This window comes from Cupressus sempervirens, chromosome 6 (assembly GCF_028749045.1).
Source record: "Cupressus sempervirens isolate cs-2001-9-10 chromosome 6, ASM2874904v1, whole genome shotgun sequence".
Classification (NCBI taxonomy): domain Eukaryota; kingdom Viridiplantae; phylum Streptophyta; class Pinopsida; order Cupressales; family Cupressaceae; genus Cupressus; species Cupressus sempervirens.
In genome coordinates, this window is record NC_143123.1 from 350,876,519 (window position 1) to 350,948,607 (window position 72,089).

General features: G+C 33.5%; 2 protein-coding genes across 2 annotated transcripts; both read right to left on the bottom strand.

The window, feature by feature from the left end:
- Positions 1-20,216: 20,216 nt before the first annotated feature.
- LOC149552563 (metallothionein-like protein EMB30) lies at positions 20,217-20,944 on the bottom strand. Its single transcript, XM_089788159.1, has 3 exons — positions 20,821-20,944; positions 20,613-20,666; positions 20,217-20,508 (listed from the first exon to the last, which is right to left on the bottom strand). The coding sequence occupies exons 1-3, from the start codon at positions 20,868-20,870 to the stop codon at positions 20,427-20,429; spliced, it is 186 nt and encodes a 61-aa protein (XP_089644285.1). The 5' UTR covers positions 20,871-20,944; the 3' UTR covers positions 20,217-20,426.
- Positions 20,945-36,210: 15,266 nt separating this feature from the next.
- Positions 36,211-36,956, bottom strand: LOC149552564 (metallothionein-like protein EMB30). The gene is made up of 3 exons (XM_089788160.1): positions 36,833-36,956; positions 36,592-36,645; positions 36,211-36,489 (listed from the first exon to the last, which is right to left on the bottom strand). Exons 1-3 carry the CDS (start codon positions 36,880-36,882, stop codon positions 36,408-36,410), a joined length of 186 nt encoding a protein of 61 aa, XP_089644286.1. The 5' UTR covers positions 36,883-36,956; the 3' UTR covers positions 36,211-36,407.
- Positions 36,957-72,089: the final 35,133 nt, after the last annotated feature.

Below are 72,089 nucleotides of genomic sequence, written 5' to 3' on the forward strand. Positions count from 1 at the left end.
AATAGGTATTTAGTGTCAAGTTGAGAAATATTCCATTTCTAAGGTATACCCACCTTGGTTCTATAGAGCCAAAAAGAGTAGAAAATCTATCTTGATTTTGTTGAAGTTGGATCTAGATATGAAACACATTCAATTGTTTATAGGAAGTAGCAAATCCTTAGATTGTTGTGCTCTTTTATTGTCCTGATGTTAAGTTTTTTGCTTAATAGTTGAAAAACACCAACACCTATTTGATGGAATAAAATTGGAGATAGGATCTAACAACTCAAGACTTCCCTTTCCTTCCTTCAATCACTTGAAATCCATTTTCCACACTATAATGAATTTTTCTCAGAAATTGCACCTGATTTTCTAAGACTGAGACTTGTTTCAAGAACCCAAGGGAATCATAGGTATTTTGGTTCTTGATCAATAGGGACATAGTGCATCCTTGCTCATTAGGGATGCAGAGCATCCTTTCTTGGGACCTAGTTTGGGTTTATTTCTTGGGTCCCATGTCTAGATTGATATGAGGTGTTAATGTAAGGTACATTTAGTTTGCAAGAGAAAGTTTTTTATAAGACCTTTATAAGCCCATACATTTGTCTCATTTTTCATTAGGCATACACAATATCATCTTGTGATCAAGCACTCAAGTCTTTAAATCTTCAAGCATTCAAGTGATCAAGCATTGAAGACATTTCCAATTACATTCAAAGATATCCTTTTGTAAGTCTTTGGAGAGGAGATATCGTGCTTTAAATGAGCTTTAAGGGGTTCATTTGGGGGATTCACCATCCATTTCCCATATTCATTCTACAATATTTCAAGATCTATCTTCCCTCCTTAGTGATAGTGGAGCTTGCCATCAAGAGATGGTTCTTACTTGCATTCATACTTTTGCAACATTCTCATCCTCTTGATTCTATTCAATTGGTAAACAAAGCTAATTACATTTTATTTGAGAGATCCTACTATTGTAAGGTGAATTTATACATTTAATTTATATTTATATCATTTTAATTATTTCAATAAATTTAAGATTAATTCCTAAATAGGGGTTTGATCAAGGAAAACCCCCATCAACAAAACAAAACCATTTTCCTTGTAGGTTACATTTTGAAGAAGGAAGAACACGTTACTAATTTGGATACCCTTTTCATCAATCTTCAAAGATTGGAATTCTCACTCAAAGACTATTGTACATGAATGTACTACATCTATGATAAGTAAACTCATCCCTATTGAAAAAAATTGACTCTGCCAAAGAGCCTAATGATTTTTGAGTTTAAGAGATCTCACAGTTTCAGGTTTAGGCCACAGATTATTCATCAATTGGAGTTGCACGGACAACAAAAAATAAGATTCAAAGTTCTTCATTCTTATTTATTCACCTTCTTTATTTTATCACATCTACTTCCTAAATATAGTCCTTTAATTTCATTTTATAGCTCACACTAGGGTTTTAAGAATTTTTCTTTCTCTAATTCTATAACCATTAGATCTTTGCTTATATTAGTACTCCTTTATCATTTGGTTTGCACTAGCCTTTCTAGATGTATTTACCTTACAACTAGGATTGAAAGGATCAATTTTCTTATTCCCCTTTGAGGTGTTAGGTTATGTCGTGAAATTATGTTTACCTACCTTGATTCATATTCCCCCCTACACATCTTTGTTGAACTTTACATACAACATTTCTTCTTTTAACTTTGAAGTTGAATTGCATTATCTTGTTAAATACATATCTTGTGATATCTCTTTGCATGTTGTATGCTTTTACTTTTATTACATTACATTGTATGCTTTGTGATTTAGTTCATACCTTAAGGTTAGATTTCCTTTGTGTGATCTTTGTCTTTCCTTGCTTGGTGTATGAGCTTCATTACATTAAGCCTCACCTATAGCATTTATGTTAGGATAAGTCATAGGCTTGTGGTTTTCTTTGATCCATAATCTTCTTCTCCTCTCTTTAGAAACCCTAATGATCCAATTGTTTCCCATGATCCTAACCCTTCCATGGAGAATGAATCTTCTTATTCATCTCATGATGAAGATGAAGCTTTAAGTGTTCCTCCTGAACATGTTCATAAATTGGCTACTATGATTAATAAAATTCATGATTAGCTTCTTTAAGAGAATCATAATGCCTATACTATTTCTTCTTTTGGTGCTCTAAGAAACTAATATGTAATAATTAACATATTATTAATTTATTGTACTATCTTACTCACCTTGTCCACTCTCATATTAAGCCTATGGCTCAAGCTGTATCCAAAATAGGAATGGTTCCACATATTACTAGTGTTGAATCCTCCTTGCCTATTTCCACACCTATATCTAGCATTCTCACATATATTTATGCTATTTCAACTACTCCTATTCAACCATCCAATCCCTCTATCACACGTATTCCTATTCCTTCTCTACCTATGGGTATTCCATCTTCTTTAGTCCCTACCTCACAACCTTCATACAAAGTGTTCCTTAAACTTACCCTATCCTCCTACCATTGTGGTTCTTAGTGTACCACCTATAGAACCTTCTATTCCAACTAATTCATACACTCTTCCTAGTGTGTTGAATGTGCCACTACCAACCATTTCCTCTAATGATTCCACTATCCTTAGCTTTTCTCAAACTATTGCTTCCTTGCAACAACAATTCGCTTTCTTGGATATGTTGGAAACTATAATTGAAACAATTTTTATGTTGTCATTGATGTGAAACCTTATTGGTCAGACAATTTGCTATCTGATTTGAGTTTCATATCTACTTGACTAATGAAGAGGATATGAGAAGTTGGTCATAACAAAAGCACCTAGAGGAAAGGTTGAGTTATGAAGTAGAAACTATAAATGGACACTTGATTAGTTAGAATTTGACAAGATAAAGTGATTTTTTAATCATACTAGAAGAGAAGAAGATAGTTGTAATAAAGCTCTGAAGATGTGATCAAAAATAGATCAAATGCACAGGCTTGACCAAGCAACAATGCAAAAGATTAAGGAACTTGCAATACATGTAGAGTGATGCTAGTGTCGACCGAGCCATAGTAAGTGATGAGAAGAAATAGTGTTGATTGAACATCAATATTTATCGAGTGATAGTATATGTGTCAAACAAGAAAATTAGTAGCGATCAAGTAATCCAATGATGATCGAGTGTTTAAACACAGTGATGGCCGAGGGACATCATTTCAACAGTTTGCGAGAAATTGTAATTTCTAGCCAATAGAATTAATTTCTTGGGATATGTAAAGCATATTAAAGATAAGGATGGATGACCTAGAACATTTAAATCAAGAGAAACTATGTTTACACGTCTATATGCAAGATTTCAAGGAGAAGTTTGGAGAAGCTTCTGGAATAGAAAAAAAGAGACAAAATGTTGAAAAGATTTGATGAATCTGACCTAAACCTAAGATCTACAGTGATGTTTAAGTGACAAAAACATCAGAATTACCTATTTAAGGAGGTACAAGGGCTAACCTAACAAGGTTGGAGCAATTGCTGATGTTATTGATTGGTGAATTTAAGAAAAAGGATGAGAAGTGTTGAGAAGAGGTGAAGAGTGATTTATTAAAGGGTTGCCAAGTAAATCAGAGATTAAGATGACAATGAAGGCCAATCAGTGGATCAACATTTGAGATGAACTGAGATCTATAATTAAAAAGTGAGTTGTATTTGTTAGATCAAAACCTGTTGTTACTTTCTAATCATTAAATCAATTTCAAATCCTTTAATCAAGGTTGACCGAACAGTCATATGTAAATCCTTAAATCAAGGTGACATTCTAATAGAATGTTCTAAAGTCCTCTAACAAGGCCACTCCTAACAAGGTGATTAAATCCTTTAACAAGATCATATTTAATAGTTTGTTTTGTAAATTTTAATAGGTTTGACTCCTAAAAGAGATCACTTCAAAAGAGTGAAAGGATTGGTAACATGTTACTGGTGTTTTTTCCTAGATTGGGTTTCCATGTCAAATCCTAGTGTCAAACTTGTGTGGATGTTATTTGTGGTGATTTACTATTAATGTTCACATTTTGCAAGTCTATTATATTTAGGATAGTGGACTGCTAGTTGATGTCATTAAAAGTGTACTATAGATACTGAGCTAATCAATGATAATATCTAAAATAGTTTTAAGTGTTTGTTTGTTCAATTTGTACATTTGGACCTTGGATAATTGATCACCCCTCCTCTTAGTTATTATAAACATTATAACAATTGGTATCAGAGCCTTGGTGCTTTTAGTGAAAATTTTGAAGGTAGTTGAAGCTAAATATCATGATGTACAAAAAGGAGGTGCTAAGGTTGGACAAAGATAACTTTCTTGCATGAAAAACTTGGATTGGGCTACATCTAGTAGGAACTGGTGATGGTGCAATACATTTTGTGGACAATGTATATATGGAGATAACAATCATCCCTTTGGCAATCCAACAATTGAAAGAGAAACAAGAACACAACCAAGCTATGTTGGAGATTACATCAGCCCTAGGATATACTGAGTTTGATGACATAAAATATTGCAAGACTAGCAAAGAAATGTGGGACACATTGAAGAACATCTATGGAGGAGACAAGAATGTCTTGAGAGCGAAATTAGAAAGCTTAAGAGGCAAGTTTGATGAAATGAAAATGGTAGAAGGTGAGAATATAGTTCAATATTGTGCAAGAATCAAAGAGGTTGTTAATTCTATAAGAAGAGTAGATAGAAATATTGATGATGAAAATGTGATAAAAAAGGTATTGAGAACTCTACTTCCTATTTATGCTATCAGGGTTTCTAAAATAAAAGAATTGAGATGTACTCCAAGTAATGACCTAACTCTAGAATATGTAATTGGTAGACTTACTACTTTTGAGATGTCAATTTTTGATAACTTCACTCCTACTACTATTGAATATGCTTCTAAATCACAACTGGTTCAAGTAGTAAGAAAGGAAAAGGGAAGTATGTGAAAAGTGACAGTGATACTTCTGATGATGAACTAAATGAGCTTGAAGCATTGATGACTAGAAGACTTCTAAGAGGCAAAGGGAAATACTAAGATAAACTTCCTATAATCTTTTTTTCATGTAAAAAAGTTTGTCATATTGCTACAAGATGTCTTGACAGAGAAGAAAAAGATGAAAGAAATGAAGGTAAGTAAAAAGGAAGAAGAGATGGCTGAGACAACAGGAGAAACAAAGACTAAAAAGAAAAAGGTAAGAAGTCTTTTTACATTGCTAAAGAAGAAATTGATAATGTATTTGAAAGTAATGATGAAGAATTTTTCCATGTTTCTATGAAAGAAGATTCTGATTTAGATGAGAAAACTACATTAATCTCTTATGTAAAAAAAAGTGATAGATGGATAATTGATAGTGGTTATTTAGATCACATGACTAGTGATAGAAGTAAATTTGAGAACTTTGGACCATAAAATGGTAGCTATGTTAAATTTGGTAATGATGTACCATATCTTGTGAAAGCTAAAGGATCAATACAATTGACTGACAAGATCAAATGTGAAAATGTTTATTCGGTTGAAGGTCTTAACTATAACTTTTGGAGTGTTTCACAGTTAAACATATTATGTTACAAAGTTGAATTTCTTTATAGAAAGGCCAAGATATTTGATGTTGATGGTGATCTAATAGGAAGTGGTGATCAATCAAGAGGTAACTTGTTCTATCTAGGTTTATATGATGAGATATGTTTGTTTGCATAATATGAAGATATTTGGTTATGGCACAAGAGGTTATGTCATGTAAATTTTGACAATTTGGTTAGCATTAGTAAGATGAAAATATTAAGAGGTTTTCCAAAACTAAAGAAACTTGACAATGTTATGTGTAAACAATGTCAATTGGGAAAAATGATAAAGTCTACTTTCAAGAGAAAGACACATTCATCTAATGAAATTTTGGAATTGGTTCATATAGAACTTTGTGGACCTATTGGTGTTCAAAGCTATTGTGGAGACAAATATTTCATTCTATTTGTTGATGACTACTCTAGAATGATGACTATGATGTTTCTTAAAGACAAATCTGATACTTTTTAATTATTTAAGTGGTATTTGGAAAGAGTTGAAAAGAAGATAGGAAAGCATCTGGAATGCTTGAGATCTGATAGAGGTGGATAATTCATTTCCAATGAATTTAACATATTTTTCAAGGATAGAGGAATCAAAAGACAAATGTCAACACCTAGGACCTCTCCTCAAAATGGAGTAGCTGAAAGGAGAAATAGATCAATCATGGATTGTGCTTGAACACTGATGATGGAGAGGAATGTGTTACAAAATTATAGGAGATAATATTTAAGTACAACTATTTATACTTTCAATAGAGTGCAAGTCAAGAAAGGTACAAATGTTACACCTTTTGAATTATGGTGTGGGTATGCACCTAATGTGAAGTATTTCAATTTTTTTGGAAGAAAATTCTATATACTTAAGGATAAGAGAAGTGGAAAAATTTATTCTAAAAGTGATGAAGACATATTTGTAGGTTATTATACTAAAAGAAAAGCTTATAAGTGTTTGAAATCTAACACTAATAAAGTTGTGGAAAGTGCAAATGTAAAAGTTGATGAATATGCAGAAAAGAATGAAGTTGAATGCAAGAAATAACCTGAAGACTACAATACATTCATATATGTGAATGAAGGTTCTCCTGGCACCCCACCTAAACAAAAGAATAAAGTTTCAATTCAACAACCAATTGGGAATGGCAAGTTGCAACAGACAATTGTCAAGCAATAGACTGTGGGTGCTGAGCAACAAAAAAATGATGTTGAGTCATAGATAGAAGGAACCAAATGTTAGGAAGACAATGTCAAACATTTAGAACATGAACCATACCAAAACCAAAAAGAGAAAATGAATTTGAAATCATTTTTTCAAGATGAACCTATGGAAGAACAAAAAAGAAAAGGTCATGTACTAGTTGATATCTTTGACTTATTTTATGCATTGTAAACAAGGTCTGAAGGAAAAAAATGATTGATTTTATTGGTAGATTTAAGCATTTGCATGATCAAATCTCTTATCCTATGCCTAATATTGATATTCAACATATATTCATTACTAATTTACAAAAATAGATTAGAGATAAGATTTTTCTTACTAATTTTACTTCTTTTTCACAACTTTATTCAACACGTTGTCATTATCAATTACAAGTGAGTTGGTTTGAGATCACCACTCTAATGGCTTTTGTACCCATGTATAAGAGTGATGCCACACTTGTATTATATGAAAACTAGTATGCAAAGAACATGAATCAAAGCTAAACATTCAACAAGCTAATTCAAACAATAACATATATGAAATGACTTGCAAACTAGAAGAAAATGAACTAAATATGATGCAAACCTTGTCCTTCAAAATGTTTCCAATGTATAGATTCACTTTTCAAGTATAAATGCTATTGTCATTATTTCTTGCAATACCAATTTTTGAACAAATAGTTGTGTAACCTTTCATACCAATCTCTAGGGGCTTGTTTCAAACCATATAATGTTTTGTGTAGTTATCATACAATATTCTTCTTACTAGGATCAAAAAACCCTTCAAGCTAATCAATGTAGACTTCTTCTTCTCAAATTTTGTTCAAAAATGAAAAATTGATATCCATTTGGTATACCTTGAAACCTTGGTAAGAAAAATATGAAAGAAAAGTTCTCACTCCTTCCAACCTTGTAACTAGGGAAAATGTCTTTCCATAGTCAACTCCTCCCTCTTGTGCATATTCCTTACAAACTAGTCTTTCCTTGTTCCTTGTGACTTCACCTTTCTCATTCAACTTGTTTTTGAATACCCACTTGGTTCCAATCACATTCTTATCCTTTGGCCTTGGTACTAATATCTATATCTTGTTCTTTTCTATTTGATCAATTTCCTCATTCATTGCCTTTATCCAATCTTCATTTTCCAGTGCATCTTTAACTGATTTAGGTTCAACCTCACATAAGAAACATGTATCATTCTTCAAATTCCTTCTTGTCATGACTCCTAAATCTTTGCTTCCAATTATATGAGTAGGTTTATGATTCTTCCTTACATAAACTTTTAAGACAGGTTTAGGTCTTCTTTCTTATTCATGAATTTCACTTGGTTATGCAAGATCATCTCCTTCAAGTATCTCTAGCTGAAACTCGACATGGTTTGTTTTGTGTTTAGTTTCCTCTCCCTGATGTTTAGTGTCTATTGTTTGTGACAAAACTCTTACAACCTGATGATCAATTGAAATTTTTTGTTGAACCTCGGTAGTACCTGATTGCCAATGCTTGACAACCTCTTTCTCTAGTTCAAGTAAAGCATTAGAGGTTCTCCTTCATAGATGTAGAAAAAGTTTCTATAGTCTTCAAGTTCTTCCTTACATTCTTCTTCATCCTTTTATACAAATTCATGAACTCTAACATTTACACTTTTCACAATTTTATTAGTGTTAGAATTCAAATATTTGTATGCCTTGCTTTTAGTGGAATATCCTAGAAATATACCTTCATCGCTCTTTGCATCAAGTTTTCCTTTCCTTGTATCTTTTAATATATAACATTTTCTTCCAAAAACTTTGAAATAATATACATTAGGTGCATAGCGATACCAAAGTTCAAAAGGAATTTTGTTGTACCTTTCTTAACTTGAACTTGGTTTAGAGTATAGACTACATTACTTACAACTTCTCTCCAATACTTTTTGGAAACATTGTTTTCATCATTAGTGTCTTTGCACATTCCATGATTGATCTATTCCTTCTTTCAACTATCCTATTTTGTGGTGGAGTCCTTGGTGCACTCATTTGTCTCTTGATTCCTTTGTCATTGCAAAATATGTTGAACTCATCTGATATAAATTCACCTCCTCTATCTAATCTCAAGCATTTCAGACTCTTACTCGTTTCTTTTTCAACTCTAGCCAAATGTCACTTAAACATTTGAAATACATTAGATTTTTCTTTAATAAACATCACAACCATCATTCTAGAGAAATCATAAACAACTAAAATGAAATACTTCTAAAATGAAATACTTGTCACCATAATAACTTTGCACTCCAATAGGACCACATAAATCAATATGAACCAATTGCAAAATATCACTAGAACAATATGTCTTTCTCTTGAAACTAGACTTTGTCATTTTCCCCATTTGACATTGTTTGCATATCACTTTATTAGATTTTCTCAATTTGATAGTCCTCTTACTCTTTTCATCTTATAGATGCTTATGAAATAATCAAAGTTCACATAACATAGCCTTATATGTTATAACCAGACATCTTCAAATTGTGCAAATAGACAAGTATATTTAGATAGGTCTAGATAGAACAAGTTACCTTTTGTTTGCATACCAGTTCCAATTAGTTCATCAGTCACATCATAAATCTTTTCTTTCTTATTTTGAAATTCAACTTGGGAGCTTGAACTATTCAATAGTGCCACAATCAACAAGTTATATTTTAAACCATCAAACCAATATGCCCTATCACATCTGATCTTATTATTCAGTATAACCGATCCTTTACCATTCAAATAACAAGGTGTTTCATTTCAAAACTTAACACTACTTCCATATAATGTTATAGCTTTTCAAACTTACTTGTAACACCAATCATATGATGTGAACAACCACTATCAATTATCCTGTAAGGAAACTTGGCAACAAAGAATATAACCATTTCCACATAACCCATAATAGATCTGAAATAAACATGAAATTAAAATCCACATGCAAGACAATAGACAACATACCCATAAAATTGTGACACAAGATATACCCTTGGAAACCCTCATTGAGGGAAAAAACCCAGCCTCCAAAAGCATCCATCACCATGTATTATTCAACAAAAAATACCATTTCCATACAACCATGGAAGCCTTCATGGCCATAGCCACAACCGAGCAAACTATGTGAACAAGCATGAATCCACACATCCCATGCCATGCTTTCAACTTTCACAAATGCTCCCTTGGCTAACCTGTCAAGCCTTGTCCCACTCGACTCTTGCCTTTTATCTTCTCCTTGTCACTCTCTACAACAACTACCCTTGTGGCTGCTTATATAGTAGCAAGTCCCACAAAACCACTAAGTGGTATTACATAAACCATGTGCTAAAACCATGTGCTACCTAACCCACTGACCTCACATTTAATATTGGGCATTTAATTCTTTCCCCCAATATTAAATAATTACATGAAATATTATCACAATGTTACAATACAACTCATCAAGTATATCCCATGGGAATCTTTACATGTTGCACATCCATCTAGGCACAACATTACATAATAAAATAATAAAATATAACAATATCATGCAATGTGTGCAACACCCATTATCTCAACAATCTCCCACTTGTTGTATACATTGCATAGGGTCAATCTGTAGCTACATAAATGAACAAGGGAACAATCCCTCCTAGCACATCCACCATCATGGATCAAAATACACCAAGTGCTCCATCTTGGTACCCACACAAAAATCAAAGTATCCAGCATCTCAAACATGAATGATCTCACCTCCTATTATGCCACTGCCACTGGACATACATAGAAGCCATCGAAAGAGAAAGCCACCCAACCTGTTGCATTAGAAGATCATAAAATCCTGTACCAACTAAAATTCTAAGCACAAAAAATCTGATCCAAAGGTAATCACATGTATCCGTAGTTGTCAAAATATCCATAGTTGAAATAACACCCACAACAAAGTGCCAAACCCATCCAACTATCCATACCTCAAAGATATAGCAAGTGAATCTCATATCACCGACATATCCAATCTATAACCTCCAATCACAAGCCTCAAGAGAAATACCTGCCACATATATACCAAGAAGCTCCCACTGCAAAAAGATAATGTCAAATCTATAACCAATCCACTCACAACATCTCAAAGAAGTGAATCCATGTAGTATCAAGGACATCCACAATACATAAACTGATATCCTGTAAGAAAAACTCTCATAACAAGTCTCCAATGTTCTCCCAAGTTCTCCACAACCAATAGAGGAAAGAGATAAAGTAATAACCATGTCATCTCTCACATGACATACATGAGCACAAACTAGTGATCACAATCTCTAACCAATCCAAAAACCGAACATCCAGGAAGATAACCAAGACCAAGAGAAACCATGCAAATCATAACCTATATCATGTCCTTCTAAACACACCTCTAGATGTAAACTATGCAAGTATGATCTCCTTCATAAAACCCCAACAAGAAGCCTCAACAACACCCAAATGATACCATATAGCTAATCATGGATGTAAGCCTCTCACAAGAAGATCAAACTCAATAAACCATTCCTAAACCAAGGAAAATCCATTCCTAATCCAAGGAAAATGCCCAATATAAAACCATCTCCCAAACTCAACCAACATAACAACATATGCACATGGAGATAACCAATGCTAAACCATCTCTCAAATGAACCCTCTAGAACTAACTCATGTACCATAGCTCAAGATCCATATCTATGAAAGACAAGCATAAATATAATGCAACTAAGAGAAACAATGGGCTATACCTCTCCAATAGCAAACCACCGAGTAGACCAAGAGTGGGGAATGAGAATGCTCATCAAGATACCCAAGTCTCCAACTAAGACTCATCTAAGAACAATCTCCTCTCAAGTCTATATCAGGTGACTACCCCTCGGACTTCCTGTTGAAAACATCAACTATTCCAACAAATACTTCTCTAATCCAAGAGAAATCAATATCACCACCATCTCTAAGTATCCATGAGCACCTGTAACCAATCAATCCATGCCAACTCCAAATGCAACATAGAAATATCGTGAAATATTCAGCTTATGATCAATGTACTCAATACCAAGATCAATGTCAAAGTTCCAACCATGGCCTCAGGAACATAAACATGACAACATGATCTAACCATCTCAACTAAAGAGATAACATGCTCCACATGAACATACTATAACATGTCACAACTCTAAACACGTATCAAGAGTATACCATGACATAATAATGAAACCATCCTCATACCAAGGATAACATGTCAAATAAAAGCATAAACCACACCTTTGCCAAGAACCTTGTGAGTCCTCAAGATGCAACCATCTCCATACACCATGAAGAAAACCATCTCCACATACCAGGAAGAACCATCTCCACACACCATGAAGATAACCAAAAACTCCATGAGTCCTCAAGATCTAACCATCTTCACACACCATGAAGATAACAAGTGCACCATGCAAATGTCAAAGATGCTTCTTCAGCAACAGGATCTAAGACAAACCTCCAACATCTGCAAACACTCAATAAATATATCAATGCCAACAACTCCCACTCAACCATGGTACAAAGTCACCTATGGCATCATAAAATCCATCTCCTACTTGAAGATCCAAACCAAATTAGGAACTAATCTTGCACTATCACCCCATCACTGTAAAAAGCTCCCACTAAACCATGAATCCAAGCTATCCATGAAAAATGATGAAAAAACCATCCTCTAACCATGAGAATCAACCAAGGCATCAAACCATCAAAGAACTCAAAGTGCACATCATGAGCTCCTCAAAAGAAACTAAATAACCATGATCCTCTACCAAGAAGATATACCACCATAACTGAATCAGAAATCTAAGCTAATGAACATCAAGGATGTACCTGTATATCCAATCATGTCATGCCAAAATCTATGGCAACATGATCAAATCCATGAATTGAGCATCTGTCTCTCAATATGTCCAACCTATCAGCATAAAATAGTCAACCACAATCCTCCACCATGACTATACCTGGTAACAACATCTCATCCCTTCTACATGAAGAAAAAATCAGCAAATCATGTGACTTAGGGCATAGACAACCCAAATCCAAGCCACCAATCTGAATATGCATCAATAATGAAAGATCAATGGGCAAAGACAACCCATAACCAAGCCATAAATGTAACTTGTAAGTATAGACCGCTTACAACACTGCACAACTTGTAGATCCAACAAGTTATCATACATATACAAACCAAACACTGATAATTATATCATCATGAGATGAAGCTGAATAATGAACTGAGTATACAATGACATCAAATCTTAAATCTCCAATGCCATAAACTCACAATGTTACCATAGTCAAAATATATACCATAAACTGTTCAGATAAATATATCACTAAATAAATCATGCCAAACTTGTACCAAATCTGAACCAATGTGTAGAGTTTTTCAAGAGCTTTCCGTTGACTACTCGAAGTCCAAAATTTGACTCTGTATGCCCAAGTTATGCCCTAATTTGTGCTCAAAATAAATAACATCTGACTTTAGGGCTCTTAAAATATGACAAAATATAAAAATCATAGAACCAAACCTATACCATTTTGTAGTGCTCTGAATTAACTTTCCAACGCCTATAAGAACTCTGAAATTTGATATTCTGAGAGAAAGTTATGGTCGTTTTACTAAGACAGTCTTTTTACCATTTTCATTGCAATTTTTCATTTTTTATTGTGACAAAAATTTCGAGGGGATTAAATTTGATGGCCATCATGGGCTGAAACCAAAAAATTCTTTCATTTCCTCTAAACATGACCAAACTAGGGCATATTATATATCAAAATTTATGAAAATGTCAACCCGGATCCAATGGTGAGGTCTATTTTTACCCAAGAGGTCATTTTTGCAAGCTCCCCCTAAAACCCTCATTTAAATGAAACATCTGAAAATCCTTTTCTTCAACAATTTCACATGCCCAAATCTTTTAACATCCCATCATAACAGCAAATCCAAAATCCTTAGATCTGCAATAAATCATTCATATATCTTGCCCTTTCTTTTATCCTCTCATGCATTCCCATGGATTCAATCTAGAGTTACAATAATAAAACCATTTCTCTGATACCACTTGTAAGGAAACTTGGCAACAAAGAATATAACTGTTTTCACATAACCCATAATAGATCTGAAATAAACAAAGAATTAAAATCCACATGCAAGAGAATAGACAACATACCCACAAAATTGTGACACAAGATATACCCTTGGAAACCCTCATTGAGGGAAAAAACCCAACCTCCAAAAGCATCCATCACCATGTATTATTCAGCAAAAAATACCATTGCCATACAACCATGGAAGCCTTCATGGCCATAGCCACAACCAAGCAAACTATGTGAACAAGCATGAATCCACACATCCCATGCCATGCTTTCAACCTTCACAAATGCTCCCTTGGCTAACCTGTCAAGCCTTGTCCCGCTCGACTCTTGCCTTTTCTCTTCTCCTTGTCACTCTTTACAACAACTACCTTTGTGGCTACTTATATAGTAGCAAGTCCCACAAAACCACTAAGTGGTATTACATAAATCATGTGCTAAAACCATGTGCTACCTAACCCACTAACCCCACATTTAATATTGGGCATTTAATTCTTTTTCCCAATATTAAATAATTACATGAAATATTATCACAATGTTATAATACAACTCATCAAGTATATCCCATGGGAATCTTTACATGTTGCACATCCATCTAGGCACAACATTACATAATAAAATAATAAAATATAACAATATCATGCAATGTGTGCAACACCCACTATCTCAACATATCCATCTATCATTCTTACTCACATGTGAAATCAATGCAATTTTCTCATCTTCATCAAATTCATCTTTCATTACAACTTAAATAACATCTTCATTTTCATCAGAATCATTATCAATACCATCTTCTTCAACAATCTAACAAGATTTCTTACCTTTGCCTTTGTAGTCTTTCTTACCTTGGTTGTCTCTATTGTCTCTCCTTGGTATTTGTTATCTTTCCTTTCTACCTTCTCATCTCTATGAGGACATGTTGCTGTAATATGACCAATTTTTTTACATGTAAAATAGATAATAGGGAATTTACCTTTGTATTTGCCTTTTCCTCTTGGTAGCCTTCTTGCTAGTAATGCTTCAAGATTGTCAAGATCATCATATGATTTAGTATCACTCTCCACATGTTTTTTCTTCTTCTTTCTCTTAGATCCACCAAGGGTTAATTGAGACTTGAAAGCACATTCAACACTAGATGGTATATAATTATCAAAATTTGACAATTCAAATGTATCGAGTCTACCAATTAGACTCTCCAAGGTTAGAACATTACTAGGTGTACATCTGAGTTCTTGAATTGTAGATACTCTAATTGCATAGATAGGAAGTAAAGTCCTCAATACCTTACTTATCACTATCTCATCACATATGATACCTCCAACTCCTCTAATAACATTCAAAACCTCATTGATTTAGCCACAATACTATGCAACCATTTCACCTTCTTTCATTCTAATGTCATTAAACTTGCCACTCAAACTTTTTGCTTTATCCCCTAATACATTTTAATCTCCTCCATGGATTTGTGCTAACTTGTCCCACATTTTCTTTGTAGTAGTACACTTCTTCACATCATCAAATTCAACATAACTTAGGGAAGATGTCAAATCTATCATCATTTGGTTATGCTCACACTTCTCCTTCATTTGTTCAATTGTTATGGATCTAGGAACTTCAATGTATTCAGTTTACTGATAGTATAAAGAAAAATCTCCAGCTCCAAATAGATACAATTTCATAAGTCCTTGCCATGCTAGAAATTTCTCCTTGTTGAGCTTAGACACCTCTCTCTTGTACATCTTGATCTTTAGCTTAGACTTGTACTTCAAAATTTCCTTACAAGCACCAAAATCTTTGATACCAATTGTTTGAATAGTAGATTAACTAAGAGAGGGGGGTGAGGGGTGAATCAGTTATCCTCAGGTCCAAATATACCAATTCAACTTTCACTAACTTCAAACAACTAGTCTAAACTCATAAAACCACTCAGTCCATATAGAAATTTATACATATAATATTCACACATTTATGAGATCGGGATTTAACGTGGAAAGAAAATTTGGGAAAAACCATCAAGTAACATGCTACCACTTTTCACCCTTTTAAAGTGAGCTTAGTTAAGAGCCAACCTTGTTAAAGGTTACAAAATACACTATTAGGTATGACCTTGTTAAAGGATTTAATCACCCTACTAGGAGTGGTCTAGTTAGAGGACTTTGGATCATTCCATTAGAATGTCACCTTGATTAAAGGACTTACAAAATAACTGTTAGGTCAACCTTGATTAAAGGATTTTTACTACCACAATGGTTAGAAAGTAACAATTACGTTTGATTAGTTTAGATACAACTCACTTTGCAAATTCAGATCTCCATTTGGCTCATTTTTTGGTTCATTGACTTGACTTCATTATCATCTCATTTACTGATATGCTTGGAAACCCTTCAAGAAATCACACTTCACCAATCTTCTAACTTTTCCTCTGCTACTTTGTTCTTCACAAGTTCTCCTAAAAATTGGCAATCAACAATGAACCGGCCTTCAAAAAGATCTCTTATGTATCAAATAGGTAGCTATGATCTTTTCCACTTAAACATCAATGTAGATCTTTGGGTTTGATTAAGTTTAATGAATCTATCCATCATTTTATCCTTCTTCTCATTTCTTGGAACTTCTAGAAACTTCTCCTTAAATCCTCACCATAGAACACTTAACAAACTCAATTTGTCCATTAAATATGGCAACTCATCAATCCTTATCATCCACGCGTTCTGACTAATCTAAAAATTAAACTATGTTGACCTCAAACTTGATTCCTTCACAAAATGTTATTTTGTTGACATTCAGTCATCACTGTGTTTTCTCTACTCGATCATTATTGTGTAGCTCACTCACTACTATTCTGTCTTGATCAAATTTTACAGGCTCGCTTGGTCTTCACTATACTCAGTTTCTACTACATCATCTTCCTCATCTTGCTCAGCCATAACTTTCATCAATCAATTGATATGACACGCTACATTGTAGGTAAATATCTCACCAGTAGGTTTGACATCAATGACAGCATAACAATTGTTCCAATTGTAGTTTCCAACAATATTGCATACACCATATTAACTACCTTGGGGAACACCAAGCCTTAGAGCTAGGTTTTCCTTGTGCATCCAATCCAAAGGCTTGGATGATTATTATAGGTTTGAGATGTATGTTTTAGAAAATTAGAAAAATAATTCTGACATTAAATCATTTGTGCTTCTTGTCAAGGTTGCACATGAATTAATGTAGACAAAAAATACCATGTAATGTTGTTTATTTGTCTGTTGGCTATCTAACTGTAACATTTATTTTAGGTTTTGATTATATTAAGCTTTTAATCTCTAATTTATTTTGCAAGTGTCTTTGATTTTTTTCAAAAACTAGCATGTGGTATTTTGAGCATAAAACTTTGTACCATTTGTCAAATTTTAAAACAAAATATAATTTTAGAACTAGAGTCTATCCTACACACCTAGAAAAAAAGATTTGATTATATTTAAATAATGAAGCATGCTCAAGTTTCACATCTTCAATATGCATCTATTAAAAATTAGTAAAAAATAATGCATTCATAATATTGAAGACAAAAATAAAGAGCGAAAAAATAAATTATACAAAACACAAATTTATAATGGTTGATGAAAATTAGTTAAACAAACTTTCAAAGTAGGGAAATATCTTCATTTATATTTTATGTAACCAATACACCATACATGACCTATACACATCCATTTATACAAACATATACAACTATTGAATGAGGAGGCAAGACAAGGAAAACGGTCATGTAGTCATCAGAATTCACATTCCCAACAATTAGAGCCTCTACTTTTGATTCATTATTTGTCTTATCCTTAATTTCTATGAAGGTTCCGTGAACCAAAAATTGAACAAAATCTCAAATAACAAAAACATCTCTTGAGACTTATATTCTTCTTTAAAATTGCCATTACAATTAAGTTTGATTCTTCCCAAAGACAAACTAATCCATCGTATTTATTTTTGCTATGAGAAATGTTTGAATTATAGATATCTTATGAAGGCAATGAATTATATATATAATAAATAATATTTATATTAGTAGTATTTTGTCTGAACAAATATTTTAAAAACATTATCACCTTGAAAAATAAATTCATTTTGTCAATGGGTCCTTGTATGTTGGTGATCTTGACTAGTCTTGAATAAGCACACCAGGGATCAAGTCTTGCTGAGTGCATGACTCATACACCATAAGGGATGAGGTTAGGATCATACCTTGGGTGGATTTTGGCAGAAGGATTACCCCTTAGTCCTTGGCTCTTAGCTGAAGAGGTTCTTTGAACCTTCAAATAAAAAAATCATTTTCAATACAAAGAGTACTATTTAAAACATGAAAAAAGATATGAAAATTTATTAATTTTACAAAATAAAGATGAAATTTATTTCCTTTTATTATATCATAATTTAGTTTGACAAAAAAATCTATTTCCTCTATATAAATAATAATTTATTTTTGATGTCTTTCTAGATCAATAAATAACTAATTATTATTTTTCTTATGCATTATTTTATTTGAGTAGTAAAATTTAAAATAATGAGCAAAATATTATAATCTTATTTCCCCTTTCTTTCTAAACTAATATTTTTCTTATGATTTAAAAAAAAGATTCATATGACTTTTTTTTACGAGTATGAATTGTTGACTTATCTTTCATTACATCTAGGTGATGTTTAAGGGACAAAGTATAAGATTTCTCAAGAGACAATATCAAATTTCCACAATCCACTTCAAATTATTTTTTTAATTTCCAGATTTGTTTGTGTATGATTTTTTTACATCAATCATACATACACAATCAAAAAATCATACGCTATGAAATCCAGAAACAATAAAAAACATTTCTCAAGAGGTCACTCACTTCAGTACTAATTTGAATGAAGAATGTCTAGTAATGGAGTTTCTCCCAATATTAAGTTCGATTGTCTTATTATTATATTTGCACTGAGTTTCTCTCACATGTTCATAAAATATAAGTCATGTATTTAGGTGATACTTATAAGGGTGAAGTATCAAAGCTTGATAAGTCACTCGCCCAATTACTAATTTGATATTCTTGTATGCTTATTACCTATGAAGTTTCTCCTAAGATCAAGCACACTTGACTTGTTATTATATTTACAATAAATATTGTTTCACACGAGTGAAAGATGTGTTCTTATGGACCAATATTCATGAAATATAAGTCATACATTTAGTTGATGTTCACAGAGAAACAATCTTAAGTCTTTTGAGGAGATGACTTACTTCAAAAGTACTTCGACAAAAACATGGCTCAATTACCAAGTTTCGCAAGATCAAGGTCACTTGTTATGAAATTTATGATAGATCTCTCCTCTATTAATAAAAGATGGATTCTTACATATCATTGCTCATGATTTATAACTCATGCATTTAGATGGTGCTCATACAATTGAAATATCAAGATTTTTTGGAAGCTCCCCCACCTTAATACCACTTTGATAAAAGCATACTCAATTATAAAACTTCTTGGAAATAGTCCACTACAACTTTTTTTTATATTGAAGATCATTCAAACTTTGTGCTCATTTGAGCAACAACATGAGAATTACAAACTTATTTGAGCTCCTTACAAGCAACCCCATTAGAAAAATGAAAGACCAAGAGTCACACGTTAGAATCCATTGTTTACAATGAGACAAATATAATCAATGGAAGACCAAGAGTCACAACTTTGAATTCCACAAAGATGTCCCTCTTGAGATTTTAACCAGCATTTAGGATTTATGTTGATCAGAAGATAGCATTCATGCACCAGAAGACCAATGGGTTTCTAGTCAACTATCCATTCTTCATGTATCCCCCAACTTTCCCACCCTCTTAGGAAGAGTACCATTAGATACTCGCCAAATACAAAATCAAGCCTTTCCACAATAAGAATTCAGTACTTTAACCAACTAAGCTAAACCCTTTGAACGGTCACTGCAACTTGAAAAAAAAAGGTATTCTTAAATATATAATTATAAATTTTCCTCCTAAATCATACCGGACTGACTTGTTTTTGCACCTAAAATTAGATTTGCCCAATTTCATTAAAAACCATTCTTATAAACCACTATCCGTTATTTATACATTCAACTCAAAGTCATACAATTGAATCATCCAGGACAACCCATAGCTTAAACTGCAATAACAAAAACACTGCATGCTTAAATCTTTTTCTCCTTCAAAATACCATTATAAATAACTTCACTATTTCTACGAAAAACTTATTAAAAGGTAAATTATTCATACAGCTTTGAGCAGTACGACTTGCTGCAAATCGATTCTCAGATAACAAAAACACATACTCAAATACAAAGTATAACAATCCTTAACAGAAATTGTTTTTGATACAAGAGATATTACATATAAGATGCAGCACATATAAAACAGCTATATAAATAACGCACAACCAAGATCAACATGTTATTCTTAATTGATCTTGCTGTGGGTGTGTCCACAACAACAATAGTAAAGATGTATACTAAATATCATGTAATTAATGATGATCATTATCAGGCACTGTGGCAGGTGCATCCAGAGCAAGTGCAGGATGGTCCACATTTGCAGTCGTTCTCACCCATCTCCATTTCATAGCTGAACAACACACAAAACATTGACACCATCAAACTTTATATCAAACCTAAACATTGTAGGTGGTATTTATAACTATACGCTAAAAAAATACAAGAAAATCCCACCTCATGTTGTAGTTTTTCTGAACAATCTCCACCCCGAAGCTGGTGCGCTTCTTGCTGCCATCAACCCACAATTACAACCATCATACTTAAAGTTAAAACAACTGCAAGAAAAAACTAAGGCAAGATAACTCAATAACATAATTCTACTATGAGAAAAATCCATGGAAATGGAAAGGTGAAGGGAAAGAAGAAGTTATAATGGGCTTACGTGCACTGGCTTTTATCAGCACAGTCGCAGTTATCACAAGTAGAAGACATGATGGAACTTAGAAGAAATGAAACAAAGGAAGTTGTGGTGTGAATATGAATGAAATAGCAAAATGACTTGATATGGTGAGATGGGTAGTCTGTGCTTGTGATTTATAGAAGGTGGAGGAAGAAATCTCATAATGAGAAGGGGAGAGTGATAGTGAAATGAGGGATGGAAAATAAGAGTTAGTGGGGTTGGGGTTGGATTGTGTGTCAAACACGCTCCCCATCGTAGTCCAAAGGGAATCTCTATAATGCATTGTGGTCGTAGAGTTTTGGAAAACTTGCTAGTCTCATGGCTAATCAATTGGAGGGATGATTCTAGACTGTCGTAGAGCTTTAAAACACCTATTGCCTCATATCAATCAATTGCTGTTTTCTTTAGTCAAAGTGATATTACATCTCATTCATTTAAATATCTTTCTTTAATAGTTTTTAGCAACATCAGTCATCACATTTCAAACTTTCATAGTGGTAATGAATAAGAAATTAGAATGAGACTGTATATTAGATGACTTTTGTAAAATAAATAAGTGTTAGTCTAAGAGGGGTTATATTAATTTCGAGTTTTTGGTACTTATGGATTTAAAAAATTTAATAAAGATAATTAAAAATGTTAAAAAAATGTTTTTGTGAGTTGTGACTATGTTTATATTTAAATATCTTATTGATACAATTCACAAAACTTTTTCTTTGAGCGTGAAAGTTTTTGATAGAGCACTTATTATAAGAGAATTCAAGAATGATCTATATGTTGAGTATTTGATTTAAATTTGATTTACAACTTTATTGTGGATCACATCTAAGTCAAAGTAGGGGCAAGATATGTTGAAAATCAAATACCATTGCATTTTTTTACTATGTTTTAGACCCCACAACAATTGAGTTATCCTTAACATATTGAATAGTGTGCAAGATGTCATGTTTTGGATAGCTATGCTCTTTCAATAATTCAAGAAAGTAGATATATATCTTTTTCAATGTTTTGGAAATACTTCATTTTTTGTGTGGGCTGCTTGATGTGATGTTGACTTGCATTTTCATTGTGGCTTGCACACAAATCAAAGTGGGGGCAAGATGTAGTGCTTAAATCGGACATAATGTCTTTTCTATTATTATTGGGACCCACAACAATGAATTTATCCATGATGTATTGAATTGTGTACAAAATGACATGGTGTTAATGGATTGACAAATATAATTCTATCTTAATATGTCTAGGTATCATCAATTATCTTCATGATCTAGATTAAGTCACCATATTTGACCATTTATCACCCTAATTTAGAAGCATTGATGCACAATTAGTCTATATCATTTTTGCACTCATGGAGATAAACTCCAAGCCTTTATATTAGATTTTTTGTTACTTAAAAATACGATATATGTACCCAAAAAATAGAATAAAATAATGGAAAGAAATATCAAACTTGTAGCTCTTATTATGCACATCATAGTTGCCACAAGATGTCACAAAGTTTGTATACAATTGCACAACATGCTAGATGGAAAAAGGAGCAAAGCATAATGTAGGTTTATATCAACCATTACTTGTATTACAGAAGTGATGAGCATTTATCAGTATGGGTTCTTGGCTTACCAAGGACTCAATGAGGGTATGATTCTATTTTTTTGGTGGTTGACAGGATTTCAAAGATGACATATTGCATTCCCTACAAGAAGACTAATGATGTTGTTCATGTGACATATTTCTTTTCCAGGGAAGTGATGAGACTACATGGTCTACCAAAGAGCATAGTCTTGGACTGTGAACTAAGTTTGTTAGGTAATTCTTAGGAATATTTTGGAAGAAGTTAAAGACAAATTTAAAGTTCAACTCATTACATCATTCACAACTTGATGAACAAAAAAAAAATGGTGAATAGGAGTTTGGGAAACCTATTGAGATGCTTGGTTGGAGACAAACCCAATAGATGAAATTTGATTTTATCATAAGTAGAATTTGCGTACAATTATATTGTTAAAAGGAGAATTGGTAGATCAACACTCCATATAGTATATGGAAGTAGTCCTAGAAATTCTTTTGAATTAAGGAAGTTGGTCAAAGGGGAGACACATACTGTTGAAGCTGAGATTTTACAAAGTGATTGAAGAATATTCATGTGAGGAAGTACATCACCTAAATAAATACATAATACAAGGCTAAGGTAGATGAGAAAAGGAGGCATAAGGAACTTTAGATTAAAGATAAAGTCATGGTTCATTTGAGAAAGGAGATATTTCTAGTGGGAACAAACAATAAGTTGAAGATGAAGAGGTTTGCACCATGCAAGATACTGAAGAAGCATGATTTAGGAAATGTCTATGAAGTAGAGTTTCTTTTGAATTGAATATTTCACCAATGTTTAACACTTAAGATCTGATAGAGTATGACAAAGGAGGTGTTGAAGATAAGGTCACAAAATCATAGTGGAGTATTCCAAAAACTACTTCAGGTATATAGAAGAAATTGAGGATATATTAAAGAGTATCTGGTCAAATAAAGGATGACCTATTCAGGACTCACCATCCTGATAAGCGAAGAGGTTAACCATTTTGGTTTTCCTCTGAACACCTAAGATGTGTTAGGGTTACTTCTCAAATCACCCTAGGTGTCTGATGCAAGAGCATCATGGGTGTAATGATAATATTGCATCACCTAAAAATGTTTATGTTTTATCTTTCAATAAGGGCTATCTCAGTGTAGAGTTACTATTTCTAGAGGCTTACAATTTTTAGTAAGTTGGTTGTTTGAAATTAAAACATTCTAATCCATTCCTGGAGGTCTATTTTAGATATATCATTCGACCAGTAAAGTTTTATTGTAAGATCAAGTTTATTTGTAAATCTATTGAAATTTTTTTGGTAATAGAAGTAGGGTATAGAAACTTTGAACTCAATTTTGAAGGCTTTAAAAGGCTCCAAAAAGGGGTTAAACTTTAGTTGACTAAGGCTTGTACAAGTCAAATACTGTACATCAAGTCATGACATATTTAAAATGGGTTTATAATAGTTAATCAGAGCAATTGGCGATGAGTTATGGTCTTCAGGAGTCACACCTCTTGAAATGAGAAAAAAAAAATTCTTTAAAATTTATTGTGTTTCAAAAGTTTTTGGAGCCTACTCTAATGTAATAAAATATGAATAATAATAATAATTTAGGGTTGGTTGGCCTTATGGTTAGGGTTAAATTTCTAAAACCTTCATAAGTGGTAGAATAGAAAGAAGGTATGTAGGGTTGTCTAAGAGGTTCTGGGGGATGTTGTTGGAGGCTCTGGCTTATATAACATTTTAAGCAAAATATCCATGTGGATTTGCATTTTTTATTTCTAAAATTTGTAAGTTCATACTTTTGGAGACAATAGGAAGCCAACTTTTTGTTCTTGCAACTACTTGTTATTTCTCTAATTATGTTATGTGTTAATGTTATTAAAGTGAGCAACCTTCATCAAATCTACTAGCTTGAGTTTTCTTATGCATGTAATATATGTCTTGCTAATGAATGTCCTTGGATGTGAAAATGAGGTTCTAAGGCTTCCTTTTATATTAGTTATTGAGCACCAAAATGAAGCAAATTGATTGTCACCTGATATTCTAATTTGAATCTCCAAAAAAAATACTTTTCCTAGGACCTAAAATACTTGAGGTACAAGTTGATCTAGTCAACCTATACCAGTATCTAGGTTTCTAGGTTGACTAGGTTGACCTATACAAGGGTTATTCTAAGAAGGGGTAACCTTGAGGTCTCATAAAATGACTAGAAAAGAAGGAACTAAATGGGAGAAAGAGTTGATTAAGTACAAATAAATCCATGCATTTTGAAATCACTAATTGACGAGAGATAAGAGGTCTTAAAGGGTGGGTGCTTCCATTTTAAGACAATGCAAAATTTGATATATATTTTTGGTTTCCCCAACTCATTGTTGTCATCTTTTGGTGTGACAAATGGGAGGGAAATACATTAAAAAAAACTTTTTATTTCTTCAAAATGCAGATGCATTATATATGTATATTATGAGGAAGTTTTTATTTATTTTTTAAGTGAGATTTGAAGGTTTAATTTTATTGAGTTGGGTAATTTTTGGAAATTAAAAAAAAACACGCATCCATTTTCTAAAATGTTGGGATTTTTTCATCATGTGGCCACTTTTTTTACTAGCAACTTGGTGCACTTACCCTAAGATCCATCAACTATAGAATAGTGAATCACCAATCGAAAGATAAGTGTATAAGCACATAAATGTCAACATAATTATCACCAAGACTTAATCGGAGAACCCAAACTAGGAAAAACCATAGAGAACTTAATTCTCATGAAATGAAAAACAATAATTAAGGTGAGACCAATTTTTGACAGCAAGACTAACTTCCAAAAACACTCATCGTAATATGAAAGTGACCTGTCAGTAGGCTTTCTTGCCAAGATGGTCATGCCCCAGAAACACAAAAAGGCTCTCCATCAGTCACAATAAGCCTCAATATTGCCAAGATGAAAGTAGAAATAATGTGCAAAGAATAGTTGTCAAGTCTCTACAATTACAAACTAATCTGCACCTCCTTAAATTAGGTATCTAGGTAAGTCTAAACTTTCATCACATACATGATCTTCACATCTAATACATGCATTACCTCACTCAGAATAAAAAATATTATATTAATACACTGATATCAACCCATGTCATTGACACAAAAGTTTCTTGTAAATATTTATATTGATATCAAAAGCATACATGTCTTCTTCGTAATAGGACCTATGATAACACTAATTTACATACATAAAGTTTGACATTTACTTCTAAGAATCATACTTGATCTAGAAAACATTATATTATTTAACACAAATATTGACATTGTTTAAATGCCACAACCAATTCCAAAACATGGGAATCTAAAGGACTTCAATACAATTGATGAAGTTAGGGGCCACCACATATTGTAGCCAAAACACCAAGACAAAAACCAATGATCTATACAATGCTCTGAGATATGAAAGGATATATGAGTGATCATATTGATCCACAATAATCACCAATAATCACCAAGTCTACTGACATAGCTAGGTAAACATATACATAAAAAACTAAGAACTGATAAATGTCTACATTCAAAAGCATTATTGTACATACCCAAACAAATTTGGCATATTGTCATTACCAATATACCATATAATATAGTTAAAGATACCAAAGTATGTCACCCAACAACCAATATCACCTAACATTTCTTCATAATCAATTAAAAAAGAATGGTGAGTGACGAGAGCGGGAGCAGGAGCGGACAAGGAAGAGAATGGGGAAGTGTGCCTTTTCAAAATTCAAAACATGTCCTGGGTAGGATTCCTCAGGGAGGAGGGAATCAGAAGGTTGGAACGTAGGAGGGGGATGTGGAGTGTCAGAGGATAGTAGAAATCAGAGATGCGACAGAGAATGGAGATGAGGACCCATGTGACAAGAGCAGAGGTCCGGATAAGCCTTTTCTGCCACCCAAGGTGGATTAGTCTAGGGTACTTTTGGAAAAATGGTCATCTCTTTTTGGAGTTAAACCTACGGGTAAGTCTTCTTTTCCATTGGTTAAAATTCTTTCTAGCTTGGAAAAGGGTTCTTTTGCGATTGCCATTCCGGATGAGTTGGTAGATCACAACATTGCTTCAATGGCTTCTACACTGGTGGGAAAGTTTATTGGGCAAAGGCCAAACATAGACATTGTAAGATCTTTCACTCAGAAGAAATGGAACCTTAAATGATAGGTCAATGTAATGATGATGACAAAAGGCTTCCTATCTTTTGATTTCACATGCATGGAGGACTTGTCAAACATCCTATGCAAAGGGCCTTGGAGTATAGGTTGCTCAACCCTGGCGCTCCAGAAGTGGTCTTCAAAGCTAGATTTGAATGACTCATTCTTTTGCAATTACCTATTTGGGTAAGACTACCAGAGCTACCTCTGGAGTTCTAGAATGAGGATGAGTTCGTGGGGGTGACAAATTCCTTTGGTGAGCTTTTGTCAATAGACCTGATAATGGCTTCCAGAAGAAGACTAATGTATGCTAGGATCTATATTGGAGTGAGGGGAGGGGATGATATGTTGGAAGTTGTGTGCTTTCTCTCTAAGCTTGGAACACATACTTAGAAATTGGATTATGAAAGTGTTCCTTTTGCTTGTTTTCACTATCTGAAATCTAGGTATAAGGCGAATCAATGTCCTAAGGCTAAGGCTGAAAAGAAAAGGATTCCATTATTTTCAAAACCTGGAAAGGAGAAAAAGATCTGAAAAAAAAAGGATATAAAGGAAGGATAGAAGACTCAAGAGAATTTATTGGAGGCCTTGGAAGTCCCTATTAAAGGAGGGAACAAACCAACCCAGCATGAACCAAAGGTAGACAAGAAAGTGGATAAGGTCTTGTCTGGACCAAAGATTATTGAGGTGAAAGACCCAGTAAATATAGTGGAAGGCCCTGTTAAAGGAGGTAATAAGCCAAATCATAGTGACTCAAAGGTAGACAAGATAGTGGATAAGGTTTTGCCTAGATCTAAGTTAAGTGTGGCAGAAGAACTAGTCAAGAAACTTGGATTCTCTGAAGTCAAGGAGGTGGATTCCCTAGCCAAGATGACTATTTTGGCTTCATCTCAAGTGGAGAGGAAGGAGAATAGGATAGAGAATGATAGTCTATCTCAGGAAATTATTTTGTCAGCTACCAAAAGGGAGAGAAACGAGGAGCAAGCTTTGAATAATGAAGGGGAGTTAGTGAGGGATAAACAAGAGGAAGTCTTAAGTGCTCCTTCTTCTTCAAGGAAGGACCAACTTGTTTCATGTAATCTAGAAGAAAGATTTGAGATGGACAATTTCTTATCTCCAGTTAAGATGGAAAGGGTTGATGACTATTTGAAGGAAAATAAAGGAAAGCCTAAAAAGAAAAAAAGCTTGGAACCCTCACCGGTTTCTCCAGCACAGACTAGGAGTTGTGGAAGACTAGATGTGGGAGGGAGGTCAAGTTCAGTAGAAAGGAGGCCTATTAGTCAAGTCATACAAGATGAGGCTAGAAGGAATTTGGCAGATGGGAGCCAAAGATCTATTTTGGAGTGTACTTCTAATTTGAAATGAAGATAATTTCTTGGAATATTAGGGGCCTTAATGGGGTCCATAAGCAAGAAATTCTTAGGAATATGATTAGAGATCAAAGACTTGATATTTTGATGATTTAAGAGACAAAAATGAAGAAGGGGATTTTGGGTAAGATTTCCTTTAGCAATAATATGGTTGGTGAGGCTTCAGACTTTGAAGGTGTGTCAGGAGGTTTTCTTACTCTTTTTAATAATAAAAAATTCAAATTTACTTCCTTGTATAATGATGGCAATATTCTCTTTTATAAAGTGTTTCATTTGCATTCCAATAATTATTGGCTCCTTTTGAATGTCTATGCCCCTAATTCTAAAAGGGAAAGGAAGAATTATTGGACTAAGATTTGTGATATGGTTTAGACCAATAATTTGAATAAAGGTATCATTATGGGGGATTTCAATACTCCTCTAATGGATGAGGATAAATTGGGAGGTTTGGCCCCAGATTGGGAAAGCAAGATGGATCTTTCCAATTTTATTAATAGTTTGGCTTTGTTGGATGTGGATCTTTCAGGTGGAACTTTCACTTGGTCTAATAAAAGAATTGGAAGTGATTGTATTCAGGTTCTATTGGATAGAGTTCTTATTTCTCCAAAATGGCTGAATTCTTTTTCTTGCAAGTTGTCCCTACTCCCAAGAGTTGGCTTGGATCACTCTCCAATATCCCTCTCAACTGTCTCTCTTGAACCTAGGAGGAACTTCCCTTTTCGGTTTGAAAAGATGTGGACTTCCCATCCTGATTTAGTGAATAGGATTTTCTATTGGTGGGGTATGGAAGTGGATGGAACAACTATGTTTAGAGTTGCTAAGAAGTTGAGCAATGTGAAACAAATGATTAAAGTCTAGAACAAGACGAATTTTGGCTATATTTTTTAGGACAAAGAGGAGTTTTCTGTTAAGCTCACTTCAATTCAGGACACTATTCAACAAGATGGGTATAATGATTTGAATAGGAATGTTGAGATGTCTATTCTGATTGACTTGCACAATATTATAAGTAAAGAAGAGAAGTTTTGGAAGCAAAGATCAAGAATCAATTGGTTTAAAGAGGGGGATCAAAACACCAAGTTTTTTCATATTTCTACTCTTAAGCATAAAGAAAATAATAGAATATCAAGGTTAAAAAAGGGGTAGGATCTTTTGACTAGAGAGAATGATATTTTTGCTAAGGTTGTTTCTTATTTCTCTTCTCTTATGTCCTAGGATCCCTTGTTATTGGAGGTGGATCAAAATGAAATTGTTTCTTGTCTCCCAAAGATTATTCAATCCTATCATAACAAAATGTCGAGGGCGATCCCAAAAGTGCAGGAAGTTAGAGAAGCTTTGTTTTCTTTGCCTACTGACAAATCCCCTAGACCAGATGGTTTTCCAACTTTCTTTTTCCAAACTTATTGGAAGGTGGTTATGGAAGATGTGGTGAAGGTTGTTTAGGAATTTTTTGGAGCAAGAAGCATTCTAAAAGAGATCAATTCTACTTTCTTGTTCCTCATTCCTAAAGTTCCTAGGGCTGATTCTTTGGATAAATTTAGACCTATTAGTCTTTGTAACTCTTTCTACAAGATTATCTCAAAGGTGTTAACTTCTAGAATTCTTAAAATTCTCCCTTTGATTATATCTCAACAACAAATAGGTTTTGTCCTTGGAAGACAGATATTGGATTCTATCATGATGGTTCATGAGCTGATTCATTCCATGGAAGCAGGAAAAAGAGAAGGTATGCTTCTTAAGCTGGATCTTTCCAAAGCCTATGACCAGGTGGACCAGACTTTCCTTGGTTTGGTGCTTCAGGCTTTTGGCTTTGATCAGAAAGTTTGCAAGCTTATTTCTACTTCTTCTCTTGCAATCTTAGTAAATGGGTCTCCCTCAAATTTTTTCAAACCTTCAAGAGGGTTAAGATAGGGGGACCCTCTCTCTTCGATTTTGTTCATTATCATGGTTGAATGTATTGGAAGGTTGATTGAGAAGAATAAACAAGAAGGAAAATTTAGAGGGATCAAACCATCATTGAAGAGTGCTTCTTTTTCTCATCAGTAGTTTGTGGATGATACTATCATGGGAGGGGAGGCATTTTTTAAGGAGGCAAAAGTGATGAAGGATATTTTGGATATGTATATTAGAGGATCAGGACAACTTATTAATTAGGAGAAAAGCTCTATTTTCTTCATTAATACTCCAGAGGTTAGACAAAGGAAAATTGTGAGGATTCTTGGGTGTGGAGTGGGGAAGCTCCCTTCTACTTATCTTGGTCTCCCTATGGGTACTAAGCCTCCTGATTCTTTCTGGAATGGGATTCTTGACAGGTTTAGCAAGAAGCTAGTGGGGTGGAAAGGGGCTTCTCTTAGTCAAGTAGGCAAATGTCTTTTGGTTAAATCCACTCTTCAGAATCTCCCGATGTATGTCCTAAGTCTATTCGGGATACTGGTTAAGTTTGATGACAAAATGGAAAAGATCTAGAGAGATTTTCTTTGTTCTGGCCTTGAGGGTTGGAAAAGATATCCCCTTGTGGCTTGGGATAATGTTTGTCTTCCTAAGAGCTATGGGGGCTTGGGAATAAGGAAATTAAAGCATCTTAATAAGGCTCTTCTAGCAAAATAGATTTGGTGCATCTTTAATAGTATAGGGGAGTGGAGAGATATTTTTGTTAATAAGTATGTCAGAAGACCTACTATTCAGTTCTTACTCAATAATGAAGACATCCCAAATGGGTCTGTCATTTGGAATGGTATCCTTAAGGCAAGGGACCTGGCCAAAGCTAAGATTAAGTGGAAAGTGGGTAATGGTGATGACATTCTCTTCTGGCATGATAATTGGTTGATTCAAGGCCCCCTTATAAATAATCCTATTTTTGAAAACTAGTCAAGTATTTGTATTAGGCAATTTGGTTTGAAAGTTAGTAATTATAAAATAGACTAGGGTTGGAGAGGCATGTCTTTCATTTCAGATGACCTCAAGCCGGTTATGATAATGTTGAACTTTATGATTCTTAATAACAAGAGGGATGAATTAATGTGGGGAGACAACCCTAATGGTTGTTACTCAGTTGCATTGGGATATAACTCTCTTTGGAGTTTGAATGATAAGCCCCCTTGGGCTAAAGCTTGGTTACCTAGTCTTACCCCAAAGATTAATATTTTTTTCTGGTTGGCTTTACAAGACAAAATTATTACCCAGGATAATTTAATCAAAAGAGGAAATTATATGCCTACTAGATGTATACTATGTAAACATCAAATGGAATTGGCTAATCATATGTTTATCCATTGTCTTTATTCAAGGGAGGTTTGGGATAGCTTAACCAAGAACCTTGGGGTAAGTTGGTGCAAGCTAGGTAATGTACTGGATTTATTTTGTCAATGGAATAATATGTTTAAAGGCAGAAATTTGTAGGATTGAAGTACATCGTCTTTGCCTCATTTCTATTGGGGAGTCTAGAAGGAAAGAAACAATAGAATCTTCAGAGATAGAGATGAGCTTGCTTTTGTTCTTGCGAAAAGGATATACATAAACATAAAATAAAATTACCAAATTAGAAAGGGGGAGACATTTAATATGGTGGTAATAAGAAGGAGAAAATAAGGACAAGAGGACTAAAAGATAGGAGGTGAAATGGTTGCTCCCTCTTGAGGGATGACATAAAGAAAATTTTGATGGTCTGACTAAAGGAAACCCTGGACCTTTGGGTTGTGGAGGTATCATTAGAAATAGCTATGGTGGAGGGGTGGTGGCTTTTTCCCACCCTTTGGGTTATCAAACAAACCATTATGTAGAAGCCAGTACTGCATACCACACGATGAAATTAGCTTTGGACATGGGAGTAACAAAAATTATGATTGGAGGGGATTCAAATAACATCATAAGGTGTATTAAAGGGGTCACCCAACCATCATGGTTTATAGCTAATATCATTGAAGAGACCTACTCCTTTCTGGGCAATTTTGAAAGTGTCCATGTCACCCATGAATATAGGGAGGCAAATTCCATGGCAGACTAGTTTGCCAATGAAGCAGTTAGGCAAGATAAGGTGATGATTTGGAATTCGGGTGGGAATATCCAAAAAGAAGTGAAAAGCCTAATTGAGTTGTAAAAACTCCAGGGAGGTACGCTGGATATCTAATTGTAATAATGGTTATTAATGAGAGTTTGGGGTTGAGTATTTGTAATTATGGCATTTACGGAAAACACAATCAGATGAGGTTATCAGTGTCAAATCGGCATGTTTCTTGGGTCAATTTTTTTCTATTCCTTTACCATTTTTGGGGTAAAGAAAGACATATTAGTGATTATTAGAGAGGTGGCCATCAAGGTTTTCAGAGGTTGGAGAAGGGATATCAGAGGTCAGAGTTTATTAGAATAGTTAGTGTTAAAAATACAGAAATGGTGGGGGAAAGAAGTAGGAAGGAAATTGTTGGTGAAGCAGATAAATGGAAACAAAGGACTAAAGTTTGGGAAAGGTTAGAGAAGGGTGGTATAGCCAACTATATTGCTAAACTTCATGGTTTTGACCATGCAATCACTAACAATACGGTTAATTCATGGAAGGATGGGAGGGTTAAAGTGGATGGGGTTTCATTTCAGGTCACAGAGGAAGTCATTGCTCTTGTAACTAAAATTTTGGTAGAGGAGTTGAAGTTTTATAGAGATAAGAAGGTGTTAGTGAACACTATGAAGGATTTTGCAAAGAATACTAAGGAGAGAAACAAACTGGTAAAGTGTGAAACTTACTATGAAATGGATTTAATTAAGAAGCTATGGAGGTATGCTTTACGGGCTATTATAGAGTATATTTCTTTGGACACTAGATTTGATAGAGTAAGAGCACACCATTTTGTTTTACTCAATCACTTTCGTTATGGTGTCAAGATTTTGTTCCCTTTTTGTTTATATACTTCAATGTGTAAGGGTATTTTTGGGCGCAAGAAGAAACCCTCAGTAAATTTGGCCCTGCATGAGGGGTTATTGCTTCTAAATTATGAGCATTTCAAGGCTCAAACAATAAGAAAAACCCCCTTGTAGGGCGTGGACACATCTGTGGACATAGGAAGCTCTAGCTTCTCGTTTGATATGAAGGATGTCCAAAGTATTAGTTCGAAGGGTGAAGAAAACATTTTGCCTAGAAAGAAGGCCAAGGATTTAGAGAAGAAATGGCCCTCATCAATTAAAAGCTTGAGTAGGAAGAGCCCTAGAGGACACAGGTCAAAAGCTTCAGGCCAGGGAGATTAGGAGTATAATGAGAAAGGGGAGAATATGAAAATTGATGAAGAGGATGATGAGGAGGTAGAAACTAAGAAAGAGGAGCTATTGGCTGAAAAATAGAGGAGGTCTGAAGAGAAGGATGCAGAGGGGATTTTGGGCTGGAGATCTCTGTCATTCCTCTTTCCCCTACTCATCCTCAGGAATAGGACAAGGAGAAGAAAGAAGGTGAGGGAGGAGAGGTGGTAATTAAGGATAGGTGCATGGCCTAGAAATTTTTTAATGTAAGAACTTCCAAAATGGGTATTGTTAGAGAGGCTATGAACCCCCAAATTCTAGAAGGAAAACAAGGTTAGCTCTAGTTGGAGGATCTCATTGATCTAGCAATGGTGGCTATTATGGATAATGCAAGGGAAACTAGCATGAATTTGCTTAATAATGCTAGAAATAATATGATTGACAATTTCAAGTAAATCAAATTGCTTTACCATGAATTGGAGGAGTTTAGAGAAAAAAATAGGCCAGCTAGAAAACAAAAGGAAGATGCCAGATTGTGGAAATTTTAATGAATAGGGGGATCGACTTAGTTTGGCTGAGAAGAGAATCTAGAATTTGGAAAACTATAATCATAATTTTGCTAATCAGATGATATCAATTCTAACTTCTATCAATGATACTATCTCGTCCCTTACTAGAATGCGAAAAGCCAGAGGTCTTTTGGATGAAAACAAGGAAAAGGATAGAGAAAGAGCCAGAATGGAATAGGACATGACAACTGGCATTACCTTCAGTAGCATGGATTGGGATGGTTAGAAGAAGTAGGAGCAGATGGTTAATAAAGCCTATGAAGCAGTAGAAACGATGCAGGAGCTCGAGAGAAAGACAGAGGATTAACTCTAGTTTTTCTATACCTGTCTTTTGGACTGTTAGACTATTGTAGATTTTTGGTTAGTTGACTTTTTGTCTATCTATTGTACTAGCCCTTTGGTTGGCTTTTGTTTTTTGGCTGGGCTTTAACTGGTTATTATCAGCCTTTTGATATGTTTTAACTTTTGGGTTTCAGGATCCCTGTAAAACCTATTTATCTTATAAAAAACAACCAATATCACCTGAGTGTCAATATGAATGTTTTGACATCAATGACAATCTATATCAACCACAATCCAAGTCTAACAAAATGTCATCATAAATGTGTTGTATTTCCCCATCATAGTCAATTTTGTGGTTCTTTATAACTAATTAAAAAATCTTTGATTTCACTACAATCTAAATAGATATAAAGGGGGTATTAAAGGACTCAAAAAATGTTAATATTTTTTTAACACAATAGGATAAGGAGGGTTTGAAACTTTACCCTTGAATTATTAGATAGAAGGGTTATAGAGAATATTACATATAGAGGAACTAGTATAATCTTAAAATTAAATTAATATACACATTATTTCTTGAATACAATTCATGATTGACATAGAAAGGTTGTTTGATCTCATTTCAACAAAATTCTAGTATTAGAATTGAGTTTATTTTAGTTGATATTGATAACTTGATATGCTACAAAAGCAATATTTATAAGTGCTCTCTGTAGATCACAGGGATTTATAAATATGAATGTATCAATTAATTTCCTTTAAAGACTCTCTAGGTAAATTTTTTCACTGACATATCGAAATACAAATGAGGTCTGATTCCTTGTTAAACAAAATGATTATAATGTATGATTAAGATTGTCTTTTGAGACATGTTTTTTATCAAATACTTGTAAATATTTATTATCTTGTAGAAAATTTGGCTTATTTGTGCAGAGAAAAGTTTACTTTGCATGATATGAAGCAAGTAAATGATTATTCATGTTGATTAAACATGAACAGAAAGTTGTAACAAGCAAATTTATTTTGTTACTATGATTGAGATGGAATAAAGAACTTGAAATGAAAGCCAAGCATAGATTAATAACACAACCTTCATGCTAATAATTTATGATTTTTGTGTGCTAATGATAATGGTATTTTAATAATTTATGTTAACTTTGAGAGAAAGAACCTATGCGAGTAAATGTTTAAGGTTAATATGTGACGTGTTTGTTGTTGGGATGGTGACTTAGGAAGATGGTTTTCCTTATTCCATGTGTAATTTTTCTTCATTTCTTTGTGTGAGAAAGATAAATATATGGAAGGGTGCTAAACAAGATGTTTGATCCCTTTAGCTCTAGAATTCTCCATGATGTACAATGCAATTATGGTAAATTATTGACTTCATAAAGAAATGTATTGGAGTATTTTCTTAATTCAATTATCATCACATTGTTACCTTGTGCTTGAAATGGAATCAAAATCTATGAGGTGACATCAAAAGAAAATTACTTCCATTGTCTTAGTTTTGAGATATACACATTTTGAGTGTCTAGGATAATGTTAAATTAGAATGTGGATGAATTGTGTTAGAAATTTCCATTATCATTGTAAATTTACATAGTTAGGTAGTCTTGAGTTGGGTGGGGTATCTTTTGAATTTAAGGAAAGATTATGGGTATCTTTTGACGCATTTTCGCTTATTTATTGGTTCATGTAGTTGCTTATTCCTCTTGACAAGTGGGTAAAACGTTGTTCCATTTCATGAAAATTAATTTGGAGTTGTCCGTTTATGGATTTAATTTTGATTATATTAACGAACTTCACTAACTTTTATATATTGTTGATGTACACATACTATCAAAACTTTTGACTTTTTATACTTAACTACTATTATAAAATTTCATCTAAGACCAAACCTAGTTAACTGTACATAAAATAAGATTACCACGTACTCATAAATAACTTCTATCAATAACTTATACAATTAACTCAAAGTTACATAATTAAATCACCCAAAACAACACATAGTTGGGAAAAAAACCACTGCCTACTTAAATATTTTTCTCCTTTAAAATACCATTCTAAATGACATCCCCATTTCTACGAAAAACTTGTTAAAAAGTAAATTATCCATATAGCTTTAAACAGTATGGCATGCCACAAATTAATTCTCCAAAGAACAAAAAAGCATACTCAAATACAAAATATAAAAATCCTTAATAGAAATTGTTCTTGATAGAACAGTTATTACATATAAGATGCAACACACATAAAACAGCTATATAAATAACCCAAGAGCATGATCAACTTGGTGTTAATCGATCTTGCTGTGGGTATGTTTGCAACAATAATAGAGATGTATCATGTAATTAATGAACCTGACATGATCAGGCACTGTGGCAGGTGCAGCCAGTGCAAGTGCAGGATGGTCCGCATTTGCAGTCGTTCTCACCCATCTCCATTTCATGGCTGAACACCACACAAAAACATTGACACTATGAAAATCAAATCTAAATATTATAGGTGATATGTAGAACTACATAACACTAAAAACATACAAGAAAATCCCACCTCATGTTGTAGTTTTTCTCAACAATCTCCACGCCGAAGCTGGTGCGCTTCTTGCTGCCATCAACACACAATTAAAACCATCATACTTAATTTTCAAAATATCAAACTCCAAGAAAAACCAACTGCAAGGAAAAAACAAAGGCAAGATAACTCAATAACATAATTGTACTATGAGAAACAAACTGTTAAAATCCATGGAAATGGAAAGGTGAAGGGAAAGAAGAAGTTATAGAGGGCTTACGTGCACTGGCTTTTATCAGCACAGTCGCAGTTATCACAGGTAGAAGACATGTTTGAAAGAAGAAATGAAGCAAAGGAAGTTGTGGTGTGAATATGAATGAAATAGCAAAATGACTTGATATGGTGAGATGGGTAGTATGTGCTTCTGATCATTTATAGAAGGAATGAGTGATGATAATCGAATGGGCGGTGGAAATGAAGTTTTAGTGGGGTTGGATTGTGTGTCAAGCACGCTCCCCAACGTCAAACTCCAAAGGGAATCTCTATAATGGATGATTGTCGTAGAGCTTTGGAAAACCTGCTAGCTCATGCCAATCAATTATTTATGTATATTTTATACTATATTTTGGGCCAACAATAATTAAGTTGTCTTTGATGTATTTACTAATGTGAAATATGACATGTTAAATGAATTTTGACAAATAATAGATTATCTTAACACATCTCTATCATTTCTCATCTTCACAATCTAAATTCAAACATCATATTCGACCATTAATCAGACTAGTTTAGAAAAGGTGCATAATTAATCTAGGTAATTTTTGCAATCATAATTATGAAATTTAAGCTTTAAATTTCTTATTCTCTCTTAATAGTTGTGAGCTAATTAAAGTATGCCTTATTTATATTATATGAAAATATGCTACATTTAACTACTACTCCAGTTCAAATATCAAATATAATCATTGAAGATTGATAAAGAAGAAAAAAGAAAAATGTTAAGCATGTCTAAAATTTGAGTAAACAATACATAATTGTGACATTAGCATTGCATCACCATCCTCAATACATATTGATGAAAGCTAAAAGTCATATATTCGCAATTTCCTTTATTAGACTTCAAAATCATTTTAGTCATCCTATTATATATTTTTTGGCCCAATATTTATGCTCATCCCCATTTTATGCTGCCTAATTTTGATGTCATATTTTTCTTATATTATCTCCAACAAATTTTTTTAATGCTCCAAGATTTCAAATAATATATATAAGAAAACAAAAAATGGGTAAATATTTTAGTTGAGATAGAAAAGTGAAATTGGATAGTGCCACATTACACTCAAATTTGTACAATGTGTTATTACATAATACCATGACAAACCTAGCATGCATAGTAATCCACTAAGCATGGTGAATCAAGCAAATGAATCACTAGGGGCTAGAATCACTATAACAAACTCAACTACTGAGATCTAGACCCTAAAACCTACCCCTTAAGTCACTCTCTTAAAATCTCAAGAGTTTGAAATGAAAAAGATAACTCTTGAACCAAGATTAGACTCTAGAGAAACATGCTTAAGTAAAAAATCCAAATCTTTAAGCTAAAGAATATCCATATTGACTTGGGATTTGAGGTTTGGCCTATAATTTTCATCTTGCATCTAAAGTTCAAAATCTAAGAGTAACACACACACACACACACACACACACACACACACACACACACACACACACACACACACACACACACACACACACACACACACACACACACACACACACACACACACACACACACACACACACACACACACACACACACACACACACAAATTTGGTGAACCGTATAGAAATTGATCTCTTTGTCAAACAAAAACCACTAAGATCTAAAATATAAGGATGCTATAGTTCATAATCCTTATTTAGTATATCAAAATTTCAACTTTGAATTGTAAAGGCCAACTCTTGTATATTGCATAGAAAAAAAATCATTGACTGGTGATGAACTTGTTCTTTAGAGGTTGATTGACAATGTGCATTTTGAACTTTTGGGCTTACTATGAACTTTGAAACATACATGTTTGATACTAAAGATTATCAAACTATAATATTGCATCTTATTTGAATTCTAATCAACATCCTATATGTTGAGCTCTTCCTCTCATAATACAATGATAACTTTACAAATTTAGACTTGGCAAGTCTAAATAAAAACCAATTTGCATTTGAGATCTATACCTATTTGAACTTGAAATTAATCCCTCAATGTATAGCTTTAAAGATAAGGATTAACATCTTATATCTTGTGACTTAGTATCCTATAATTGTATGTAAGTAATTTAAAAGTAAGGACAAAAGGCTTTAATTATTTTTATCAATGAGGTATACTTTCCCCATTTAGTATATTGTTAAAGAAAAAAAACTATAGTGCACTTGGACACATGTGGGATCTATATTTTTTTTAAAAGAGGTAAAGTTTAGAAGATGACATAAAAGTTCCAAAGAGAACACAAAATTTGAAGAGGTCTCTATTATGATAGACCTCTTAGTTTTATCTTTCAAGTCACCCCATTGATTATATACGGGGACAATGATGGTTTTAAGAACTATTAAATTTTTTCCAAGAGCTTAAGCTTTGGTTATCTTGCTTCCTAAGATTACAGTGGTTGTAGCTTATAAGGGAGGTTCCTAGTATTGTGATCATATTGAAGTGGAGGCTTTCCTATTTGTGTGAGGTGTGGTTCACTAGTCTTGTAGGATATTTAAGAAAATCTCTAGTCTACAAAAAAATATTAATTCATCAAAATAAATTTTTTTATTACATTTAAATAAATTTATAAAGCCTTCAATCTTATAACTACTCAAGGACTAACTAACATATAACCAACAACTAATCATATCTTAAGCACTATGTTCTAGTACCTCATGTCTTGTAACTTAGAATAAATGATTTATCTAGAATCTTGCCTCTAAGTATTGGTTCTATTTCACAATGTATTTTCTAAAAGGATATCTGAAATAAAAACCTGCACTATTTTGGAGTCGATACAATGAGGGACTTGCAAAATAACAATGTCGCTATTTCACATGGTACATTTTTCGACTTCTAAAAAATAACAATGCCATGGTATTTTATAGAGAAATGACACATGTGTACTATGGGACATCAAATAAGGTCATTTCATCTATAAATGGCATGTGATTACTAGATGAATCAATGACTAAAAAATGATCATATGGTTATCAAATTAGTTGTTAGATTATCAAAAGTTATGATCAATATTAAATCAAGGGATATTAATTGTTAAAAGTAAATGAGGTATTAAAAGGATGAAACATAAAGGTAGTAGATCAATTGTATCATTCCCTATGAAAATTACCTTATGCGAAATGTCTTGTTGCATTTATGGAAAAATAGAAACTAGTCAAAAAACATTCTTTAAAATGTAGACATCATGCTTGACATTGTCAAAAAATGTGGTCGATTGCTAAAAATGGGATTGCATATGGAAGATGGATGATCAAATGAAAATACAAGCCCTGTTGTCAACCCAGATTTGACTAAGCATAAGGATGAGAAGAAAAGTGATATACTTACCGGGCTTATGGAATCTTTATAGTCTATCTTTTCCAACTTGAGGGACACCATGAAAGGACTAGAAAATGAGCAAGAAAAGGAAGAGCTTTGTGCTTTGTTCATTGACTTTAGAATGAACCCTTAAGATTTTGATAAAAAAGATTGCAAATGTGGTGGCAAAATGGGTCTTAAATGATTTTTATATGTTTTGAAGGATACGAGAATTGAACAAAGAATCGTCAATTGGTGGTTTATTTTTAAAATGTATTACTAATTTTTTTGAAATGCAACAGTTGGAAGCTTGTCACTTCGCTTTTTGAGAGAAACCATGATAGTTTTGGTATTGTATGTATGTGTGGATATATATATATATATATATATATATATATAGTTAGTTAGTTAGCATGAATGTTGATGATATTCTAATGGGGTGGTATCCTAGCATTGTTGGAGCATGTGAGAGAATGTTAGTGTGATTATATGTTGCATTCATGGTAGTATATGGTTCGAGGACTGAAGATGAGGTCAATCGTAATTGGGGACATGTTCTATAGAGTGTCTTGATTTTATGGTTAAGTGCACATGCAGAAAGTTAAATATTGGTGATAGTTATTTGAGACTTGTAGAAGATGGTTTATAGACAAAGTTCCTAAGAATTTATTTTTGGTAATCAAGTTATATCTCCTAATAGGGATATAATATGGTTGAGTGAAGTTAGACAGAGGTAGAAGACATCCTAATGATGATTTCAGTGATTGTGTGAAGTTTTAGGTTGCACGTGTGAATATTTGTAAAGATTGTGAGCCGACACTATTATGTAATCACGGAAAGATGTAATGTAACATGTATTATTTTATCTTAATAAGGTCCTATTGTAATTGTAAATTGGGAATTTCTCAAGACCAACTCAATAAATTATTTTCAAGAATTGGTATGAAGGAAAGTTGTTTTCCTTGTGATTTAGTATGCAATGAAAGTAAGTTATTATTATGTGCGAGTAAGAAATCTAAGGAATTAGTTGATGCAAGTTTATGGATCTAGTTTTTAGATCTGAGAAGTATTTGGTGTAGCAGATACATAATGAATGAGTGCAAAGATTATATTTGGTAGAAAGTGTATGTAGATAATTGATCATTTGGTGTTGTTTTGAAAGGAATAATACATAGACTAGTTGGACAGTGAGCTCGGCAATCTTTCCATTGAAGCTATTTGGATAGTAGGTCCTTCTATCTTCTACAATTACTAACAGGATTAGCACAACTTCTAATAGGGTTGGAATTTCCTCCCATGGATTCAAAGTATCCTAATAGGGACTGATATGTACTGAATGTATTTCTTTGGCTCCTAATAGAGTCCATCCTCTTGCAAGGAATTTATTTATTAGTACATCATTTTTTGGGTAACTTCCCCATTTGGGTTTTCCATTTGATCAAGGGTTTCCATAGTTAACAAGTTTGGTGTTATTATGTATGGTTATCTTCTTGTGGTTATTGCACTTTTTGATTGCATGTTTCAAATTTAATAAGGATTAAAAAGTTATTTTGATTGCATAACTGATTCATCCCCCCATCCCTCTCAGTTATCTTGGTGGAATTTACTTTATGTGGAGATAGTGCACATAGAGTTGAGTGGTCCTACAAAAAAAAGAGAATTCTATGGTGAAAGGTACTTTGTGGGTAACATTTCTTAGAGAGAAATATGAAGCATTTGAGAAGTTTAAGGTGTTTAAGAACAAAGTTGAAAATAATTTTGGATTAAATATTAAGTGTTTAAGATCTAATAGAGGTGGAAATTTTATCTCGAATGAGTTTGTGAAGTAAATGACATTAAAATATAACTTTGAGCCCCTAAGACACTTGAGCAAAATTGTGTAGCCGAGAGGATAAATAGATCAGTGATAGAAGCAACAAGAGCTATGATGTTTAAGAATAATGTCTCAAAAACATTTAGGAGAGAAGTAATTAATACACCATTATATGTGATGAATAGAGTACGAATCAAACAAGGTACTGGTAAGAATCTTTATGAGATTTGGTTTGGAGATGCACCATCAATTAAGTATTTCACAATTTTTGGAAGTATTGCATTAAGAGAGAAGATGATATTCATAAGTTTGATGCAAGAAGTGATGAATGTATGTTTCTTGGCTATTCATTAAAGAGTAAAGCATACAAATGTTTTAATCAAAGAACTAAGACTATTGTTGAGAGAAAAAATGTTAAAGTTGATGAGAAGTTCAAGATTCAAGAAAGAATACTTGATTATGATTCTAATGAAGAAACTAATCTAAAGGATAACAAAGAGAATATTGAGTTGTTTTATGAAACTGATACAAATCTATAGAATGATCTACAAATTATAGAATAGAGAGAAGAACCAAGGAGTGAACCTAGAGTTAAAGTAAGAGTTTAGACAATGACTCCTAACAAGAATCTAATAAAGAATCCCATTGTGTGTGTGTGTGTGTGTGTGTGTGTGTGTGTGTGTGTGTAAAGATGAGATATAAAATAGATACAAAAAATATAATAAAAAGAATGCACTTTTTGAGATTTATGAGGAATAATGTTTTTGGTTCTAGTAAACTTTTCCAATAATCAGATTATGTGTTTAGATGTTACTTCCAAAACTTGTGTGAATATGTTAACATACTTGTAGAATCAATTTAAGATAAATGGGAAGTCACTATGAAGTGTTGTCTAGTTTATTCCCATCTAATTACTTTTCTTCTAAGGAACTAAAAACAATTAGATAAATTGAATTTGCAATTTTAACACGTTCACATTAATAGGTTAAGTAATTGAAGATTCAAATGGATTTTTGAATTGTCTCGTGAAAGTACATTGCAGGAGAATTGATTTTATGCCTCGAAATGGATAGGTACTAGTTGAAATACAAATTAAGTTCACAGATTTCTAATTTAATTTTCTATTAAGTGTTTTTCTCAGTGTTACCCAGGGGCGTGCACCCAAGTGAAAACCTTGAAGCACCGGTTGCACGTATGTCCCTGGTGTGGGTGTGTCATGCACCCGAGTGCCCCTACTAGGTGAAAAGCGTGGCCACACTGAGACCCCGTTGTGCAAGCACCTGAGTGGGACACAGGGACATAGGTGTGTCACGGGTGTTCAGGTGTGGTAGCGCACACTTGGGTGCCAGGGTGTGCCTAGGGTGCGACTGACACATTGACTTGAAAGTTTTAAAAAAACTTTTTCCATTTGTTTTATATTGGTTTTTTTCCTAGGGAACCCTAATTGGGTGTGGGTCCCATGTGGTCTATTTCAAGGTTTAATAAGGCCAATACACATCATTTTCATTTCATTGTTTTGGAGTAGCAAGGAACAAAGTTAGCAAAAGAGGTTGGAGGAGTTTGTGAGAGCTTAGTGGGTGATTTAACAAGGGATTGCAAGAGAAAGAGGATCAAAAAGATTTGATTTGGCAAGTGTCTCATCAAATTTAAGGTAGGTTTTTAAAATTTTGCAACATTTTTTTGTTTGTTTTAAAAATCAATCTATAGTTTACTTTTAGCTTTGAATTTTTGAATGTTTCATTCTAGAATCTTATTGATAGTAGATAGTTGAAATTTCTTAGATTATATGATTTTTAAAATTTATATTAATTTTTTGTTATTAAAAGAGGCTAAAACATATTTATCTTACCTTTTTTTATATATTTTATTATTTCTAAATAGTAAAGTTTTAAGTATGTTAAAACTAGTTTGTTATAATATTTTCAAAATAATTCTTAATTACATGGGCTGAAAATTGAAATGTATCACGATTCATAATCATTTTTTACTTTGTGAAATGCAGTTTTATAAATGACATCTAGACCAGTCAAAGTGCAGAAGACATGGAAATTAATGATGGAAGTGTATCTAATTATGAGATTGAACTTGAGAGAAGTGATCATTGGGCTAATATAGATGCCTAATATGAGGAGTACCCTCCTTATGTTGCACTATGGGTGCCTTTTATTGATTTCCCTTCATAGATTTTGTGCAGTTTTCTAGGGGTCCTTATGATCCAAAGTTCCCTCTTAAACAATTTGCTACAAAAGTTACATGCTCTACACCTACAAGTGGTGGCACACATAAATAGAAGTGTAATATATATGGCATAGAAAGGTTTTGAAGCATTATGGGAGTTAATCACACCTTCTTTTTTGGATTGGTTATGGTGTGAACCCATGCATATTCTTGGGGAATCCTAAAATGTGATATACATAATTGAAATAAAAAAACTATGGGACATTTATGATGATATTGAAGTCCCAGTAACTAGCTCTTTGGCTGCGAGGAAACATGTACAAAGTATACAACAGTTACAGGGGCATCGAGATACATCTACTCATATCTTGCATTAGATAGCATGGACTATGTCACCTACATCATCCTTTTTCTCCTCTAAACATAGCTCAACAAGACATAATAGAAGGGGGAAATGGAAAGCAACTACAAGTCATAGTGGTAGTAAACCCATTGCTCATTTATTTAACATGCATGCAAGGGAGTAGTTAGATGATGTTGTTGGTGATTTCTTCTTTTCCAATTAAAACTCTACACATGTGGCTCAATCTCCCTATTTTGTGAGGATGATGTCCATGGCAGTGAAAGACGAAGAGCCATCATATGTGCCACCAGGTGAATTAAAGTTGAAGACCACAGTGTTGGATAGAGCCTATGACAAGGTTGGGATCTTGATGAAGCATATGAAGGCATGTTGGATGGATTCAGGCTACAACATTATCATTGATGGGTGGAAAAACATTAGTCATCATCCACTCATCAACATTATGGTCACATGCATCGAGGGCCCATACTTTTTGAAGGAAGTTGATTGTTTAGGGCATCATAAAGATGTTGATTTTTAGTTTCATATGCTTAGGGAATCCATTGAGGAGGCTGGGCCACAAAATGTGGTCCAAGTTGTGATAGATGCAACAAATTTGTGCAAAGCTACAGGGAGGCTTATTGAGGTAGCCTATAGGTATATTTGGTGGACTCCATGTTGTGTGCATACCATGAACAATGCACTCAAAGACATGTGGAAAATTGACTAGATTAGATAGGTAGTTAATGATGGGAGAGAGGTGCATATGTTTATCTACAATCACCATTCATCACATGCACTTTTTAGGAGATTTGCGAAGCAATTACTAAAATCAGTTGAGACTAGATAGACATCATATTATATTCTCTTGGAAAGAATGATTAAGTTGCAAGATCCATTACAGCTCATGGTTATGGCATAAGAATGAAATTGATGGCCTAAGTCCATAACAGAGTAGGGGAAGAGGGTAAATGAGATAGTGAAGAGGTGATTGGTTTTGAAGTGATACAAATTACATAGTCTCCATCATTACTCCACTGTTTTAGGTGATTAGATATGGAGATGTAGATTCACCTAGCCTTGGAGAGGTTTATGAGTGCATTGATTCCATGCTTGGGCAAATGAGGGTTGTTTTGTGTGTGAGAGACCCCACTCTAGTATTCTATATGGAGCACATTGATCCTATCATTCATCGTAGGTGGGAGAAGTTGAACACTCCTTTGCACATGGTTGCCTATGCAATGAACCCAAAGTGGTACATACCTAGGCTTGGTAGAGTCACACCACATCAAGATGATGAGGTGAAGAAGGGGTTCTTTTGATGCATTGCCAAGATGTATGATACTAAGACTGCTAGTGAGATTCACACCAAGTGGTCCAAATTTTCTAGTCTTTTAGGTAATCCTTAAATCTTGATTCAGTGCTCTAAACTCTTTATATTATTATAATTGTTAGTTCTTTTAATTGTTACTTATAAGTTATAACTTTATAGATTATTTTAATATTATGTTGTAAACTTGTAACTTGTTACTTGTGGGATACTCAAATATTGCAAAGGTGGATCTCAAAACTATGACACAAAAGAATCCAATTTTGTGGTGGAAATATCATGGGTCAGAAAAGTAAAATATCACCTCACTAGCCATCTGACTACTTTCTCAGGAGTGTAGTTCCACTCTTTTATAATCTTAACTTTAAGAGTTTTACTTTACTAATTTATGATTCATTGATTCAATGATTTATCATTTATCATTTGTTACAAACTGTATGTACATTTGTTTGTAAGTTGTAACATTCAACTTTGTTATCTCAGGTTTCTAGCTCCTCAGTTGCAGAGAGGAACTGGTCCACCTATAGCTTCATCCACTCTGTTAAGAGGAACATACTTACCTCTAAGAGAGTGGAGAAGTTTGTTGTTGTACATGGTTTCTTGTGGCTCAAAGATCACAAGACATACAATTACAAGGAGAGCCTAGCAACATGATGGGATGTGGAGCCACAAGATCTAGCTCAGATTGATGAGGATTAGAATGGAGAAAATTCAATGTAGGAATAGTTGGTGTTCCTTTGGAGAATTAGGATCTTATCCATGAGGAGCCTAGTAGTTCTAGTGATGAGGACTTCAATATAGGGGATGATTAGAGAGCACTTGGGATGATTTCATTTTCATTATTGACATTTTGTCATTTTGTTGATTGTACTCACTTTGATATAGCTATGATCCATTATTTCATTTCACTGTTTCATGCTACTTGACTCATTGTCACCATGAGCATCTTTATGATATATGATATTCATATTTAAACAATGAATTTTTAATCTTTTATCTTTGTCATTTGATATATTGATAGTCAATGGTTGACTTACATGGTACTATGTGTGATTTATATTTTTCATTTATCATTATCTTTATCATTATTATGATAAAAAAATTTAGTATTTTACTAAGTTCAATGGTCATTGGTAATGGTTATGAAGTTTCAAGTTTCAAGTCTGAAATTATGGTTTGTGAATCACATTTCAATTTTCTATTTTCAACTATATTTGGTATGTTATATTGAATATCATTTCATAATTAAAATTTTTAGTCGTATATATACACTATGCAACCCCCCCTCTCCACACCCCCGTTGCCACACCCTTGTTGTCCACTCACCATCCCCAAATTGTGCCCCCTTTTTTCCCTTAATTTGAGACTCATCTCAACATCCCCCCACGCTGCCACAACCCCGTGCTAGTGTAACACTGGTATTATTTGGATTAAATTTTTTTAGATTAAGGTAAAAACACATTTTGAGGGGACCTAAAACCCCTTACATCTATAAGAAAATATTTTGAGCATAGCTCATTACAACTAGGAAAAGATGAAGAGGTAGATTTTAAGGGGACCTGAACCCCCAAGTACAAACTATACAACATAAAACATTAAGGTCCAAATTCCCAAAAGGAACAAACAAATCTAAAAGAACTACTGGAAATAACAAAAACTAGTAGGAGCAACCAGCTATCAGCATACAAAGACAGACAAAGCCTAAACAAGAAAAACAAACAATAAAAGAAGAAGAGCCCTAGACCATCTCCTTAATGACATTAGCAAAAGATGAAGAGATAGATTTTAAGGGGACTTTAAACCCCAAGCACCAACTAGAAAAAATAAACATTAGTGCCCAAATCCCCAAAAGGGAAACAAAAATCAAAAGAATTATTAGAAAGAACAAAAACCTGTAGGAGGAACCAACTATTGGCACACAGAGACATAAAGTGACTAAACAAGACAAACATGAAGCAATAGAGGAGGAGCCATATACTAGCTCCTTAATGGCATTATCCAAACTCTTACCCACAATAATAACCTCCTCAATAGTATCCTTCACAAAGTTAGTGGCAGACATAGGAAAAACCTTTCTCATGTTTTCCCTTATGCATTTTCTCAAATCACCACTCAGAATATCAACAATAGATAAACATAATTTTTCATAACATCATGGAGAACCTTTTCCCATCTTGGTTGTAACCTCAAGGAGACTACAGGTGACATTTTGTATGTTTTCTCACTAGTTTTAAGAAGTTGACAAAGATTGCCCTCATATTCCAAGAGCTTCTCTGGAATATTGCCAACTTTAGCTTCCAACTCCCTTCTTTTGATAACTTCTTTATCTAGCTTCCCTAGAGCTTGTTAGTAGTTTTCTTTAGATCCTTCAACTCATTATAGATCTAGGTATACAAAGAAAGAGAATTTTCCACCTTCATTTTGGCTTTATCGATAAATTCAAGCCTACCCTCTTGCTCCTCCTCAACTTGGTTATTAATTTCCTTAGATAGGGTATTCTTCTCGTCATTGTAGCCATAGTCATCATTCTTCTTAACCCCATTATAAGATTCAAATTTAGGAACATTAATAGCAAAAAAATCAAGAGTATTAATCATAGGATCATTGGCTTCAATCCTAGGATTATCCTTGTTAATTATATTCTCTTCCTTCATTAGAAATGCCCTGTTATCAATTTCATGAACAAAAACCTTATCCCCAAGTAACCCTTGAGTAGAATGGCTAACACCACCAACAATGGAACTACTATCATTTATCTCATTATGAGATTTATCCATTTCCTTAACACTAGGGGTTAGAAGTATTAACAACATTATCTTTAACCATATTAGACACAAAAGCATTATTATTACCTCTATTCTTTCCCTCTTCTACAAGATTATTGAGCTGCTTACTATTATTATCTTGGTTCACCCTAGCATTGGAGTTCCTAGAAGCAATATACTCATTAGTGGCATAAACATTCCTTGAGCTTATACTTTTCTTATGGTTATTATTAATAGAAATCTCCTTTGAGATCACATACTACCCATCATCCTTAAAATCACAACCACCACTATTATTGGGATTATCTGGCACATGATCCCAATGAAAGGTCCCCTTCTCCTCAGCTTCTTCATCTAAAATATCACCACAATTAGTGTCCATACCCAAGGACACCTTATTACTCTTCCTTGTGTGGAGCCCCTTCCTCCCCTTCTTCCAAACACTAGCCTCCAAAGCTTCATCCTTGAGCTTTCTTTTACCTTTTACCATATTCACAGAGGCCACTAGAGTGCAAGCTTTACAATACTTTGCAATAAGAAGAATGAGACCTTCATGTAGGATAGGTCTGCTAGCTTTCTTGTAGTGAGCATGAAGACTCTACAATATGGACTTCACCAAATAGAAAGGAAAGGAGATCCTATTCTTATAGAAAAAATGATTGAGAAACACAAAGTGATAATTATATGCCCTTGAGAAGTGGCCATCCAAAATGAAAAAAAAGCCTTCACATAGGACACAACTTCCTATCACACATCCTTTATCTAGTCCAATTTGATGAAGCTGTCCACCTTCATCAATTTCTTCTCTCCTCCTTAGTTGTGGGAAATCTCTTTAAAGTAGCCTAAAAAAATTTCTTTTTCTTAAAGAAATTAATGACACTCTTCAACAAACTAGTAATATTAGCTATAAAATCTACAGTGATAGTCACCATGACCACATAGAGAGTGAGTTTATCCCCATTTCAATTCTTGAGAATTTTCTCCATAATGTGGGATTTGAAATTTTTCTCCATAATATGGGGTTTGAAGCTATGAAGTCTCTCCAAGTAACAAGTAACATTACCTTCATTCAACTCCTCCTAGATTGATATTTTCTCCTTCCAAAACTTGTGATTATCTGGTTCTTACTTCTTTAGCTCACCCCCCATACTTGAATTTTTCCATCAAGTCTTCAAATCTTAATAGTAAAGACTGTAAAACATATGAAAGAGCCAAAAAATACAAGTAAAAGAAGAATGTACAAATTATGTTGAAAGCTAAGATCCTTCAAAAAAAACCCACAATCTATGTGAGATAAAAGCGATAATAATGACACTATACACTCTCCATCTTGGGAATTTTATTACATTATTACTAATGCACACAATACTTAGAAGAAATCATTACAAAATCCTCCCAATAGTAGCATTAGTCATGTCATTATTAATAATCACCTTTAGATCTAGGTGTGGGCACATTTTGTCCCTCCACATGGTTAGGTTATTAAAATTAGCAACCTTGTTGGCAAGCCATTCCACCGCTTTATTAATTTCCCTAAATGAATGGAAAATAAAAACATTTAAAAAGAATTTAGAATAATATTGATTTAAAAAATAATGGGCTCAATAGTCGGTGAAGATTTATTTTGATTATTCAAAATGTTAACTATATTAAGTGAGTGTCCTTACAACCATAATTTGGTACATCCAACTTTAGCAACTAACTTCATTGTATAGAGAGCCCTAAGGCTTTAGCTAGATTACTAGATATGATACCTAAAGGCACCACCAAAGCACCAGTTAGCCTTCCATTGAAATCTTTGAGAGCTCCACCACAACTAGGTTTTCCAAGGTTGTCTTTAGAAGCCTCGTCAAAGTTGGATTTAATCCAACCATCAGGTGGAGAGGTCCACACATCACTATCTCTATTAGAAGAGGGTTTTAGGTATTCGATGGAAATGGTTGGACTATTAAAATTGGAGTTTCTAGTAGATCATGCATAAGTAGACAAATTCTCTTTGATAGCAGTTAAGATTTTCCTTCCAACCACCCAATGTGGGGTCTCAATATTCCCAAAAAATCTATTGTGCCTCTCTTTCCATAGAACCCAACATAGATGAGGAAGAGAGAATTTACACACTTCTTTAGCTTTAAGACTTGTAATAGGGCATTTCCAACTAGAAAAATAACCTATTGTGTTTTTAGCCTGGACCTAGGATAAAGACCAATATTCAAGCACCATTTTCCACACATCCTAACTATAATCACAATGAAGAAACAAATAATCCACATATTCATTGTCCATTTTGCAAAGGAAACACTTATTTATAAAATGGAGACCCCTTTTATTCAAATTATCAATAGTGAGGATCTTGTTTTGCATAGAAATCCATAAGAAAATTTCAATTTTAGGGACCAAACCTATGGTCTGGGGTTGTTCCCAAGGAGGGGGAATATATTCATCTTTAGCCTAAAATATTGGAGAAACTTCAAACTTCCCACTAGGATGGAGAGCCCACATAAGAGAGTTGTCATTGAAATTCTCATGAATACAAATTGAATTGAGGGATCTATGTAGTGTCTCCAACTCATGATCCAAATTAGTAAGATTCACCCAACATTTTTTCCTCTAGTAGTCTTTGATAGAAATACCATTAAAAAAATTTCTATGTCCAATAATCCTTTGATTTTGATAGACTTCTTCTAGTGGAACATCCATCAGCCAACAATCCTCCTAGAACTTCACAAGTTTGCAATCTCCCACTTTCCATACACTTCCCATAGAAATAATGTCCTTCACATCCCAAACTACACTCGAGATTGAGGAAACATTATAAATAGAAGGCAAGGATAGAAATTCATAAATGGAGGGAGAGTTATAGAGATAATTATATTTCTAAATATTACTCCACTCCTTATTGTGATCAAACACTCTTATAGACTCTCCTTATTGTTATTAGGTTGCACAAAGGAGGGAGTGGGTATGAGTTAGTATCTTATTTGAAAACCAATTCTTATTACATTATACATGTCCTCATAAAGAAAAGGTCAACAATGATAATAAAAAAATAGAGTAAAATTCTCAACCCTAATGCACATCATGACAATAGATTTATGTGGAAAATTCAAAAAGGGAAAAACCATAGTGATGAAGATGCTTCGAGCTAACATTCAAATCTAGCCTTGAAAATATAACAAGATTACACTAAAACTTATGAGATAAAAATAAAAAAGAAGATACAAATTCATGAATTATATTTTTATAGCTATAATAGAATATGATTTTACCATTTCCCATAAGAAATAATACATAAAACAAAGGCTCCAACCTCACAAAAAATATAATGACAAATGTGCATAGAAATACTTAGCACAATTATGTGTACTACCTTGGCTCACTACCTCAAGCACTTCTTGCATATTTGGATAGTGTTTCGTTTAGCCCAATGTCTCTCACAATTATTTTCACATCTTTCCTCCACCACAAAAAATGCATTTGGTTTGATCTCTAATATATATCATCTTGAGTTGGCTTGAAAGTAGTATATAAATGAAATGTGTAGCTCCACATACGTTGATTAAAACACATAAACTAAGGAAACCATAACAAGGCTTGACTGGGCTCAAAAGAATCCTCCAAATGAGTATGAAAATATGGAGAGCGTAAAAAATATTGCTACTATATCTATAATAACATCTCCCTTTTACAATGATGGAAACACACTCATGATGTGAAGTTTCTCCCTCTTGGATATCAAGGATAAATAGTTAATGAATACTTTTTGAAACATTTGTGCTTCCTTGACAAAAGAAACCAAATACAATCTTCCTTTGAAATGTAGCCTACACTAATATAGGAAGTGAGAGATAAATTAAATCATACTTCCTAGATATATGCATTATCTATGAATCTAGCTAGAAGGAGAAACAAAAGCTAACTCTAGTCTCAAATATTCAAATGTCCTTTGGGAAAATATTTGCAACATGATCTCTTAAAGTTGCATATTTTAGGTGTTCCCCTTTATTAGAAACTTTCTCTCTTAGAAAGTGGTACTTGGTAGATATGTGCTTAATCCTAAAGTGCATTATATGATTCATTGAAAGTTGATGGAACTTGTATTATCTCTCTATGAAGTTGAACTTGTCATATTTCACCATGATCTCCTTTAGATTCTACTCCATCAACAACACTTGGGTGCAACAAGATGTTTCATCTATATACTGGCTACAATTTAAAGGAAAACTAAGTCTTACTTACTAAACAATGGGATAAATCCCATTCCCAAAAGTAAATCTCTATCGTTGATACTTGTTTTATCATCCACAAAACCTACCCAATCATCATTAGTGTGTGAATTTAAATAAAACCATTATCCTTTTAATAACATAGACCATAGCTTGGTGTTCTCTTTAAATACTAAATAACTACTTGAACACTTGTAATGATGGTGGAAATAAGAATTCACTAGCTTAGCAAGTAAACAAGGAAACATGTTAATTCCACCTCTAACTGCATTAGATAGGGATTTAATCAAAAGATTCAACCTTACTAGAATTTCATGAAGAGTGGATTCATCTCCCCCTTTGATTGAGTTGATAAAGAGTGATTGAAAGATGAGGATCAAATGCAAGATTTGTGTCTAATAAAGTATATTTGATACTAATTGTCATGCATAAGAAGTTTGAGTTATGGTATGAAAACATAAATTAAAAATATAGAATGAGAAACAATGAATGCCTTGTCACTAAACTCTAGACCTTAAAAAAGTATGACAACAATAGTTGTGGATGGTCTTGTCTAGGAGTGTTACATGCAAAAAAGATATATGCTTTCTAGATTATGTTTTTTTGTCAAAATCTCTCCCATAGGTTTACTCTTAAAAATTCCAAACAGTCATGAGATAGATTTCCATTTCCCCCACCTTTTTGTCTCTACAAAAGTTTTTTTTTCAAATCTTTATGCACTCATTTTGATTCTCTATTTATTGTCTCCATAATTTTGTCACCTACACATGCAAAAGAGAGGCAATGTTTTTGGATTAATACCTCTGTGTACCTAAGTCAAAATCTCAAGTTAAATCAACCATTAAATCAAAGTTGATAAAGTAAAAGGAAGATCTAAAATAGAATGATGAATGTTACACCTCAAGCTTACTTTAATTGATTGTGGTTGATGATGTAATCCTATTTGAATATGATCACAAGTGTTGATATAATAACATGACATGGCAAGACATAAAGGAGATCAATCATGAAAACATGCTTGGATGAAGATTGTTGTAACTTTATGTTCCATAATTCTTAGACTTGAAGAATGCTTGAAGGATATGATAGGATGAAATTCTTCCTTAGCATGAGTAGTTGTGTGTGGTAGTAAATTGTGAATAAAAGATCATGTAAATGATCATGATTATTGATTGTTGATTTATGATAATGAAAATGAATTGAAAGAATCTTTTTATATAAGGTTTTGAAGATATTTTATAAATTAGGTTGACATCAAAAAATCACATTAAAAAATTGGGATCTAGGACCAACTGTTAGGAACTAGGCACCAACATACTCAAAATTTAGCCCAAATTAGAAGGACAATGATGCCCCAAGCACCATAGTTCTATCCAAATAGGGTGAAAATTTTGTGAGCTAGCTATATGAGTGCTAAGAAAGAGGTTCAAGTCATCATGAAAACTTATGACATCAATTTGTAGTATAGAAACTATAAATAGATTTGGAAAAGACCTTGGAGAAAATAAAGTAAGGAAAGGGAATAAAAAGTAATGTAAAATTTTACAAAATTTCAATTTATAGTGTGACTTGTATTGCACACATTAGGAGGGGAGAGGTAGGAAGGTAGGGGGCATGGAGAAACCCTCAACTTTAGGCTCTTAGCTCACAAAATCACATGACAAGAAACAAATAATTAAAAAATTAAATACACAAAACTATTACTCCTAAATGCAAAGGCTCCAAGTCAACTAGTTAAAGAGACATCAACGGTGAGAATGCCTCAACCACTTATACCATTCTCAAACAATTGTTGCAAGAGAATACCTCAAGTGATGAGACAAAAAACCATCATCCTATAAACTACCATGGTGTATTATGTTATGGGTGTATATGGAAAGAAAAAGGAAACATGATTTCATAGCCTAGGAAGATGTGTTATGGTGCAAGGAGAGTCAAATAGTTTAGCAAGTTATTTTAATGTATGGGGCCATCATGGAGCTCTTGGAATTTCTTAAGCTTCTTCTTGTGCATGATCATGGTTTATTTTTTTAATCATTTATGTGATATTGTTTAGTGATCCCCATATGTCATAATGTTATAAATATGTTTTAAAAAAAATATTGAGTGCATGTTTGAACCTTTGTTCTAAGGGTTCCTTGGTGGGGCATTACATCTAGCATCAAAGACCACGTTCATATGCTAGGATCTCTTGGTATATGTTTCCCACATAGTTGATATTGTTAGTGCTTGATTGTGTGTATTTTGTGTTATGAGCTAGTATCTTGTTGCTTGGGTTCCTAGTTATGACATTTGTCAAAGGACCAAGAACTTGCCCAAGTAGCATGTGGTGGAAGGAAATAACCTTCTCAATCCTTGTAGCTATTAGGGATGTATGATACCGCTACATAAGAACCTTAGGAGAGGGCCTTAGACCAATTATTTGGTGTGCTTGTCCTGGCTTGTGAGTGTTTGGAGACCCTTATGTGGTTAGGTTGTGTAGATGCCATAGCAATTGGGGTTGATTTAATATGTTTTATAGCATGATCATTGATATAGATATGTGTGTATGTGTGCATGTATGTATGTATGTATATTCATGAATATGTGTGTGTGTGTGTGTGTGTTTATGTGTATGATTATGTGTATGAATATGCATGTATATTGGTGTATATATGTTTGTATGTATATACATACATGTGCATGTGTAGATATGTGTGTGTGTGTGTGTGCGTGTGTACGTATGTATATACATATGTGTGTGTTCTTGGTAATTTGAGACTCTTAGTATCCCTTGAATGGCATGTTTTCTTATGTGACCCTATTTGGCCAAGTGATCAATGTTAAAGTTGTAGCTTTACTGGGATTAAATTGATCTAGAGTTAATCTCTAATTGTTATTGGTTGAACATTATGTCATATGATTAATCACAAATTATATTTATATTTGATTAATCATAATTTTTATTATTTTATATAGTTATTTTTATTAATTATGTCTAATTATTATTAACTTACCATAACCAATATTGATTAACATAGAGACATATCTCTTTACTCCTATATATATGCATTTGGATCTGCATTTGGAATATGTAGGCAGTGCTTATTACATTTGCATCGATCCCTTAACTTAACATGGTATTAGAGCCCAGGCTACAAATGTATAGGAACAAGATAAGAGAATAAAAAAATGATCATAAGGAAAGTAAGAAAAATGTTGCTAGCATGGGATAACCTAAATTCTAATTATTGAATATAGGTTAAAACACAAGAAAACATAGTCAGGAAACTACAATATCATCGAACGAGACTAACTAGGTGAGGAAAAATGGTTGAAATTAATAATAGCAATTACTTCTCTTCCGCTTGGTCATGGACACATAAAGTATAATATCACTACAATCTAGAGCAAAAAAGAATAAGGAAAATGATGAAGTCTATCGAAGATTTGACTAATTCAATAGCTACCAATAGTATTGCAGATGTTCTCCTTCATATTTTCAGTTGCACCACAATGGTTGTAAATTTTAATAGTCATAAGTAGACAAAAAAAGTGGGAGTAAAGTAATAATTGAAGAGCTAGTCAATAAACATGCATTGGATGATCACATGCGAAGAGGTATTTGGATCATCATGGATGAGATATTTGTTAGGGAAATATTTGTAGCAACCTCTCCTAGTGACAATCACAACAATAAAATTCACCATTCCAAATGTGCATCTAATTGATATCCTTTGAAAAGGTATTAAATTTGCATAGAACCAAATTTATAATCAGTAGGAAGTTGGATATCGAGTCTAAAATTAATGGCTGAGATAAAGATAACATGATGAGAGATATAATATATAGTTCAAACAGAAAAAAAACTTTTGGGAACATATTAACACACAATACATCTACATGTTTACACAAGGTAGTTTTTTAAGAATATCAAACTAATTACAAAACTAACAAAGGTTCAATCTATAAAGCTATGATGGAAAGCCTAGTATTAGGGTTGTGGTGAAGAGACATCCTCTTCCCCTCTTACATCCTCGTACTTAAATATGTATCGATACTCATTTCAAATGGGGATCATCGAATAAAATAACATAATTAGTTATTCATCATCTTATCCTAGCATTGGACATTCTTTTCTTCTTTCCATATAGATCTGGATCATTCGATGTAACAACAAAACACAACACAAGCAATAAGCATCGTATCAATGACAAAGATATAGACCTTTAGAATAGCTAATCTGCAAAGTCAACACCCAAAGCAAAAAAAAACCATTGCATGCACAATGACATTTGTATCAGACATTGCTATGATAACTATATTTCCTTGGATTCATATAAGACCATAGAGATATTATAATTGGTAAAATATTTTTTAGATCAATAGTAAAACTCTTAGTATAAAGCATATAATATATACGTTAAATAAATGCTTAGTTATGCCATAAAATTTAAGTGGATCTTATATTGCATTAAGGTTGGCATAAGGCATACAAAACCATATATTTAATTAGATCAAATTTTGTTACAACCGCATTGATCTTTCATAAAGCAATTGGGACATAAACTCAATCTTATTGATGGAAGACAAATTCCATCATATACCATTATCAACTAAGAATTAGAACTATTGTTGGGCAATAGATCCCTTACAAATTAGTTTTCATCAATAGAAAGAGGATGTAATAATCAAGATTGTGTATGTGTGCAAAATATCATTGCAGAGAAGGAAGTGTTGTGAGAAGTTTAAATGTATAGCAAGAAATGTTATAGTAATCTAAATATAATGATATATCTTGTATATATCCATAGGATATAAGATGATGAGAGATCTCTTGAACAATAGAAGATGCAATGACTAGACAAATAGTTAATATTAATATTCATTCTATTAGTTATACTTGGAACAAGTGAAAAGTCACATTTTATTACCGCCAACACATGAACAAAGATGTATTATTTCATTATAGAGGGATCGATTAGATAAATGGGATTATCATTTGAAATGAAAATGAGAAGTCCATTTAATTAGTAGGTTGATCTATTGCCAACATTATGTAGTCTTAGTGGGAGATTAGGAACGTTCAAAGATACAAAAGACACTAACACCTTGTGAGAAGAGTATGCTTCTATGAATAAATATGATCTCAAATATCTTTAGGAATTTGAGCCTTGATAAGACACACATTTATGGATAGCTTCAAAAGAGACAAATATCATAAAATCACTTCTAGAATAAACATAAATGTAAATTATGAAGAATCTGCATAGTTCAAACAACATTCATAATAATATTAAAATTGTAGATCAATCACGTTGTCTGATAGAGGGGCTACAACTATAGTATAATGTGATACAACCATCTACCCCAATACTTGTATCATGCATGGAGGCTATAATGGAGTTGGCGATGTTTATTATCAATCTTGAATGATAGTTACATATTTTCCAGACTCGTTAATTTGAAATGACTTGAACACCTCATATTTTTGTTGGAAGTAATTAAAAGTAGAAAAATACTATGATTCTTTTGGCACAAATTTCTACCATTTAACAATATCAGAAGTAGTAGATAGAAGGAAGGTAAGTACAAAGAGGCATAGAGCCTATCATCACCAAGAATAATATCTCTCTTCATATAACATATACAAAGAGAGTTAATTTGATTATTCAATAAGGAGGAAAGACAAATAATTAGAAAAATACAACTTCTTTCTATAGAAAATTGGAAAGAGATGAAGCATAAATATAAACATACTCAAGTGACACAAAGTTGTTCAATGATATAAGAGTGAGAATTCTACATTGTGGGGGGTTGGGGGGGGATAATAACCAATGTTCCATTCTCATTGTTTCACAAATTATTATATAGAGTCATTTTTTGGACTTGATGGATATGGACCTTCATTAAAGCAATTTGTATCAAGGATGCACACATAAGTATTCATTAGCTTTGAGTATTACATTTATCTAATTACTATATTATCTCTCTTAATCATATTTGTATTATAAGATTTATTTACCTTGATATTTTCCTTTATGTGCAGGTATGTTCTTGCAAGAAAGTAGGTTGGTACTTAAACATGCTATCAAATATTGTTTGGTCTATAATTCATTAGTCATCTAATGCTCTGGCCCAATAAAGTAAGGCCCGTGAAGTGAATATCTTTGATGATTGAGATTATGAGTATCCTTTCATATCAAGAGGGAGCCTAATACTTCATCAAAGACAACCTTATATGAGGAGCTCAAAAGATTGATATTTAGAGGGAGTCTAAAAATACATGTGTATGAATGCATGATTTTGATGGGCTTACACCTGTGTACATTATGAGAAAATAATGACTTATGACCACAAAGAAAAAGATTGATATCAATTTCAGATGGAGTTCAAAAGGAATCCTTGGGAAAAGAGAGCTCTAAGGGAGTAACTAGAAGACCTAAATTCATAGGATTATTGTTAGAGGGAGAATTTTGAAGTTTGATCTCTTCTTTATAAGCAAGGAGTTTGAAGTGAAATTATTTATAATGTACAATCGTTTGTGAGAGATATGTCTAAGGTGAAGCTCTTGTTCCACCCTCTGACTTGGTTCATTGTGGTTACTAATTTGCATATGTGGATTATTTCATGAAACATGATGATCTTTAATTGATACATATATTTAGAAGGTAGCTATTGAAAGGTGGCAATCTTATCAATAGTTGGATCTGTTATCATGACAGACTACATTAAATTTATTGGCAGAGTGTGATAAGTCATGACGAATGTATAATGATTAGCCTACACTAAATTTTTGTCTTGGAGTGTCAAATATCATGATACTTTTCATGATAGAGTTCATGACATTCTAATTACTTGTTATCTAAGCAACTTCATTAAGTTGTTGTCTTGGAGCATCGAAAATCAGATAACTTATTCTCTTGATAGACATTGCTTGTCTGATGTCAGTGCACACATCAAGTGAATATCACTAAGGTAATGAAACATAAATGATTCAATCCTCCCTCACTAAGAGTGGGTGTTAAATTTGTAGCTTCAGTCAAACTGAATTGATCTAGAGTTAATATCTAATGGTTATTGGTTAAACATTATTGTATTTTATTAATCAATAAATTATATATATATATATATATATATATATATATTATTGTTAATTATGTCTAATGATTATTAACTTGCCATAACCAATATTTATTAACATAGTGACATGTCTCTTCTACTCCTATATATATGCATTTGGATCTGCACTTGGAACACACATTGATATAGGCAATGCTTAGAACATTTGCAATGATCACTTTACTTAACAACCAAATGGTGTATATGTATGGTCTTGAATACCTATTAATTAGCTTCCTATGGATTATGCAATTGGTGCATTAAAAGTGAAATAAAATGAATTGATTCATATTTATTATATTAGAATCTATGTTATTGCATTGTAAATACAATTTGCTTGGTAAAGCAAAAGCTATGCACCATTGCATTCATGAAAGAAATATTCTGGTTTAGAGAATAGTAGACTATCATAGGTAACAAATCATTTGGGTTGAGGGTGTATGCCCACAAATTAGATGTTGTTTGGATCTCTTGACTAATCTTATGTATTGAATAGTAGAACTATATTAACCTCACTTTGAGTGTGATGAGGCCATAACAATTGTAGAGATTAATCATCCCTTGTGTGATTTTGATATTGTGACCATAGCCTTGTAAGGCAAGTTGTGGTGTGTTGTTCAAACTAGTTTTGGTAACTTGTGATGCATATGTCCCTTATGTGAGAAGGAGCCCAAGTGGTTGTTGGTTGATAGTTCCTTGTTACACCATTATGTATTTACACTTGTGTGAGTATATTAAGAAAACTTGTAAATATATCATTTTGTGGTTGTAATCACCCTCATTATGCATTCACCATATGTTACGTAGAGGTGCTTTGACCTTTGTTTTATTGGAACCCACGTGTTGTCAATATTAATGTCTTCCATTCTCTTATGCCATAAACAAAATTTATTGCATTGAGCCATCATACATCTATTATCTATGTTTTCTTTTCAATTATAGGCATTACCATCAATTTGTATTCCTTCTGGAAGAAGTCTTTTGGAGTCTCTTTTTCTATTCTCACATCTGAAACCATGAATAGAAAGGATGTAACCTTTACTAGGCATTTAACTAGTACTTGGAAGATGATAAACATCCTTTATATTGTTCTTACCATCAATAGATATAGTTTTCTTACCACAAGTCAGAGTGACCTTGTCAACACCAAACTCAACATATTCAACATCATATTTTTCAAAATCAAGAAACTTTCTTCTATCGCCAATCATATTATTTGAGCATCCACTATCAATCACCCAAGTTTTAGGTTCTTTTTTCATGTAGAGAAGTCCACACAATCATTGTTCTTCCATTGTTTTCATTATCATGCAAAGTACCAAACTTCTCACTATAGTCTTTTTTTACGACCAAACCAATATTTTTCATCATTTGAATTATTAAGATCTACATCTTCAAAAGAGATACTTTCCTAAGAATAAATTTTATCAAAATTTATCTATGCCATCTTCCCTTTTGTTTCCATCAATCTCTTGTACAATTGTTTTTATTTTTCTATCATTATCAACTCTTCTATAGTTACCTTCTTTGAAATTACAACTAGTAACATAATGGTTGATTTATCCACAATGGAAACAATTGAATGGTAACTACTTGTGCATTTTCCAAAGGATTTCCTTAATCGTCTCACAAAGTTTTCTTTTATACCATCTGGATCATTTTTTTTAAGGTTCATATTCAATCTTCTTATCTTGATCCTCTAAAGATCAAATATTACTTCATAGAGTTGATCATAGTATACTTGTCATGTCATGAAACTCCAAAATAACATATATATCTTAGGTTTATAGGATTTTGGTAGTGTTATAAACATTTTTCTCACAACTTCATTTTTCCCCATAATTCCACCAATACCTCCAATTGCATTCACTACTTTTGTTACTTGGTGTAAGTAGCTATCAATGTTTTATTTCAAAATCATAGATCCTAAAAGTTGTATTTTAGGTTTTACATATTGACTTGCTTGATTTTCACATATCCTTCATAAATACTAATTAGATTCTCCCAAATATCCTTTCCAAATTTGTAGTCATGATCTTTAGAAGTTTTGAATCACTCAAACAACTTATTACTACATTTCTTGTGTTGCCGATACTATCATGTAATTTGATCTCATTTGAAGTAGGAGGAGTATTAGGGCAAAAATTTCCTTTTAGAAGGATCCCATAATAAAATAGTAGGGAGTTTAAATAATATTTCATTAACATCTTCTACAAAGAAAATTTTACGACAATGAAGTTTGGCACCATCTGACCCCCTTTGACACGAGGGAAAGTATGAAGGTAGGGCTAAAGGCATGCCTAACAATCAACCAACTTTTTAGAGATCATATAGAAGAAACACCAACCAAAGAGACAACACTAGAAAAGAGAGAGAAACAAAATATTTTATTGACTCATCCAATTTTCATTACACATGCCCGACTATGTGATCTTTTGGGTTGTGGTCAAATAGAAAGATCTAGATATACATCAAAATGCATCCAACATGTGAGATCTAGAATTTTATTTCCAATTCTAACTCCAAGCTTACTTCTATTGTTGTGATGATCCTCATTGTCTAAATCTAAACTTAGATTCTCTATTTATACTTGTAAAAAAAGCTTACATAAGGTTCTATATCATCCTATGGAAAGATCAACTACATAACATTTTGCATATATCCCAATGATCAATCCAAACACATTAAATTACTAACACCAATTAAATACATGAGTTATAAGAGCCAAACAAACATAATCGGTGAAAGATAACACCAAAGAACAACAACAAATGTTACCAAATCACTTGGTGAATACATGAACACTCAGTGAATAAATAACTTGAGTCATTGAAAAAATGAAGATAAGATCACATCCACCTATAAATCGTCAACAAAGTCATCGAGAAGATCCCTAGGCATAATTGAGCACACCTCAATTGAGAAGGATAGAAATGCAACCCAATTGCTCTTACATTAGACAAGTTGGGTTGAAAAGAAATGATTCTCCTGAATCATGAGTATGCTACAATCCAAGATGAATCCAACTTTGATTGAGAAATCCATGCAACATCTTCGGTTAGCCTATCTTTCCACTTAACCAAGTACTCAAAGTAATTATTTCCTCTTGTAATCTTATCAATTCTTTGATCCAAAGTCTTCTCTATGTCCTCAAATTACTTCTTATGATAATCACTAAGTATTGTCAGTTCATCATCAATTTCATAATACTTGTACAAATTAGCAATATTGAATATAGGAGACATACCCATGTCCTCAGGAAACTCAACTTCATAAGCATTAACAATGTCAAACTTCTTTAGGATTCTACAAGGACCAATTTCTTCGTCTTTAACTTACTATATGTGCTAATAGGAAATCTACCTCTTTCTAAATGAGCCATCACTTCATCACCAACATCAAAACTCATTTTTATCCTTTTCTTATCAACATTCTCCTTATATGTTATATTACTCTATTCCATCTTGTGTTTCACTTCCTCATGCAAAGACTTCATAAATTCAAAAAATTCATCACCTTTAGCACTTCTCTTCTCTTCACTAACAAGATCCCTCAAAGTTGATATACCTTTAGGCTACATTCAAGTAACAATCTCAAAAGGTTTCTTTCTAGTACTTCTTTGCACATAATTATTATATGCAAACTCAACTTGTGCCAATACTAAATCCTAGTTACTCAATTTATCTCCATCTAAACATCTCAAAAAATTCCCCAAGATTTTGTTCACAACCTCTATTTGTCCATTGGTCTATGGATGAAATGTAGAACTAAACTTCAACTCAATATCTAGTTTCTTCCATAAAGTGTCCCAAGAATAACCAATAAATGTATTATCTTTGTCAGTGACTAGTTAGAATAATATCCTAGTAACACAAGGATTGGACATCCTTAAACAATGATTCATTTCTGAAATTCATCATGTTTCTAATTAAAAAATCATGCTAAACTCATTTAATGTATCAATTCATGAACGTGAACTTGAGATAGTGACTACGAAGTTTATGCTTTAGTTCTTCTCAATAGTCATCACTACTAAGGTAAAAGTAGTTGCTACAAGAAACTTATACTAGAAACTAAACTTACAAACTAATTCTCATCTAAGGAAAACATAATAGTAAATAAATAATGCTATGGAAATAAACCTATGCTGCAACATACTGTCAATTGTTCTGCTACCAATGATTGCAGGAACAACAGTATTTAACAACTCAAAGGAAACTTAATTGAATCCTACTTAAACATGAATAAAGAATTCACCTTCCATGTGGGCCCCCACATAAGTGCAAATGAATTATAACTTAGAGGTTGAAGTGAAAGGCTGTCATGTATTCATTTAATAAAACATGAATAAAATATAGAATATCAAGATGCTTTATCTACTGCTTGATTATTGTAACGTGAATTCCTCAAAAACATCTAACTCCTCTAGAAACATAAGTTCCAACTTATTTAAAAGAAACTAGGAAAAATAGAATACCTACAAACTAAGTCTTCCATTACATAGCATAATAAATTTTAGTTTCAAGAGCGACAACATAATTTATGCAAGAAGATAAGCCATATTCAATGCTTCAAAAATATAGAAACACTCGAAAACTAAATTTTCTTGAACTAAATCAACAACCGCAAAGTGATAGAAGTTGTGGAGCTATAAATGAATTCTGAAATGATCACTTGCCTTGAAAGACCCACTCATCCTTTAGTCTGTGCTCCTTGCTTGACTTATTCTTCTTGCAAAAGGTGAACACAACAAAATCCAAAACATAGATCCAAGGCATAGATCATAATAAGTTTTTCCTATTTTAATGTAGCCTTGTCACACAGCTGCAGGAGGTCTACCCATTAAAGCTAGAGAAGAAATATACCAGATTTAGCATGAAATTTATTAATCTATATATATATATATTCAGTATTGTCTTTAAGTTCCATAAGCATCGAATACACATATAGTTAACACTTATAAACATAAAAGACTATATCATGTTTACGAAAAACTATAAGATATTCAAGTCTATACTTCAAAAATCATAAACAAAACATCCCAAAAACTTGACTCATCATTCCACCCAGCTTAGCCATTTGGTGGTCCCGCACCAAATAAATTCTTTAACTTGGATGTCATTCTATAGTCAGCAGCTATGCTCTATCTAGATCCTCCCTCTGCAAAACTCCAGTACAACCCTTTCATTCTCTTATGCTTCTTCCACCCGTCCTCTTCCTCCTGATGGTAAAACCATCTAGTCTTTCTGAATTTACAAGTAATGGAGATAGTAAAAATGGAGGCTGAAGGGTTAATGGAATCCAAAAACTTTCTCTCTCTTCCCAAAGAGATGTACTGAAAAGCACGATGGGTTGCCATAGAAAAATTGAGAGGTGAACGTGTTTCTCTCTTTCTCATCTCCTAAGATAAACTGTTCCAGTGCCAATGTATGGCATTTCTAGCCTCAGGTAGTTTAATGTTTTCCATCTATTCATATGCATTAAATGCTTCCTTCTTCATTGGATAGATGATCTCGCTACCTGATTAAGAGGGAGCTATTTTTAACCAGTTATAATAGAGAGTTCAAGGATCCTTGGCTTCAGGCCTTAGAAATAGAGGAATGTCTGATTCTGAATTTCTACACACTTCAGCTTGAGTGTTCCAACTAATTTCATTCTCTATCTAGGACATGAAGTCTCTAAGTTGAATATCCCCAACATAAAGTAAGGGATTCCAAACTCGGTCATCTGGAACTACAAGATTGTGAAGATAAAGTTCACACAACAAATTTTTTATGACTGCAGGAGAGTTATGGAAAGCTTGGAAAAACTAGGCAGGCTCTTGTATTGAGGGAGTCCTATCCTGCATAATGCAGGTCATTTGATAGTTCAACATCTATTCCTTAAGAAATAGAGCATAGACAGGTGATCGGGATCTACAACCCATTAAGTCAGGGATTAAGGATGTAATTTTATCAAGCTTTACACTTAATTGTTCTACCATTTCCTCTTGAACAAGTGTTTCCTAATAATGATTATTTATAATTTTATTTAGCTCTTTCCTTTTTTGTTTCCATTTTTCCCTCTCAGAATTTAATTGCTTAGTCAATAGAAAAATAACATCTAACAAAGATGTTGGACTAGATTGAGCTGATATTGAACTATGATGAGAATTATCTACTGCTTGAGGAATAGATGACTTACCCTTATTAGCACTTGTCCTTTTTAGAGGATACGTCCAAATCATCATAGCTCTCTTAGGATTAGAGTATTGTTGATCCATTGAAGCTAATGTTTCTAATCCTTCGTTCAAAATTTTCTCAACCACCTTTATGATAAGGTCCATATCAACAACTAGATTTTCTTCATAGGGATCATTGTTTGTCATAGGAGATTTTGTTGTAGGAAAAAATGTTGGTTCATATGTTTCCCTGATATAACTATCAGAATCATCACTTTCTGAATCATCTCCCTAAAAATTCCCAAAGGCTTGTCCTTGAAATACATAAGCCTACTCATTTGAGCTACAGTCATCTCTAATTGTAATGACTTCTGCATTCTTTGGCTTATCAAGAAGCTTCTCCATTTTGTCATTATGAAATTCCTCAAATGTGCCTTGTTCCATAACTTTAGTCCATTGCTCATATTGCTAAGAAATTTTAGGCCATAAATGAGCCTCTTGTTGGATATTTCATTTTCTTCTTCCTTTGGCTTAGAATCTTGGGTTACCTAAGGTTCATTATCTAGAATCTCCTTAGTTGGTTTTGTTCTTCACCTAGCACTTCTCCTTAATGGAGTTTCCTCCTTCTCTGGGGCTTTCCTTTTTCTAGAAGTGCTTTTGGCTACATGAGATGCCTTAGCCTATCGGCTAGTACTAGGGTTAATTTTTCACTTTTTACACTCTAGGGAAACTATTTCTACTGTAGGGGCAAATTCAGCCTTCTCTGTAGGAGTCTCCAATTCCTGTTCATGAACTATTGAGGAATTAGTAGAGTTAGGAATGTTAGAGGGATTTGGGATTTTAACCTTAGCTTCCTTTTTCTTTTTGGATGAAGAACATTGCCCAATTTTGATAAAGATTTTCTTAATTCCTTTAGCATTTTTAACCTTTTGGCCTATTTTACACTAAATTGGTTTTGGAATAGGCTCCTTAAACCCTTGCAGTAGAAATTTCTCCCAAGAAATATCTGATTGCTCCTTTAAATCTTTTTCCACTATCAACTTAATTAAGCAATGGTGAGAGACAAAGTTCCATCTACCCTCTTGTACTAGTATGGCTTGTTTTGACAAAATGCCAAATATAAAACTAGGGACATTGATAGATCTAATATCATGCCTTAAACAACTCAAGAATTTGAAATGAACAGCATGCAAAAATGAGTATCGCCCTTCATAGGTGAAATACTTAATGATAAAATGTACACATTGAGGAAATGGCTTGGGAAGAGATAATCTAACAGTACCTTGTTTCTTATTAATATCAAGCTTTGGATCTCCATGTAGAGTAAACTAAGCTCAGGCAAAAATTGGGTCAAGATTATCTGCAAATTCCTCACTTTCCAATGGTAGTCCCATAACTTCTACCAAAACTATTTGAGAAAATGACACCTTCAATCCTTTAACTATTGCCACTTCATTCTTTAAGGAGTTAAGAAATTGAAATGCAACCTCTTCATCCCAGCTAGTTAGCTTCTGAACATAATCTATCCATCCCTTTGCTTGAAAATACAATCTACAATTCTAGTCTTCGAGCAATGTATTATGCATAGTAGGCTCTCTTCGAATTAGGTCTCCTCCCATCGTCTAATTTCCAAGGTACCCAAAACAAAGTTGCAGGAGAGAATAACAAACAACCACAAATTTGGACAAGAAAACTTGAAACATTAGGTTACAATATGAAATTTCTAGAGTAATGAAGCTCAAGAAATAAGAACTTATGAGGAAAAAGAATGCAAATCTTTGAGTTATCATTTTATAATTACTCATAAATGCATCCCTCAAAACTTCATAAATAACATTTCTTTCCACCTTATTTTTATACGTGCAAAAAATAACATGCAACAAAAGAATTAGTAAAAATGTCAAATCATTGGTAGAAAATGCAAGTATGACAAGGGAAAAGAATAAATAAAAAGATTGCATAAACATAATGATAAAACTAATATAACTCCCCCCAGCTAAAATAGTGCAAGTGGTCCCCCACTTGCAGCGGTGACAAGGCATACAAAATAAATTTACAAAAGCAAATTTATATCACATACTTTAGAATGTGTGCTAACCAGAAGTGTTGGTGAGGTGGTAGTTGCTATCCACGAATGAAAGAAATGATGAGATGGATGGGTGGTAGACTGGAAATGAAGCTGAAATTTATTATGGAGAATCAACTTTCGCAATGAAAGTGCTTATTATGATAGTGACAAGAACAACTAGAGTGAGGAAGGAAAATGAGCAAAAAGCTCATTAGGAGATGCTACAGGAACTACAACACCAACAACTGAAGAGAATTGCTCCAGGAACTCCTCCTTACTCTTTAGTTTGTGATATAATTTCCACCTTTGACCATTGACCAACAATTTGCACCAAACCTAATCCACAATGGAGAGCTAGACCGCTCTGCTCCATTTGGAAAGACGACAATAATTTCATATAACCCTAACCATCTAGTTTGGAATTTTCCAGGATTATGCTATACCTAAAGTCATAAAGGAGTACCCAATCTCCAACAGAGAAAACTTTGTCTTGAACATACTTATCAAGCCATTACTTGTGCTAGTTTTGTATCGATTGTGTTAAGCTCCTTATAGTCGACACAAACTCTCCACTTCCCTCCCTTCTTAAGTATTAAATCAAGAGGGGACACCCACTGACTATCTGAAATTGGAGAGATTAAGCCAACATTTAACAACTTCTACAACTCATTCTTGACTAGTTCCCTAAGAGTTGGTATTACTAGTGTTGAGGTTGGCAAACAAGTCTGAATTCAAAGTTGATATAAATTTTGTGAGTGTAGAGCTTAGGGTTTAGGCTGATTGATGTTTTTTAAGACTGATTGATGTTTTTTAAGAAGTTGCAAGAATTTTAACCACTGAGAGGAAGTCAAAGCACTACCTATATTTAATTCCTTTCTTAAGATAGCCTCTATCTTGGTGACCTTTTTTTCCATGGTCAGTTGAGCAATTGGGAAAGACTCCATTTCATGAGGCAGCAAATCTAAAGACTCCCTAATTTTCCACCAGCTTGACATGCTCCTTCAACCTATGAGGAAATGGAGGTTCTTGTGCTGCAAGAATAGTAGGAGCAACAAGTTGGATTGGTATCTCAATTGGCTCTGTTGAAGTATCTATAGCTTTGGTAATAATAGGCTATTATGGAGGAGGAAGAGTTGTTTTAGATCTTAAATGGATGTTATTCAGGGAATTTGTGTAGCTCCGTTGTAGCATTGTTGGGATTAGGAGTAGGCTAAACAGGAAATTGAGTCTATTTAGGGGAAGTAATATTGGTTGTAGGAGGAGACATCAAAGCTTGTTGGCTTGATTGGTGAGACCAACTGTGTGGTTGTTGCCACCCCTACTAGGGTTGTTGCCAACTATTATATCTACTGGATCCACTATGTTGTTGTTTTTGGCATGCATTATTACTATTAAAATTTTGAAGAGGATCTTGGGGATTACATGGTCTCGGAGCCCATGGCCTTCACTGGGCAACATAGAGGACCTCTCCATTCTCATATATGGCTTTGAACTCAATAGGCATAAGTTGAGATTCTAGGCTAGCAACAAACTTGCACCGACAAGGCTTTTTCTCCTCCCTACATTGTGGACAATATTCTGCCAACATTGCATTAGATTCATCTTTCTTTCTCCTTGCTTGTATTGTATTCAACTGAGTAGCAACTTTGTTAATGATGTCTTGTTTGAAGTCTAACAACATATTGGATAACTTCATTTTGGACACACCTCCACTATTAGACTTGCAAGGCAAGACTCTCAACCATCTTCCTTTCTTGACAGTAGCTCTAGAATAGTTAAGAAATATATTCTTTAGATGATGGTGGTGAAGGAAATTGGTCATCAACACCATCAAACACATCCTTAAATGATTCTTCTTCTTGTGGAATTTCTAATTGGGTTTCCTCAAGTGCTAGACTTGAGAACCTCAAGTGGTTCTTCCTAATTAAGATTAGGTAGGAATCACCCAAGATGGTCCCTACACCTATGAATGCAAAATAGAAAAATGCAAACTAACTTAATGACTTCTAGGTCTAACTAAATTGACACCATCCCTGGCAACGGTGCCAAAAATGACTAGTTAGAACAATATCCTAGTAACAAGGATTGGACATCCTTAAACAATGATTCATTGCTAAAATTCATCACATTTCTACTTAGAACATCATGCTAAACTCATTTAATGTATCAGTCTAGGAACGTGAACTTGAGATAGTGACTGCAAAGTTTATGCTTTAGTTCTTCTCAATAGTCATCACTACTAAGGTAAAAGTAGTTGCTATAAGAAACTTATACTAGAAACTGAATTTATAGACTAATTCTCATCTAAGGAAAACATAACAATAAATAAATAATAAAAGGGAAGGTAATGCTTTCTAATCATCTCAAGTCATATGGCTAGCGCTTTAAGCATTTTTGAATTGGTTGGTTCTCTGCTAGGCGGGAAACTAGTAGGGGAGAATCTGGTAGGAAGTATTGATCCTGGAGGAATAGCAGGATGAATAGAGGTGAATCTAGAAAAATCTAATGGGATAGAAGGAAAAATCATGGACAATGTGGATTATTCTAAAAAAATTATGGTTGTGGGTACCACTAGTTGTGGGGTCCAGGACCTTTCTTTGAATTCTTCTTCTGCATTTCACGTGCCTGGGCAGGTATTCGAGAATGAAAAGAATCCATTGAAGAATGTGGAAGTAAACAATGAGAGGTATTCAGAAGGGTCAAGGGTAGGGTTTACTGATTAAAGGAAATGGTTTTCCTTGTTTGGTAGAAAACCTAGTGGTAAATCATCCTTCTCGCTGGTGACTTCTAAATCTTGCTGGGAGAAAGGTGAGTTCCAAATCTTTATTTCGGATCCTATAGTTGATTTTTTTGTGTCTTCCATGGAGCTTACTCTTGTGGGAAAATTTTTGGGGGCTAGACCAGATATAGATACTTTGAAAAAAATGATTAAACAGAAATGGGTTATCCGTGGTGATGTTGATATAGCCCCTATGTTGAATGGATTCTTTTCATTTATTTTCAATTGTAAAGAAGATATGAATATGGTTCTCTATGGAGGTCCATGGTCATTTGGAAAAATTACTCTCACTATCAAAAAATGGGAGCCAAATATGGATTTAACAGATGCTTCTTCTTAACCACACCGATCTGGATTAGACTCCCTGGCCTTCCTTTAGAATTTTGGCATGAAGATATTTTTAAAGGAATTGCTAGTTCATTTGGGGAATTGGTTGCTATGGATCATGCAATGGCATCAAGATCTAAACTCCACAGTGCCTGACTATATGTGAAAGTGGCGAATTTGAATCATCTCTCAGAAAAAGTGGAACTAATTTCAAAATTGGGGAAAAGAGTACATGAAATTGTATATGAAGATCTTCCAAATACCTTCTTTGCCTATAAAAAATAGGGTCATTGGGTGAAAAACTATCCTAATAAAGGTAAGAATAATCCAAAGACTAAAAAGGAAGTGAAAAAGAAAGAAGTAGAAATTCAAAAGAAAATTTGGAAACCTAAAGTCACTCATATGAAAGATATGCAAGATAAAGTGAATTTGGAATCTCAAGATGCTGGAAAAATGTCAAATTTGGCTGTGAAAGAAAATTTGAACATTGAAAATAAGGGGGATGGGACTATGCTAGATTCTGTGGTACCTGAGCATTATATAAAAGATATGTTGGATTTGATGAAACAACTAGTAATTTATTAGAAGATTGATGAAAATTGGGAAGATCTAGTTGAGATGGATGAATTAGAGGAGGGGGAAATTCAGTCTGAATCTAGTAAACTGATGGATTCAGGAGATTCTCAAAATCTCCAGTTGACTGAAAATCAAAAAATTGCCTCAATGTCTATTGAGGCACCTGTGTGTAAAGAAATTGTTCCATTTAGGAATGATTTTGAGCTTGAGGAGATAAAGGAGGAAGGGAAGGATCCTAAACATAAACCGAGTCAAAGGAAAAAGGTTGAAAACAAGAGATTTACAACCCCCAAAGGAGTGGAGACT

Bases quoted from the DNA above. Each gene is read 5' to 3' on its own strand.
- LOC149552563 (XM_089788159.1), bottom strand. From the start codon at position 20,870: ATGTCTTCTACTTGTGATAACTGCGACTGTGCTGATAAAAGCCAGTGC. The intron at 20,667-20,820 runs GTAAGCCCATTA...GGTTGATGGCAG, and splicing joins GCTGATAAAAGCCAGTGCAC to CAAGAAGCGCACCAGCTTCG. The intron at 20,509-20,612 runs GTGGGATTTTCT...TGTGTTGTTCAG, and splicing joins CAGAAAAACTACAACATGAG to CTATGAAATGGAGATGGGTG.
- LOC149552564 (XM_089788160.1), bottom strand. From the start codon at position 36,882: ATGTCTTCTACCTGTGATAACTGCGACTGTGCTGATAAAAGCCAGTGC. The intron at 36,646-36,832 runs GTAAGCCCTCTA...TGTTGATGGCAG, and splicing joins GCTGATAAAAGCCAGTGCAC to CAAGAAGCGCACCAGCTTCG. The intron at 36,490-36,591 runs GTGGGATTTTCT...TGTGGTGTTCAG, and splicing joins GAGAAAAACTACAACATGAG to CCATGAAATGGAGATGGGTG.